This window comes from Nicotiana sylvestris, chromosome 6 (assembly GCF_000393655.2).
Source record: "Nicotiana sylvestris chromosome 6, ASM39365v2, whole genome shotgun sequence".
In the NCBI taxonomy this organism is placed as follows: Eukaryota; Viridiplantae; Streptophyta; class Magnoliopsida; order Solanales; family Solanaceae; genus Nicotiana; species Nicotiana sylvestris.
The window spans coordinates 80,913,819-80,985,907 of NC_091062.1; the positions used below are offsets into that span (position 1 = coordinate 80,913,819).

Genomic DNA, 72,089 nt, shown 5'->3' on the forward strand with positions numbered 1-72,089 from the left:
AACTCGCTGGAAGCCAATATGATATTGGCACGGCTCAATCAAATTAAAGGACCAAATATGTTGGAAATTTTGATTAGATTGAGCCATTCCAACATCACATTTGAAACTTGATAGCTAGTATTAACAAAAAGAAAAAGAAATGAAAGTTGAAGAATAAGAAGATTACTCATTTACCGTTGTATATTCTTCGTAGATCATCAATATAATAACTATGACCAAGAATAAAAGCTATTGTCGCGATGAATAATGAGAAAACCCTAGTTTTGGAGGGAGAAAAAAGATGGACTATAAGAAAGAAAAGTAGTTAAGTTGGTGCATTTATATGTAAATGATTTTGGGATTAGGTTTGGCTAGATAGTGGTTGATGATAAACATCCAAATAACACAAAACCAAGTCCCTTTCACTTCAATTATATTTCGGATTGCATTTCTAAAGACTTCTTTTCAATCATTTGTCAACTCGCTAACCTAATTTTCATTTAATAATTAATGTGTGCTTTATAATCGTTGCCATCATCATTATGTCATTATTGTGGTTTACATTTTGTACTATTATGTTTTTTTTCCATTTCTTGAAAAGAACTATTGCAACCATCACAAAAATGGATTAAACAAAAGTGGAAATGGTCTTTTCATTAAAATCTGAATCTTTGGGACTCGTTGTTTACACAAATCTTATTAATTTGTCATAGTTATATTATTTAATAGAGAAACATATGTATTAATTAACCATGGTTGATTTAGAGAAATCAATATGCAAACCTATGTCATGCATCTATTAGATTGGTATCACGCGGTGAAGGCACTTCTTTATCGCTTGTTAAGCCCTGATTGGTTTATTAGGAAAGTACGATTTATCTTATGAACATATGCATGAAATACTTTGCAAGTCGTCTTGACACTATTTATTGTAATAAGTTTCTTTTAATGTATTTATTTGTCTAAAATGGCAAACACTTAGCTGATTCCTAAAAATAACTGATTCTTCATCTTTGCATAAAGTTATTCTACTTTAAAAGCTCAAAACAATTAAAGTATAATGTTATTTTAGACCGGTGGATGGAAAATATTAAGGTAGTGACTGAGTTTTATTGCTTGTGCCAATTGCAGAACATTTCAAAAACTAGAAATTAAGCGATGTCATGATCAACAAAGATCACATTAGTAAAAATGAAAAAATTTAAAAAGGAAGATCACATAGGATCTCTTAGTGTAGTGCCTATTTTAACTAAATTTTGTCGATCAATTTTTTTGTTTCTTTCTGAAAAGCAGTGTAGACAGAAAATCTTTTTTCCTATAATGTTATTAATTAGTACAGAGGAGCTCAATACAAAATGAACTCGGAATGGAAGACGGAACTTGAATGAGTAGCTTTGTTTACAAAAAGCTTAAAAATCATTTTCATTACTTCTTTCTTGACATTTTATGTATAGTTGATGAACCAGAAAACGAGGAAAATCTCATAATAAATTTGTTCCATTTCATATTCCTCGGACTACAACTAATTCACCCCTCTTATTTGACCTTTTATATGCTTGACAAGTGAATCAATATGCCTCATAACCAGTTCACAAAGCCAACAGTTCTATACCTTTGTACTAATGTTTCTGCTGGCAACCCTAGCAAATAATAATTGAACTGTCATTTTACTGTACAGTCTGTTGGTATTATTTATAATACAAAATCAAAGATTTCTTTTTGAAAATTCATTTACAACCAATAGCCATAGGTCTTTTTATTTTTCAAGTGTCCTATCTATTTCCAAATGGCTTCTTGCATAAAGCTTGTGGCCAAAAACTCTTAGATAATTGGTACATGACAAGAGTTTTTACATGTGACATTGATTTAAAGCTAAGTGTTGAATGACTTTGACAAGTGGCTATGCAAATCTACCATGTGTCTTCATGCATGAAAGACTAGGTACACTTGTTAATATTGAAGTCAAGTGGACTAATATATTTGTACAAGTGTTAAAAGACTCTCCACACTTGTCATACATGCAACCTCCCTAATTGCCTATAAATAGGATGGTCATTAGCCATCGTATTCACTCAATTCTTAACCAAGAATTCATCTTTGCTAATCATTACTTTCTTCCTACAACATTTTAATTTCCGTAACAGCTACAGAAAATACCTTCATCTTCTCTTCCTTCTGGGCAACTGTTTTGTGCAAATTCTAAACTTCCAACCACGAGTGTGCGTGTTTGGAGGTGTTGTGGAACCTTGCTGAGCGATCGGTCTTAACGATTTGCACCCAGTCGTGCCGAAATCGTTTTCAAGGCAGTGGCTTACATAGTATTTTTAATAAGTTGTTCTTCTTTCCTTCTTGTTCTTAGTCAATATTATCTACTCATTTTCGTTACACAGTCAAACCTCTTTATAACAGTCTTGTTTGTTCCGGATATTTTTGGATGTTATAGCGAATTGCTAAAAAACATATATTATAATAGAACATGAGATTTGGTTCCGAAAAAATTTGACTTTTATAGAGAAATGTTGTGTTGTTATATAAGAATGTTGTTATAGAAAGATCTGACTGCACTGCCCAAAGAAGTGGCGGCAAGAAATCTGTTAGTAGCAGTCAAATATTGACAATATGTGACTGTTGTATTGAATTTCTGAGTTGGACACCAGAAGAAATTGACCAAATCAAGAATAGAAGCTTTTATCTTTTGACAAGAGAGTGAAGTTTGGTCACCTCAAAATCAGCAGCAACAAAGATTATAAATACTTTCATTGTTATTCAAGAATGCACTAAGAAGCTCCTTTAAATCCCTTCATCAAGCACTAGAATCTAGCTTATGTGAATTCCCAAAGCCTTGGTTAGATATATCATCTAAACACTGCTATAGTATAGTTCGTAATTTCAATAGTTGCAATAAGCAGTAGGTCGTTAGACATCAGATTTGCGTTAACCTTTGGGAGGATGGCACCCCCACCAGCACTCCCAACACAAAAACAATACGAGCTGCACGCTTATGCCCTAATAATGCTGCAGTAAATAACTCGCCAAGAGAAGAGCATTTGATCAGCAATACATGAAACAGAGTAGATAGAGCACAATTAGCTCATTTCTGCAGACAGCAACTCATTTACTGGTTACTGGAAATATAACTACAACTCCGCCTATGTGATCACTCGCATAGCTGGTCACAATGCTGAATAAAAAAAGGAGCGTGGAGCCAAAGGTACTGGGGCAAATAGAATAAATAGCATGCAGTTGTCTCATGGCAAACCCCATGGGAAGGGCCACAAGGGAGACTAGCTGCTACTACTACTCAGACATAACATGCTTTATGAGAAAGTAAAAGCGAAGTTAGTAGCCATTGCAGGTTTCACTACTTTTCTTCAAACCATTCTCAGCTTATCTCCATTTCATCCTCAAGAAAGAATATAGATATGGAAATGGTCGATTCACCAGAGAAATCATTAAACCCTGTTTCCTAGTCTTAGTATGACACTTGAAACTATAACAAGAGATGCGACTGATAGGTCTGAGCTAACTCTAGAACTCAAACTAGCCTGTCTTTTGGATGGAATAACATGGAAATGGGGACAGTCATTCCCATTCTCTATTTAGGCAATAGCAGGATTCAAGGCGTATGTGGTAAAATTGAAGATTTGGAAGAAGGAAAAGTGAATAGCAAAGCACGGAGGGGAAATGCCCAAAAAGGAATGGCTTGATCATCGAACAACAATGAAGCATCAGTTAAGGCAAACAATAATGCGCAATAAGCAGTGATGATCAATCAACTACTCTTCAATCTCAAATTAGTTGGACCGGCTATGCGAATCCTTCTTTTCCAGTTCAGGAAATCCATTAAACTTATGCTTTGCAAATCTCACATAGGTAGAGGTAATATCAAGCAGTGACAACAATGAAAACAAAAATCAACTAGGAAAATAACATATGGCTATAAAATAATAAGTACATTGACCACAAGTCATTCTCTTTGGTACATAGTCTGATGTTTCAAACACAGGAACTAAATACAACAACAACAACAACAACAACTACCCAGTAAACTCCCACCAAAGACACAGGAACTAAATATAAAACTTATTTCATTTTCAATTTTAATGTGAAATATTATATGCAAACAGATACTCCTTTTCAACCTCAACTTCAACCAAATATTGTCCAAACACTAAGCACATTTTATATATTACTACCAGATAATTTTCCACAATCCGAATTTTTACGAAATCAATCTCTCATCACATTCTTTCATTGATTTACTCCCTTGTTGGGATTAGGAGACGAATAGTAATTCGATTTTTCATCATCGTACTTGAAGTCCAATCATTATTCCAAAGAGCGAAGAAAAATTTGCAGATTCTAACGATCCTGTCAATTGATGAACCTAAGAAAAGTAGTGCATAATGCTTTGAAGTATTTGAGTAATTAAGGTAAAGGGGGAAAAAACCCAACAGTTCACCCAATTGATACAATCTGGTAGCAATTCGGAAATGTAAGATCCAATTGAAGAGAGTTTGTTACAACTTACAACAAGTGAAGGTAAAATTATTTAGCCGGTGTAGACATGGACGCCAATGGCAAGGAGGAAGATAGTGATGAGGCCAAAATAAATAATGGTATGGACCAAAATGGAGGCGCCGCTAGTTTGCATGTTCCCAAATTCAACCACTTTTCCACGGCCGGGAAGCTGGAATAATAGGCCCGGAGTTAACAGCACAAACAGCACCACTGCTATCAACACTGGGCCCCAGTCCGCCATTGCTCCTCACACAATTAACTTGTCGGTTTGAGCAGATGAAATGAATGGAAAATAGGGGTGACTGATGACAGCCAAAGATCTAGAAAAAGTGGCCCAAAAGTGACAGATCTCAATTTATTTGAAATACAACTTTTTATTGCTTCGTGGGTGGGAAAGGGAAAATTGGAAAGTATGTGAGGGTGTGGCTCATAATTACCTTTTAGCTATACGCATTTAGTAAAATTAAAAGTGTTTATAAGTTAAATGCTTGTAGGTCAAAAATAAGCCAAAAGTCATAAGTTAGTCTCCCTCAACTTATCAAATTTCAGCTTATAAGCACTTTAAGTTTAATCAAAATATTTACTATTCTATTCCTAAAATACTTCTTTTTAAAACAAAATTCTTCGTATACCCAGTTCTTCAACTGCATATTATTAATTTCAACACTTTTATCCAAACACGTAACTGCTTATTTTTTAAATCAGTTTCAGCACTTAAAAATACTTTTCAGCACCTAATGTTTATCAGCTACTCTAAATCAGCGAAGCCAAACGGGCTCCAGTATTGATATTATGGTAATGAATGAAGCTTCGACACTTCACTACATTTGAGGAAGGCTTATGACTTATTAAGTAAACTAGGCATCAATTCCAAGTAAAGGTGTTTAACGGGTGGGACGGGTCGGTACGGGCTGAGAAAAAAGATAACCAACCAGTTTTTAATCCGGGCCGGTTATTAGTTTTTCAAACTGGGCTTAACAGGTCCGGGTCCACCCGGTAAAAAAGAAACTGGAACGATTATGGGTTCAAGGGGCAAGGCCGGTCCGGGTTATTGTTATTTTTTTTTTTTTTTGTATTTTGTATAACTATCGTAATTTATATTAATATAAAGTAAAAATATAAAACAAAAAAACAATCTTATAAAAAGAGTTTGAATAAAAGGATGCAAAGACTTTAAAATTCTTATATTTGAAATTTTGAACATTTCATTAAGAATGTAAGATAATAGAATACAATGAAGATGGAAAAAATTTGCACTTATAATTTGCAAGTTTTTATTTTAAACTTACAAATTAAAATTTACATTTAACAACAACTAAATTAACAAAAAAAGAGTAAAACTAAATTTTCATTGCATAATAATACTTCAAATTAATCTAACTAACTAAAATATTAAGCATAAATACATCTAATAATTTTAAAATAACATAAATTGTCTCAAATCAACTTAAATACGAATTTCTGGAGGACGCTCAAGATAACTCTTTATATGCCTCCTTAAACAGTCTGTGCCCACTCACTTTAGACGAAGATTTAAGACTAGACCATAGTTCTTGCACTTTACTTTGTGAACTTCTTCATTTTCTTCTACCACCTCAAAGTGTTCCCAAATATATGAGCGCACTCTAGAAGTACAGGGCATGATTTAGCTTGAATTGAGAATTTAAGTTTGAGAAATGAGAGATGAGTGAAGAAATAAAAAAAGATGGGGATGTATTTATAGTTTAAAGGGCTAAATTAATAATTGCTAAAAGTGTTATTTTAAAAAAAAAAATTGCCCAAAAAAGAGCTATTCTTGCAATCAACCCGTTGGGCAACGGCCAAATTTGAAGCTAATCGTTGCCAGCGGTCATATCCCTTTAAAAAATAAAAATAAAAAATAAAAAATTCAGAAAATAGCCGTTGAACCGGTCCGGGCAGGGCCGGTTAACCGGTTCAACAGTATTTTTCATTGATCAGGTTTTGACTGATCCGGTTAATCGAATTATTTTTATACGAATCAACCCCCTAACCCCCTAAACCCCCTAACCCAGCCCACCCGGCCCTCTAACTACCGATTCGGGCCGGTTCGGGTTACAATTGATCTGGGCCGGTCCGAAAACGGGTCAACCCGACCCGTTAAACAGGTATAATTCCAAGGGACATGGGCGGTCAATTTAATTGAAATGAGAATAATGGGAGATTATAATTTAGACCCAAATAAAGATAAAAAGGTTTAGATAAGATGTATTGTATTTAGTAGATTTATCAAGATGACACAAATATTCTCCATAAATATTTATTCATATTCCATGTTGTACTAAACTATATCGATGTTATACTTTTCATGAATATAAAATTATATATATTAATTAATTATGATTAAATGTTGTAGGTAAATGCTTATAGCGGCAGGTAAAAACCACCATTATTACAATATTTTTTTTAGTGTGATTCAAAAATTGGATTAGAAGCTTGAGGTTTTAATAAAAAAAATTAGATACATTAGCTATTTCAAGAACCAATTTGAAATTGGATATTGAATTTTGGCTTATTATCTTCGGGCTATGACTTTACAAAGTTATATATATATAGATTATATGTGAAATGTACTTATGTACTTATGTGTAATTCTCTCAAATATAAATGGTGGTCTTCAAGATGTTCATCTAAATTTGCTGAAAGAGAAAACAACATAAAAAAGAATTTGTACTACAAGATTAAGAGCATGTTGGGTCAAGCTTCTAAAAACTAATTGATTTTGAAAGCATTTGTTCAAAAAAAGCTTTTCAAAGAAATACATTTGAAGAGAAGAGCTAAATCCTATTGTCAGGGTGCCATGCCTCCAAGGGAAATGGTTATATCATTGTTTGTCTATACACGGTATTATTTTTATGAATATTTCTAGCAAAAAACTAATTTTTAAATCAGAATTTATTCATATTTAGGACCTAGTTCGTTTGAACTTAAATATATTTATAGTTATTTAAATGGATTATTAAAATATAATTTTTAAAAATTAATACTAGTTACTTTACAGAATCTTGTCTCTGTAAGTAAAAAAAGAATTATTCTGATTTTAGAAAATACATTTTAAAAAACTTATTATTCTGATTTTAGAAGACATATTTAAAAAAACTTTCTTATTAAATCTAGTTTAAAAACTCAAACCAACAAATTCATAGGGAAGTGAGTGGCACCTTGACAATACGTCATATATAGGCGATTCTAAAATTTAAGGTTTGTGAATTTATCATGGACACAATTTATTGTATCGAATCGAACTCCCCACTAATCTTATAGAATGATATCAAACTCCCACATTCAAACTAACAAAGCCTTTGATCTTTGTTCACTACCTATTTTAAGTGATTTTTTTCGCTCTTTTCACATGTATTAAAGAATTCACCTTTTAGCATTAATTAACAATGAAATTGACCATATTAAAATTTAATTTTCTTATTAAAAATATAACAAACTATTCCTACGCTCTTTACTTTAATGGCAACTTTTGAAAGAAAAAGTTAATTCTTTCTTAATATCTTGAAAAAAACAAATATTATGGATCGTAAAAAAGTAGACGGAAGGGAATAAGATATTACACATAAAGCATCTTATTCCAGACATCTATAGAAATCAAACCAACCATGGATGGTGTTAAACTCAAAAACAAAAAAGTGTACCACTTAAAATGCACAAAGCGTAAATTTTTCAGCAGACAACCTAAATTTAAACTGTCATATTGAATAGAATTTCCCTTGTTTGAGCAGACAAGAAACAAACAACAAAAAAATGAAAAGGCAGAGGTAGAACATTACAATAACGGTACAAAATCCAATAAATCCCACCCAGAATACCTGAACCTATTAATTAACAATATCTTTCAAACAAAAGAGTGTACATGGGAAACCAGGAGCTAGCCAAAGCGAATGCGAATACGAAACGCCAAAATGAGGATGGTAAAGAAGACGAAGAAAAGTAGGGTGTGGAGGAGAATGGCTTTCCCATTCGTAGCGAAACTGCTGAATTCGACATGACGCTGATTCCCCGGAAGCTGAAATAATAGTCCAGGCGAGAGAAGTACGAACAGAAGATAACCTATAATAATTGGTGCCCAATCTAACATTTTTCTTATTCTTGTCGATCTTCCTTTAAGTTAATACAATCTCCTCCTTTAATTTATTTGCAGTTGCAGGGCAATGTAAAGAAGATTATTGGGTACTGTTTCCATTTACTCTCTGCTTGCAGCTACTTAAATTGTTTGTTCATGAAATTATATTCCATGCTTGTTCTTCAAGAGAAGTATAAGCATGCATGCCAAAGTCTTAGGATGGAGGGCAAAGCATCTTACCTTTGTCATCTTTTGTTTGTGTAACACTGAATATATGCCACTAATTACATGGCCTAAAAATACGATAAAGCTAGTATTGTTGTGCACAAATTCCAAGTCTATTGAATTTACGCATACAATTTCATAATTCACACTACATCACTTAAAGGATTCAAATTTCTCACTAATACCTCCCTACCTCCTATTCACCTATCACCGCTCAAAAAAGAATAGAGAAGAAAAATGGAAACTAAAGGAATCTGACCTCAAGTTATTTCATATACTCCTACAAGTAAAGTATCCAATAGAGCTGTTAAAACGGGTAGCCAGCCCAGCCAAGCCCAGGCCTCACAGGTCATGGAATTTGATGGGCTAGGAGAGGCCGACCCGACTTTTAAAAGGTGGCATTTGCATTTATACCCGCTTTTTGGATCATGTTTTAACTTATGCCCACTTTATCAAAAAAATTGCAAGTGTTACCACTTTTTCGCGTAACTTCAGTATACGGGGCTGAAGTAGCAAAGGCAATCACGCAAAACTTCAGCATTCTAGTAGACGGGTCTGAAGTAGCAAGTGTGCTAAACCAAGTGTGCTGAAGTTTTTGTTTGTAATTGTTGAACTTAAGCATAGTAGCTGAAGTTTTGTTCTTTATTTGCTGAAGTTTTTGTTTGTAATTGTTAAACTTAACTCAAAGGCAGCTCAATAAAAAATGCTTTTCCGGACCATCCTACTCTGGAGTTTGTCTTTCATAAAGACAATTGCATTACAGTCCCTTGTGCTTGATATCGTTGTTGCTAATGCTCGTGGCAACAATGATTTTTGTGATTCCCACATTCTTCTTTTCCTCATTCTATGTAGACGGGCCTGAAGTAGCAAGTGTGTTAAACCAAGTGTGCTGAAGTTTTTGTTTGTAATTGTTGAACTTAAGCATAGTAGCTGAAGTTTTGTTCTTTATTTGCTGAAATTTTTGTTTGTAATTGTTGAACTTAACTCAAAGGCAGCTCAACAAAAAATGCTTTTCCGGACCATCCTACTCTGGAGTTTGTCTTTCATAAAGACAATTGCATTACAGTCCCTTGTGCTTGATATTGTTGTCGCTAATGCTCGTGGCAACAATGATTTCTGTGATTTCCACATTCTTCTTTTCCTCATTCTATGTATTAACTTTGGCCAAACGAAGGTGGACATATTTCTATATCAGCAGCAAGAGTTAGGACTATATTGGTGAGGGGCAACAAGATGATTCCCCCATCAAACTAGATAAAGGAAGCTGAAGCACGATATATGCTAACAAGATATATAGCTCGTCCAAAACCAACATGCTCTTTGGCGCATTCTCTTCTTTTTTATTTATTAGTTTTGTCATTAAGCTTTTTCAAAAATTTCAGCAGAAGATGCTGAAGTTATTTAGTTCATTTATAAAAACTTCAGTAGAAGATGCTGAAGTTATTTAGTTCTTTTGTAAAAAATTTAGCACTAAAAGCTGAAGTTTTTTTGTCCTGGATTCATTAGTTTTGTCATAAAGCTTTTTCAAAAACTTCAGCAGAAGATGCTGAATTTATTTAGTTCATTTGTAAAAACTTCAGCATTATATAAGCTGAAGTTTTTGAAAAAGCTTTCTAACATACTATATAAATAATCAGATTGCCAACAGTATCTAATCATAAATTTTGGAAACAATAAACGTGAAAAGAACAGAATTATCATTGTCTACTAACTTACGTATGTGGAAATATTCACAAATTATTGTCTACTAACTTACGTAATTATTTATAATTTATTTTTAAATAATATGATAAACATATTTATGACAATCATCCCATGAACTGAAGTTTCATAGCAGCACCAACAACAGCAGCAGAAGAAGAAGAAGAAGAAGAAGAAGAAGAAGAAGAAAGAGGAGGAGGAGGAGGAGAAGGAGGAAGAAAAAGGGGGCTGGAATTATTTAAAAAGTTGGTACAAGTTAAAACTTTTAAAAAAAAATGGGTATAGGTTAAATGGGGGCGACCAAATAGGGCGCCCCGTGCAATTTTTTACCTTTCAAAAGGCCCTTAAAACAGCTAGCCTAACTCACCCCTAAGCGAGTAGCGGGCTAGGACGAACAAACTCTCATCTTTTTCAATTTTTATTTTTTGTAAGATATTTTTTCAATCTATATTTGAACCTGAAATTCTGCAAAATTTGTTAACACTTCTAATTATATAACACTCCCTCCGTTCTAATTTATGTGAATTTGTTTGATTGGGCACGGAGTTTAAGAAAAATTGAAGACTTTTGAAATTCGTGGTCCTAAACAAGTCAAAAAGGGGTCAAAATATTTGTGTGGTTATAAATGCTTCTCATTAAGGGTGTAAGTTTAAGCTAAATTGTTACCAAATTTAGAAAGGGGTCATTCTTTTTGGAACAGGCCAAGAAGGAAATAGGTTCACATAAATTGGAACAGAGAGAGTATGCAAGTAAGTAAAAATTGCAAAATCATAAATTTATGCAGCTTACCGAGGACATGATCCTTGATAGGAGGGTATGGAGGTCGAAAATTAGAGTAGAAGCCTAGAAGGTTAGTAGGATGTTCAACATATTCTCTTTTCATACCTATGCATCATGAATCTCATAGTTTCTTATACACATATCTCTATTATCGGCTGTCTTTTATGGTTTGGTCATCTTATTATCATGTTGTTTTTACTGTTTCTTTTTACTTGGTTTCCCATTCATGTATTTCTTTTCAATTGTATTATGACTATGCTTTCTCTGAGTCAAGGGTCTCTCGGAATAAGCCTCTCTACTTTCACAAGGTGGGTGTATGGTATGTGTACACACTATATGTCACGACCTGAAATTTTCACCATCGGGATCGTGATGGTGCATAACATTTCACTTGCTAGGCAAGCCAATGTTAGAATAGTTTTAAGCCATTTTTAACAAATCAACTTAACCAATGCCAATTAAATAGAAATAAAGTGCGAAAATTCATAACAATCGTAATATCTAAATACAACCCCGAATCTGGTATCACAAGTGTACGAGCTACTAGAATAATACAGATAAAGGTCTGAATGAAAGTAAAATGTCTGAATGAAAGTAAAGTTGTCTGAAAGAAAATACACAGTTAAGATAAAGTAGAAGGGGACTTCAGGGTTGCGAACGCCAAGCAGTTGTACCTCAAGTCTCCATCCAATAGTCAACCCGAGCAATCTACTAACCGTTGCTAGGATTGACTCTAAAATCTGCACAAGAGATGTAGAGTGTAGTATGAGTACAACAGCCGACCCCAAGTACTCTATAAGTGTCGAGCCTAACCTCGATGAAATAATGACGAGGCTAAGGCGGGTCACTTACAATAACCTGCACGCGCGCAACTCGGTCCCACCGTACAAACACGATCCTCTCTTATTCCACCATATAAATATTAATAGTAAATATATGTTGCGGCGCGTAACCCGATCCCACCATACAATCAGAGTCGATATCATAAGCCTCTCATATTTCACCATATCAATCTTCCTTTATTTTATCTATTGCTGTGCGCAACCCGATCACACCGTACCAATATAAATCCTCCCTTATTCCACTTGTTGCGGTGTGCAACCCAATCCATAAATAAATCAATAAATGCAATCAATTTAACAACTCAAATCACAAGAACCTCTACGATTAACGAATATGAAAGCTACCAATTAAGAAAGAACCTTGTACCAAATCAAGAAAGGCTACAATTAATACTGAGCAACAAGATAAGTCAAATATATGATAGTCAAAGGATACAAGTAAGACAATTAAGGAAAGTAGAAATTAATCATGGAAGCATGGAAGAAATTAACATTTTTAATGCGAGGATAATAAATGACAAGTAGCAAGTTAAGATATGAAGCAATTAAAGCATGTAACAGTTAAGACATAGAATAAAATAATCAATGAAATACGAAAAAGCATGGAAACAAGTATTTTGATGGCGGATATACACTCGTCACCTCGCACATACGCCGCTACACATGTAATTCACATGACACATAACTCAAGGGTTCCTAATTCCCTCAAATCAAGGTTAGACCCAACACCTACCTCACTCCGCAATCAACTTAAAATTCAACCACGGTCTTGCCTTTCGAACACGCCTCCAAACCAACCAAATCTAGCAAATTATTGACCAAACGATGCAAAATAGACTTTAGAAACTATTTACAAATGAAAGAGGTTCAATTTAGATCATTATTGAAAAATTCAACAAACCCCGGTCTCGCTTGGTCAAATCCCAAGATTCTGACCAAAATCCGATTATCCATTCACCCCCGAGCCCGGTTATGTGATTTATTTCATAATTCGACCTCAATTTGAGGTCTATATTTATAAAAATTCCTAATTCGACCCAAATCCCTAATTTCTACCATGAAAATCCTAGATTTAATATTGAAAACTTATGAAATGTAATGGGTAATTGAAAAGAAATAGATTAAAGTTGCTTACCAAAGAATTTAGGAAGAAAGTTTCTTGGGAAAATCGCCTCTAGGGTGTTTAGGGTTGATAGTTTGAAAGAAATGAGCTAATTCCCATTTTTTCCCTCTTTTGTTCAGGCGTAGATGTCGCAATTGCGTCCCCGCAAATGCAAGAAAGTCTTCGTAAATGCGAAGATTCCATATCTTTGTCGCCATCGCAATTGCGATGGTTTTGTTTGCAATTGCGAATTTGGACTTCCGCAATTGCGATCATTTTGATCACAAATGCAAGCCATCCCCCTACTTCGCAAGTGCAACTATTTATTCGCAAATACGAACTTGACAGAAGCCATGCACTTTCGCAAATGCGAACATAGACCTCGCAATTGCGAGGTCAAAGACCTGCACTAGAACTAGCAATTCCTTAAGTTCAAAAACAACCGCAACCTATCTGAAACTCATTTGAGCCCCCTGGGGCTCAAACCAAACATGCAAACAAGTTTAAAAATACCATACAAACTCGCTCACGCGATTAATTTACCAAAATAATACCTAGAACTATGAATCGGACACCAAAACGAATGAAATTTTCAATGAATCTTAAGAACATGCAATTTCTCAACCAGACGTCCGAATTACGTCAAATCAACTCCGCTTTGCACCAAATTTTGCAGACAAATCATAAATACCGAAATGAACATATACCAAGTTTCAAAACCGAAATCCGAACCCGATATCAACAAAGTTAACCTAAGGTCAAAATTTGAAATTCTTTAAACTTTTAAACTTATAGTTTTCAACAAAGTACGTTAATCAAAGCTAGGGACTTCCAAATTCGATTCCGGGCATACGCCCAAGTCCCCAATCACGATACGGATCCACCAGGACCGTCAAAATACTAATTCGAATTTGTTTACATACAACGTTGACCGAAGTCAACTCAAATGAGTTTTAAGGCACGATTTAATATTTTCGTCGATTTTATCATAAAAACCTTCCCAAAAAAGGGACAAGGACTGCGCCCGCAAATCGAGAAAGTCTAAACAAAGCTATTCAAAGTCCCAGAACACATAAATAAAGGTTAAAATCATAAATGACCTATCGAGTTATCACACTATCCTTCTGAGACCTCACTTGTGACATTACATTGGAATTATTGTTGTTGTTGTTGTTTGTAATATGTCAATATTACATAAATAATCTTCGTAGTACTCGTGAAAGTCAACTTTATTTGTAACAATAAGGATTTAGGTGTTTATAATACTTTAAAGTTGTTAGTTAAATTCTAAGATATTGCCAATTAATAATCGAAATAAATGAAAAGATTTCACGAAAAGAATCTTAATCCAAACTATTGACATATGCAAATAAAAAACAATCTACTCAATAGTCACATAAACATAGAATATGCTTAACATGAAAAAATAAAATGAAGGATTCCCAATAAACTAACATGAACTGGATTATTTTATTTTACTAATAAATTTTACTGCATCATCAATGCTCAAAACAGAATGCCTAATTCCAACTATGAGATACTAAAAGTAAAAGTCAAGCAAATTCATTTTAAGAAATCATCTCCTAGTAACTCAATTGAAAAGACTCATTTGATTAAGTGTTTATTTAATTATTTAGTTAAGTGTTATCTATGAGCAAAACTCGTCTCTTTGACTCTTTCTTAATTCTTTATCTTAATTTTTAATTTGAATAATTTTTTTGGCTCATGGGCTGGCCCGGTCGAGCTTTAGTTGAGCCTCAAGGGCCACTGGACTAATAGCCCGTTTGGCCAAACTACAAAAATCAGCTTATTTTGAGAAGTATTTTTTCAAAAGTGTTTTTCTCAAAAATACTTTTGGTGAGAAGCAGTTTGTGTTTGACTAATTAGTTTGAAAAACACTTCTGAGCAGCAATTAGTGTTTGGCCAAGCTTTAAAAAACTGCTTCTAAGTGTATTTTTCTCAAAAGTGCTTCTCAAAAAAATGCTTTTGGAGGGAAGCTATTTTTTTCTGCTTCTCCAAAACCGCTTTTGCTTCTCCTCAAAAGCATTTTTTTTCCTTCCAAAAGTTTGGCCAAACACCTCAATTTTTGGCCAAAAATGCTTTTGGCAAAAAAAAAATTTTTTTGCCAAACAAGCTATAACTATGATTGGGCCTATAAGCTTCACTTTTAAATGAGCTAAAATAATCTTGGTCCAATCCTACTTGAGCAGCGAGCTGAGCTAGCTTTATGGGCCAAACTTATTTTGACGGTTTTAGACATCTTAAATTAGCATGCTAGTTCTTAGAGATAATAAGTTTCGTGTCCGAGACTTGGAAAAAGGACTCGATCAATACAATCAAAATGGAGCGAGTGCTCTCCAGTTTCTTGTTTTTATTATCTTTCTTTGTAAGAAAAACTCGACGTCGTAAAGGAGAAATCATTTCAAAAGAGACGTAAAAGGTACATAAAAAGTAAAGGAAAATACATAAGTACTCCCTGACCTATACCCGAATTTTCAACTACACATTTTGTCTTTGCGAGAATCCTATTACCCTTCTAAACTTATTTTAAATGGAATTATTTGCACCCTTAACACTGACATGGCATAGTGTGTGTATGCAAGAAAAACGATTTTCAGATTATTTTTTATTCTTTTTTACCATTTTTTCTTACTTTTTTTTTCCTTTTCCTTTTCTTGTCTTTTTTCTTTTACTTTTTTTTCGTTTCTTCTCTAATTCCGGCAGATATTCATTCACTGGCGACTTTTTCTAACCGTTTTTCTAACATTTTTTTTTCACACACAAATTAAACTCTCAAAAAGATCTATTCATAAGCAAAGCAAAATACACTCAGATTTGGGGAAAAAAATTCATCATCGGAAAACCTTCCCAGGCCGGAAAAAAAATGTTGTATTGAAATTTTAACTGAAAAAAGTTTTTTCAGCTTATATTAGTTTTTATTTATTTTGCTCTTCCTCTCACACATAAATTACACTATCAAGAAAAGTTTATATATATATATATAAAACAAAACACACTTAGATTGGGATAAAACTCTATCGCCGGGAAAAAAAAATTCGCCGGAAAAATGGTGTTTGTGAAATTCTGACGACCACCATTTTATGTTGACGCTGACCAAAACAAAAAGAAAGAGAATTAAATAACCAAAAAAATGAAAATAATAAGAAATAAGAAAAAAGGCTAAGAAAAAAAAGAAAGAATAAAAAAAGTACTAAAAATACATGTGGGGGTGCGTGTAGCTCACCACTTGCCAAGAGTTTGGTTGCCAGCGTTAAGGATGCAAATATTTCCATTTAAAATAAGTTTAGGGGGGTAATAGAATTCCCGCAAAGAAAAAATGTGTATTTGGGAATTCAGGTATAGGTCAGGAGGGTACTTATGCATTTTCCCAAAAGAAAATTGTCCTAATTAAAGCGCTCTACTCAAATCAAGGAAGAAAAAAAAAACTAAGCCCATAATATTGAAAACAAATAGTACTATTTAGTGAAGCATGGAAGCAACTTAGAAGATTTCGAAACCTAATAGCCTATTATGTACCCCTTTTTTGTTTTATCTTCCTATGTGAAGTATCTAAAATAAATTACTTATTCAGAAGACTTATGGGTTTTTCCTTACGTATCTGTAGCAACCACGACTTGTATCATTAGTCATCAGGAATCCTTACAAAGAGGATGAACTCCCTTTTTTTCACAGCCTAATAATCCTCAAGATATAGGATTGAATTTATGTTCTATTATGATGAAAAACATGTTCTTTTTGTTAGGTGTTTGCTCTGATTTTCTTACAATATTTAATTTTCCTATTTCTTGAAGAAAGAACAACATATTTACCGTAATTAATTTTTTCCTTTTCCTAGAAGAAAATTATAAATTTTCCATATATGGCTAGTCCTTTTTCGTGAAGGAAAATATTTTGGACTTCTATAAATTGAGGATCATTCCTTCTCATTTAGTAACATCTACAATGTAATCCTAAGGGGTTTGGGAGTATTGTCGTGATGACCGAAAATGTCATCTTTAAATTAAATAATCATCTCAGTATTTTAAGACCTTGAAAAGCGCTATCAATAATTCTTTGACTTGCGTGCGTAGACCATATAACTTTTCGGAAGGTTTTTGCATGAAAAATGGATTAAATTATGAATTAGAGTTTTAAAACTCAACTGAGTTGACTTCGGTCAATATTTGAGCAAACGAACCCGGATCCAAGTTTTGACCATTCCGGTAGTTCCGTATCGTGATTTGGGACTTGGTCATATGCCCGAAATTGAATTCGGAGGTCCCTAGATCAAATTTTTGCCATTTAACGGAATCTAGAAATCTAAGGCTAAAGATTTCTTAAGTTTGACGGAGATTTGACTTTTGAGCAAATGACCCCGGAATGGAATTTTGATGATTCAAATAGTTTTGTATGGTGATTTGGAACTTAGGAGCATGTTCGGATTTAGATTTGGAAGTCTGTAGGACAATTCGGCGCATTTTGGCGAAAGTTGGAAAATAGAAGATTTTTGGAAAAGTTTGACCGAGAGTTGACTTTTTGTTATCGGGGTCGGAATCCGATTCTAAAAATTGAAATAACTCCATTATGTCATTTATTACTTGTGTGTAAAATTTGAAGTTATTCCGGATTGATTTGATATGTTTCGACTCAAAATATAGAAGTTAGAAGATTTGAAAACTCGTAATTCGATTCGAGGTGCGATTCGTAGTTTGGATGTTGTTTAGTGTGATTTGATACCTCGAACAGGTCCGTGTTATATTACAGGACTTATTGGTATATATGGACAAGGTCCCAAGTGGTTCAAATGAGTTTCGGATGGGATTCGGATAGTTGGGCGCCTTGTTGAAGATGCTGTAATTCGCAGGGCAGCATCAGGTTTTGGACAGCGCAGAGCTGACTCTGAGAGTTTATATCTCACAATCTATAATGAATTTGGAGATGATCCAAAAATAAAAATTGTAGCCCTTTGTGTCTAGTATTCAGAACATCAAACCGTTTACCATTTGGAGTTGTGAACAAAACATTATAGTTAATAAACTACAGGCTGTCTGGAAAGAGTTTTGAAATCGCCAAAAATTTCTGATGCGAGGAGGCTACTTTGGAAGCTTATATCTCGAAATCTATAAGGAATCCAAAATTGCAAAACATGAAAGTTGTAGACCTTGCTTTGTAGTTTTCAGAAAGTTAAACCATTTATCATTTGGATATTTGTACAAAAGGTTATGATTGATTAACTGAAGCCTAGTGCTGCAGTTTTCACTGCAAATTTCTGGTTGGGAAAAATTCAAGTAGGTCGCTTCTTTAAAATGCGACCTACCTGGGCCGAGGCTATATTTTGGGTTTTCGGCCATTTTAACACTTTTGGAGCTATGGAGCTCGGATTGAAGCGATTTTTGAGGCGATTTTCACCATACGGATTGGGGTAAGTGTTATATATCCAAAAGTGATTACATTTCATGATTTCATGATTATTTTCATCAATTATTAGTGAATCAAATGGAAGAAATTGGAGAAATTTATAAAACTTTAAAAAAATGAAAATTTAAGATTTGGAGGTCGAGTTGTTATCAGAATTTGATAAAATTTGTATGGGTGAACTCATGGTTGAATGGGTTGTCGGATTTTGTGAGTCCGTCAAAATTCGAGACGTGGGCCCCATAGCGAATTTTTAGTGCACTTTCGGATTTTTTTTATGGAAATGTAGAATTTCATGTAGAATTAATTCCTATATTTTTTATTGATTGAATTGAATTATTGTGGCTAGATTTGAAGCATTCGGAGGTCGATTTGAGAGGCAAAAGCATTTTAGAGTAGGATTTTTTCTCGGATTGAGGTAAGTAACGATTATAAATCTGGTCTTGAGGGTATGAAACCCTGGACATTGTGTTGTATGACTATTTTGGAGGTGACGCACATGCTAGGTGACAGGCGTGTGGGCGTGCACCGTAGGGATTGTGACTTGGTCCGTCCCGCGAGACTGTGGAATTAATTGGCTTACTGTTTAATACATGTTCCCTCTGTTTTCGTAGAAATTGAATGTACTTCATGTTAGAAATAATGTTTAGGCTTTATGTCGATATTGTTGGGACCCATAGTGGTCGTTTCTTGCTGTCATCTCACTGATTTCATTGATATTTCATACCCAGTCATATTCATTTATTCATATAATATCTCAGTCTCAGTTGTTATTATTGATACATTATATCATCATTTTTGGGCTGATTTTCATGACATTTTGAGCCCGTGAGACTGGAGAGATTGATGATTGAGTGAGGCCGAGGGCCTAATTGTGAGGACGATTATGGGATCGGGTTGCACGCCGCAGCATGTTGTTACTGATTTATGACTGAGTGAGGCCGAGGGCCTGATCTGTGAGGATATTTATAGGATCGGGTTGCACGCCGCAGCATGTTGTTACTAATTTATGATTGAGTGAGGCCGAGGGTATGAGTGATTTATGCCACAAGGTGGCTTGTTATAGCGCTTGGCTTGAAGGAGCCCCTCCGGAGTCTGTACACCCCCCCCAGTGAGCGCAAGTACCTATTGAGTGCGAGTGTCGAGTGCGAGTGCCAAGTGCTGAGCGACAGAGAGGAATGAGTGAATGTGAGGAATGAGTGATTGTGAGGTTGGAGTGAATGGGAGGACAAAGTGACTGTTATTCTGAGAAAATACATTTACTTCATTACTGTTATTTTGTCTATGTCATATCACTGTTTTGAAAATTATTGGAAGATAATATTTACTGCTCAGTCAAATTTGATATGTGGTTTATTGAGTACGTACTAATGTGACTTAAACTGTTAAATTGAAAGTATGACTACTCTTATTTGAAAGTTATTGAGTAACTGTATATGCATAGCTCGTCACTACTTCTCAGTTCCTTATTTAATTCTGCTACTTACTGAGTTGGTGTACTCACGTTTCCCCCTGTACCTCGTGTATAGATCTATACACTTCTGGTCACGGCGGTTGCTGATTGAGGAGTCAGACTCAGGAGACTATTGAGGCAGCTGCATGACGTTTGTTGACCTTGACTCCCCTTTCTTTTCATATTCTACTGTTCTATATTTTCAGACAGTGTTTTATCAGTCGGATGTTGTTATCATTTAGATGCTCATGCACTCTATGACACCGGATTTTGGGGATGGATTGTTTAGTACTTTTGGAGTTATATTTTGTTCTAAAAGGTTTTATTTAATATTAACTGCTTCTGCCTTTATTTAAAAGTTCTACTGTGTTGAGATGTTTAGTTGAGGCTTGCCTTGTACCACGATAGGCGCCATCACGATAGGTTAGATTTTGGGTCGTGACACTTGTTTAAGAAGGGAAATTTTTAGACAAATATTAGTCTGCCATTTTTTGTGCCTCTTTCTGAGGTTGTTCTCTCAATATTTTGTACTCTATGTTATATAATGGACTGTTCATCTCGCTTATGGATGTAGGTCAACTGATCGAACTACGTTAAATGCTTGTGTCTCTTTTGGTATTTTTTTCTTTTGTTGTCTGATTTATCGTCGTTGGATATTCTTTATTAGCTTCTGCATGACAATTTATTACTTTGATCCTAATAGATAATATCAGAGCGAGGTTGAAGACAGATTTAATGCAGGTTCGGTTCTAGTTGTAGCCTATTTGATGGTAATAAAGATTTTAGTTCGAGAAAATTGACAGTTTGTAGACAAAGACTTTATCTTGGAGATTTAGAGATATGATTCGTTGAAGATTATGAGAAGAAATGTTAGGTGTTTGCCCAAGTTTTTTTACCATATTTGATTTTCTTATCTCTTGAAGAAAGAGTAACATAACAACAACAACAACAACAACAACCAAGTAAAATCCCACAAGTGGGGTCTGGGGAGGGTAGTATGTACGCAGACCTTATCCCTACCCCGAAGGCGTAGAGAGGCTGTTTTCGAAAGACCCTCGGCTCAAGATAATAAGAAAAACAAAAGGAGAGAATATTAGTTTCACCACAGAGATCATAGGAAAAATAGGAACATAAATTGCAGAAGAAAAATACAAGGCAGAAATGATGGCTAGTAAATAGATCTTGCATCGAAAAGCGAAAGTATTAAGACATGGCAATGCCCCTAGTTATTTTAGACTAAAACCTTACCAGACTAGGCTCACAACGGTACCAAGTAACGCGAGACTCAACTACCCTACAACTGTAATACTCGACCTTCACAACTTCCTATCAAGTGTCATGTCCTCGGAAATCTGAAGTTTCGCCATATCCTGTCTGATCACTTTTCCCCAATACTTCTTAGGCCTACTTCTACCTCTTCTCGTGCCCTCAACAACCAGCCGCTCACATCTCCTTACTGGAGCATCTGGGCTTCTCCTCATTACATGCTCGAAGCATCTGGTCCGCGCTTCCCGCATCTTGTCATCAATGGGAGCCACGTGCACCTTCTCCCGAATATTATCATTTCTAATCTTGTCCATCCTAGTGTGCCCGCACATCCACCTCAACATCCTCATTTTTGCTACTTTCATCTTTTGGATATGTGAGTTCTTAACAGGCCAACACTTAGCCCTATACATCATAGTCGGTCTAACCACCGCTTTATAGAACTTGCCTTTGAGTATCGTCGGCACTCTCTTATCATATAAAACTCTGAATGCTAACATCCACTTTATCCATCCTACCCCGATACGGTGTGCGACATCTTCATTGATCTCCCCTCCCCCATTGATAACTGACCAAAGGTACTTGAAGCTGTCTCTACTTGGGATAACCTGTGATTCAAGCCTCACATCCACACCCACTTTCCCCGGCTCAGTGCTGAAAATACACTCCAAGTATTATGTCTTCATTTTGCTCAGCTTGAAACCTTTCGACTCAAGAGTCTGTCTGCAAACTTCCAGTCTCTCGTTAACACCGGTTCGTGACTCATCGATCAGAACTATGTCATCAGCAAATAGCATGCACCATGGCACCTCCCCTTGGATATGGTTTGTTAACGCATCCATCACCAGGGTGAATAAGAACGGACTGAGCGCAGAGCCTTGGTGTAACCCCATTTCAACCGGGAAATGCTCAGAGTCACCTCCTACCGTCCTAACCCGAGTCTTAGCCCCATCATACATGTCCCTAATCGTCATAATATAGGGAACCGACACACCTTTTGCCTCCAAGCATCTCTAGAGAACTTCTTTAGGAACCTTGTCATACGCTTTCTCTAGGTCAATAAACACCATGTGCAGATCCTTCTTTCCCTCCCTGTACAGCTCCACCAACCTCCTAACAAGATGTATAGCTTCTGTGGTTGAACGACCAGGCATGAACCCGAATTGGTTGTCTGATATAGACACTGTCATCCTCACCCTCGCTTCAACGACCCTTTCCCATACTTTCATGGTATGACTCAGTAATTTGATACCCCTATAATTGTTACAACTCCGGATATCACCTTTGTTCTTATACAATGGAACCACCGTACTCCACCTCCACTCATCCGGCATCCTCTTTGCCTTAAAAATAACATTAAACAACCTAGTCAACCACTCCAAACTTGCTCTCCCTACACACTTCCAAAATTCCACTGGGATCTCGTCTGGTCCGGTTGCTCTGCCTCTACTCATCTTACGCATAGCCCCCACGACCTCCTCAACCTTGATACGCCTGCAATGCCCGAGGTCACGGTGACTCTCGGAATGCTCCAATTCGCATAGCACAATATCCTGATCCTTTTTTCCGTTTAGAAGTTTATGGAAGTAAGTCTGCCATCTCCTCTTAATCTGGGCATCTTCCATCAATATCCTACCATCATCGTCCTTGATGCATTATACTTGGTCCAAATCCTGAGCCTTCTCATATCTCAACTTGGCCAGCCGGAATAACTTCTTCTCCCCGCCCTTTTCCCCTAGTTCCTCATACATACGACCATAAGCCGCAGTCTTAGCCTCTATGACTGACAATTTAGCTTCCTTCCTAGCTACCTTATATCTCTCCATGCACGCTCGCCTCTCCTCCTCACCTATGCTCCCCACCAACTTCTAGTATGTCGCCTTCTTCGCTTCCACTTTACCTTGGACCACTTCATTTCACCACCAGTCTCCTTTATGCCTACCAGAGACACCGGTCGAGACCCCTAACACCTCTCTCGCAGACGCCCTTATACAGTCTGTTGTTGCTGACCACATAGTGTTTGCGTCCCCACTGCTCTTCCAAACTCCCATAGCCGACAACCGCCACTCCAACTCTTGGGCTTTATCCTTAGTCAGGGCTCCCCATCTGATTCTCAGTGATCCCCGAGCAGAGCGTTTCCTCCTCTCTAACCTAATACCAATGTCTATCACTAAGAGTCTATGCTGCGACGCGAGTGTCTCACTCGGAATCACCTTGCAATCCTTGCACAACCCGCTGTCATACCTCCTGAGGAGGAGATAATCAATCTGAGTCTAAAGAAAAAAAAAGTTATACCATAATTACCATAATTGACTTTTTTCTTTTTTCTAGAAGAAATTTATAATTATCTCATATTTGGCTAGTCCTTTTTCTTGGAGGAAAAGGTTTTGGACTTCTATAAATTGAGGATCATTTCTTATTAGTTAGTAGCATCTACAATGTAGCCCTAAAAGGTTAGAGAATCTTGTTTAGGGGGGAATTTCTTAGAAAAATGTGAACCTGCCACTTATGTATGCCCCTTTGTGACGTTGTCTTCTTGATATTCTGTAGTCTATTTTATATAGTGGATTGCTTATCTTTACATATGGATATATATCAATTGACCGAACCACGTTAAATATTTATGTTTCTTTTGGTATATTTCTCTTTTGATGTTTAATGTATTATTGTTGAAGGCATGATTTGTTAGCTTCCACATGACATCGTATTAACGCTTTTCAACACTCATAATGGTATTTATATAGGCTAGTACTAGAGTTTTAGGATAAGGGCTAACTAATAGGTTAACGGGCGGATTAACATCCTTTATGGGTGGACCCGACCCAATAGCAATTTTTCAGTACTATGAAAATGATTGTTTAAGTACCATGTTTTGTAGACAAGTCGTTTCGTGTAATTAACTTTCCAAGTAATTATCGTAGTTTCTTTCTTACCCAAAAAAAAAACAATTACAATATAAGAAAATGCTCATGGCGATTTCAAAACATGCTTGTCATGTGCTATGTTCTTCTTTTGGACACCATAAAGGCAATCAAAATGAAGTGTGCCATAGATGGCTAGCCTTTGTTTTGACTCTAAAGAACTTCAATTCTTTACAAAATACAAAAGCATGCTTCGTGACAATGCTGCGTAATTTGATTAAATATGAATGTTAGGAACTTAACCACAAAAGCTAGCTCAAAAAAATATGATACAGCGATAAAAAATGAACCTTGAATTCAAATCAATCTCAAAAGTTAACTCAAAAAATTAAGATTACCGGATACTATATAAAGAGATTAATTTGCCCTCCCACAACCCATGTGGAACTTCAACACAACTCGCCTTTAATCTTTCCGACTTTCAATCTTATGTATACAATAGTGCCTTGAAAGCAATTTGTTTCCGCTAAACAGATTAAATCTTCAATTTTCAAACATATAAACGAACCTCAAAATAGTAGAAAAAAGGATTCTGACCCTTGATATTTATTACTTAGATTACTGAAGGTCATTCAACTATCTATCAATTTCACAAAAGTTATTCAATTATATTTTGTCACTTAAAAGTAAATAAAGTTTATCATTGTCACTTAAAAGTCACTTTGACCCAAGCCTATGCCATAAACCTAACATGGCATTAAATTTAATTAAAAAAATCCAAAAATAAATGTTGCATTAGCTTAAATGGACCTACCCACGTTAGATCCATTTTTCCTTTAATCTGTTTTGACCTATAACCCAAATGGGTTTCAACAAAAAGTTAAAAGTTTATTTTTTTCTCCTAATACAGTCGGTGATGGAGGATAATCTCACTCAAACGAGCGGAACTACAAACTACACCAAAAGTAAAATTACTAAGGATGTGTAAACAGTCGAAATCAGGCTCGTCTATTGCATGACAGATCGGGATAGAAACGTGAAGGGTTGAAGATCGACCTCGGGCTCAATCGAACTAGGATACGAAGTCAGATGCCCATCCTCGAGAACATCGAGTCCATGACCCCGGAATTGACCCTGACCCCGAAGCTCGAGAAAATATTTCTAGACCAAATAACGGAAGGCCGAAATATCCGTAACCGGTCGAGTATCACGGCTGGAATCTCGGCACGTATCAATGAGAAACCAGCTAATCAGTAAATCATGGGATTTTTATATTTTATAGAATTGTACCTAAAGTAGGATTCCTCTACTATATAAAGGGGGTCTGATAACTTGTAAAACAGATTGTTACACGCATCCCAAAGCAATATAATATTATTTTCTTTCTGCAAGCTACTATTCTTCTGTGTCTGATAATGTTTGAATTGTATGCAGTTCTAGTGAGACTCACTTTTCAAGGCTATTACTGTTCAAGTCGCACGTTTTGAATTTATTTTATCATGGTTCACTTTAATTACAATTTAATTTATCGCTTTGTGTCAAATTAATCTACGTATCCTTAAAACCACTTAAAATTAAATTGTTATCCGATTTTGAGGGTAAACAGTTTGGCGCCTACCGTGGGGCTAAGAATAATAGTGGTTATTTGATACAAATTTTCATAACACACACTATTTTGCACTTGTTCTTTGAAGTGTCTCTTTTTCAGGTTAAGGCTCAAAATGTCAAACTCACAATTGGCACCCCTACCTGCTGACAATGAGTCCGGTCACCATTTTGAATATAGCAACATAGCACCGGGAAACGAGGTACCGCCTGTAGATCCCATCAGAATTTCAGTCGCGAACCCGTTGGATGCTAACTCGCATGTGGCTATCGATACAAACCTGCCTATTGACCCTGAGAATAGCATCCGTGGTGGAGCCCGATCGACAGTGTAGAATACTCAAAACAATGGAGGAGATGGGATCATCTACGGATGATCTGCGAAATGTTATAGGTTCAACAAGCGGCGATAGCTCAGTTACAAAACCAAAACTGCACACCAAGCAGAATCAAACCCGATCCGTCTCGGTAAATTACACGCAGGGAAGAATCAGTCGCGGAGAGGTAGAATGGAGATGAGTCGAGGACTAACCCCGAGATCATAATAATGCTCGAGGAGCTGACAAAACGGATAGAATTAGGGGAAAAGAAAATCGAGGCAAACGACAAGAAGGTAGAAACCTACAATTCTAGGGTCGAACAAATCCCGGGAGCATCGCCGGTACTGAAAGGCTTGGATTCTAAGAAGTTCGTGCAAAACCTTTCCCTCCAAGTGTGGCCCCAAAACCGAGCCCTAAAAAATTATGTATGCCCGAGATTCCTAAGTATAACGGTATGACCGACCCAAACGAGCATGTCACTTCCTACACATGCGCAGGGCAGTGCTTATACCCAAATATATTGCAGAATTGAATTATAGTGCAGTGTGGAAGGGCCGGCCCTCAAATGTCCAAGTTCAGAGGGAGCTCAAGGTCCCAAAGCAAGGCTCATAGGAAAGGGGCAGAACTTAGAATCTAAAAAAGAGTGCAAGTGCATAGAGGGGATTTTGGGGAAGGCCAAGACAGGCTGGTGGTCATACCCAGCAATTAGGAGTGCTGGCACACCCCTAACCAGCATGTTAGCCATATTGTTTGGGAGTTAGGATCCATTAAAGGATCAGGTCCAGACATGAGCAGCAATTTGGATACTGCCATGCCTGAACCTTAACTCAAAACATAGAAGGGAATAAGGGTATGGGGAATTCACACAGCAACAGATGCAAAGAGAACAACATATTCAATACAGAACATAAACAGCAAAGTAGACAAGATTGTTGAAACTGTAAAGCAAACACATAGGGATGAAGCCAAAAGTTAAATTAGAACATACCAGTTTCAGGGAAATAAGAAGAGAAGAGCAGTAGTAAAGCCAAATTGCAAACACACAACCAGAAGATTTCAGAAGAGATTAGAGTATTGAATTGAGAATGTAGGAGTATCGAAATTGAAAGTGTTCAATAAGTGTTGTGTAATTGTTGAACTCAAGGTCTTAAAGAGTATTGAACTAGAAGTGTGTAAAAGTGCAGAAGGGTTGTGCCCTTTATAGTGCAGAAAGCAAGTAAGAAAAGGTAAGAAAATAATTTCGAAATCAATCACATAAAGTCTCCCTTCAATTAAGGGATTCTGATTTCAAACGGGCAAGATAATTAAGGAAAGAGTTTGATCAAAATATTTTTCAAAGTAGTACAAGAAGGGTAAATACACAGAAGTTATTTAAGGAAAGAGTTTGATAGCAACACGGTTTGTGCAAATAAGGAAAGACAATCAATCAACAGCCAGTAAAAAAATCAGAAATTGCATTTTGGTATGAATGAATCCAACCAGAAAAGGTGAAGAAAGGTTTAATTAAAGAAAAATCAGTAACAATCAATCGATCCTTATTAAAAGGAATTCTGAATCAATCATAAATTGGCAAAACCTTTTTTGAAGGAAGAATTCATCATATATAAAGTGCACAGATATGTGAATCAAGAAAGAGTTGTCATGCTAATTAGAAAAGCCTAACATAGAAAAGTTCAGAGTCAAAGAAGTTCGAGTTCAGTACAAAGACTCAAAACAAGTCTGAGAAACCTAGAGTTCCAAAATAGAACCGTAGTCTCAAACACAAGATCGAACCTTGACAAAAACCCCAAACCCTAGGGTTTTCAACTCGAGTCAGATACAGAGAAAAAGAAGACAAATAACGAAAACAGTCTCAGAGGTCTTTCAGAGACTTATGCGGAAAAAAAGATGTAATAGCAAGTTTGAAACAACAAAGTGAGAAAGCTGATTTGAAGCATAAAGAACACGTTTTAAGAAAGCTTGGAACTTAAACAAGTTTCAGAAGAGAAACGAGATAGTATAGCACTTAAGAGAACAGTAGAGGAAACATGTTTAACAAAGCACTCAAACAAAGTCCAGAAGAAGGGAACTAAAGATCTAAAAGCTTAGTAGAAAATACAGTAAAAGGAACATAAGGGTAAAATAACACATAAGATAAACATGTGAAAGCATGATATAGAAACCAGTAGAAGAAAGAACAGAGCACAATAGAAACACATGCAAAATAAGGCAAACATAAAGATACAAGAGAAGAACATGCTAGGTAGAAAAAGAAAACATACAAAACATAGCATAGACAGACACACAAAGAAAAGAAGAGGAAGAGTCAGAGAAACATTTCAAAAAAAATTCAGAAACCCTAAATTGAAGAGAAACAAATTTTGAAAGAAAAAATTGGGGAAACGTTTTAAACTCTAGTAGAGCACAGATATAACATAGATTTAAAAAAACAACCAGATAAAAACCTCGAATGGCTAGGGTTTCAGAGAAACCCTATAAATGAGAAAGGCTTGGAAGAAAAGTCCGATCTCGAGTCGGATGAGTTAGAACAAGGTCGAAATGCTTTAGATATGCCAGAGAAAGGCCGAAGAGACTTCAAAACCATGGATCTGAGAGGATCTAAACGGACACCACTGAGGTCAGACCTCAAAGCTTCGAACCCCAAACGTTTGAGAGTGGAGGGAGGTGAGTAAAGGTCATCCATGGCCTGAGAAGCCATGGATTCCAGTGAGGTTGTGGTCGGAGAGGATGAGAGAGGCTAGGGTTCCAGGAAACCTTCGAGAGAGGAGAGTATTCAAAGGCAGCTGAGAGATGGAAATGAGGGGATTAGGGTAGGGTCGGTGGATTAAAAATGGTAAGGGGTGATCGTGGCCGTTGTCAAAACGATCAACGGCCTGGATTAAAAGGAAGACCGGGCGGGTTGGATAAACGGGTTAAGGGGTTGGGTTGAAATTGAAATTGGGCTGGTCCAATTGGGAGTTAAGATTGGGTCAATTGGAGGCTAAAATTGAAATGTAATGGGGCTACAATTGAAATGAAATGAGGTTAAAATTTACATAACCAGTTTTTCCCTTTTATTTTACAAAAATAGTAAAAAATGATTTTGAAAACAAATTAAAAGTACTGAATTAGTAAATAATATATAAATATTAATTTAAAAATACTGGAACCAATTTTATGATTATAAAAAATGCTATTAAATCTTAAAGTAGGCTAGAATTGCAATTATATGCTATTTAGCTTTAAAAATACCAAATAAATTTGTAAAAATATATAAAAATTACCTTAACTATATTTTGGTATAAATATGGAAATAAAATAAATTATTCACCAAAATTGATGATTTTGGGAGTAATTACTGATTTTGTACTGCTACAATGGACAATAAATTGGTTTTAAAAATCTTTTAAAAATTGGGGAAAATACTATAACCCTTGGGAATGCTTATATATGCATACATATATAATTTTGAAAGTATTTTGTATATATAAAAAATATACATGGAAAAATTGGGTATCAACACATCATAAATAGGTGCATGACTAGACCTTTTGTTGAGAAGACTCCTTATGAGTTACTTAAAGCTAGAAAGCTAAATATATCACATCTTACGGCATTTGGATGAAGTTCTTTGTGCACAATATTGGTAAAGACTCTCTAGGTAAGTTTGATCCCAGAAGTGATGAGGGAGTATTCTTCGGATATTCTTCACATAGTAAAGCTTATAAGATTTATAACAAAAGAATTATTATGAAACTGTACATGTGTTTTTTGATGAAACTAATATTCTTTCAGAGAGGTAGGAATAGGATGATGAAGCAATTAGGCTGGTAAGAACCTCAAATGAAACCACAACCTAAACTGAAGCTGCACCAGAGGAAGGAATAGGTGATGGAACAAGTCCTTCCACCCAGGGCAACCTGAAAAAGGGAACTGAATAAAGAGGAACTGATCCTCAAACCTCGAGGGAACCTGTCCATGAACCTATTCCTCAACAACAAATCATTGAAAGAACATCTAGAGGAAACCAGTTGGTTGTAAAACCTTACAAGTATCAAAGTTCTCATCCTATTGAGAACATAATCATTGATCCAACCTCTAGAATCAAAACCAGATCTTCTTGGAAGAAGCTTTGTTTTTTTTATGCTTTTTTATCTCTTATTGAGCCTAAAAATGTTGTTGAGGCTTTGCAGGATGCAGACTAGGTGAATGCTATGCAAGATGAACTCAACCAATTTGAGAGAAGTCAAGTTTGGCATTTGGTACCAAGACCTAAGGACAAATCAGTAATTGGCACAAAAATGGGTCTTCAGAAAAAAAAAAACTTAATGAAGATGGAATAGTTACAAGGAACAAGGCAAGATTGGTGGTTCAAATATACGGTCAAGAGGAGGGCATAGACTATGATGAGACTCTTACTCCAGTTGCAAGATTGGAAGAAATTAGACTCCTTATAGCCTTTGCTGATTACATGGAATTCACTCTCCATGGCTGTCAAGAGTGTCTTTCTCAATGGCTATCTAAAGGAAGAAGTGTTTGTCAAGCAACCTCTGGGCTTTGAAAGTAAGGAATGTCCTGATCATGTGTACAAGCCACTTTATGGGCTCAAGCAGGCTCCAAGAGTATGGTATAAAAGATTGTCAAAATTCTTGCTTGAGCATAGCTACAAAAGAGGTAAAATTGACAATACTTTATTTTTGAAAGAAAAAGGTAAAGATCTCTTGGTAGTTCAAATATATGTTGATGATATAATCTTTGGAGCAACTACTGATAGGTTAAGTAAAGAATTTGCTTAACTAACGAGGAGTGAATTTGATCTAAGTATGATGGGTGAGCTTAATTTCTTTTTAAGCATGCATCAGCAGAAGTATGTGAAAGAGTTACTTAAAAGGTTTAATGGAAGACTCCAAAGAAATTGACACTCCTATAGGAACATCCACAAAATTGGATATTTATGAACCTGGTTCATCTGTTGATTAGAAGATGTATAGGGGACTGACTGGCTCTTTGTTATATATCACTGCTAGTAGACTTGACATTGCTTTCAGTGTAGGCCTTTGTGCTAGATTTCAGGCAAATCCAAAGGAGTCTCTCACTTGACTTTTGTCAAAAGAATCTTGAGATACCTAAAAGGCACCACTAACCTTTGTCTATGGTATCCAAAAGGTAGTAATTTCAACTTAGTGGGAAATGCTGATGCTAATTATGCAGGTTTTCTTGTGGATAGAAAGAGCATTTCAGGTATGGCACACTTCCTTGGCTCATGTCTCATGTCATGGGCTACCAAAAAGCAAAATTATGTAGATTTGTCTACTGCTGAAGTTGAGTATGTGGCTGCTACCTCATGTTGCGCTCAATTATTTTGGATCAAACAACAATTAATGGACTTTGGAATTGATGTAGGTTGTATCCCCATCTTTTGTGACAACATCAGTGCAATCAGTATGACCAAGAATCCAGTTCATCACAAAAGAACTAAGCACATAGATGTTAGACATCACTTTTTTAGGGACAACTATGAAAAGGGTTTGATCACTATGGAATTTTGTGCTACTGACAAGCAAATAACTGACATCTTCATAAAATCTCTAAGTAAAGACACTTTGAAAGGAACAAGTTAGAATTAAAGATGATTAACATAACATAAAAGGAACCAGTTCTAACTCAATAATTTGTTAGATAATTTGTGAATTTTGTACATAATTAGATTAGATTTTGCCCTGTCTCATAGTTTTACTAGTATACTCTTGTGTCATATACTAAAGTATCTCATTAATCTCTAATGATATTATCTTTATTTTCTTGGAAAATTCAAACTTACACAAGAGAATTCTCAGTGAAGAACCTGGTTCATCAAGATAAGGATGTTGAGATTAAGAGGCTGCCTAAAGTAGAAACTGATAGGGATGCTCTCAAGACTGAGTTTGCAAAGGAGAAGGAGAAGAATGAAGGCATTTTTTTATGATATGTTGAAACTGTTTCAGGACAGAAACCAAGAACCTGGTCATTCCCAGCCTTAAACCCTTCATAGCCTAGTTAGAAAACCAGTGACTCGAATGGGATGTTTTTTTTTGTTTTTTTTATCATGCTACAGTACTGTTATTTCCTTTTATGCTTGCATTTGATGTATCCCCAGAGGCGTCGAATCTATCCTTAGATTGATAGATAGAAAATTCAATCCTTGATTGCATTTGATGTAGCCCCAGAGGCCATGAGTAAGATCTAATAAAATCTGGTTATCTAACATAATTATGCAACTTTTCGATGATTACAAAAGGGGGAAGATATGTTATGTTTTTTACTTTGGACTGTGATGTTTATAACCTAATGAACCTGGTCCTTAATGATTTGTGACTTTAAAAAGGAAAGTGTTCTGACATTATTTGATATTGAGTTAAGTTGAAACATGTCTCATACTTATGAAAAGCACAGAGTTTGTCATCATCAAAAAAAGGGAATTTGTTGGCCTAAGTATGTTTGTTTTGATGATTAACAAAGGAACTCAAGCATGAACCAGGTTCATACACAATGTACACAAACAATGTAGATTCGAGCACAAGACATGCACGTGAATGAGATAAGATTAAATGGTTATATCTGATATCTCCCGAATGAAAAGGTTGCATAATTGATAAACAGCGGGACTCATTACTCGAAGAGAACTCTATCCTAAATAAGGGAAGAGTTAGAAGTTGAAGGTAACTAGAACTCTTCCATTAAGGAAAAGTGTGACGACTCGGCCAGTCGTCTCATGAGTTACTGCTCTGTTTTCCCTATTTCTGCTTCTTTATGCCTTGTTTATATGTGTTTTGTGATATCGGATTGGTCGGATCGAATCCGGAATGATTTTGGTAAGGTTTGAGACACTTAGTCTTTTTTAAGAAAGCTTAAGTTGAAAAAGTCAACCGAATATTGACTTATGTGTTAGAGGGCTCGGAAGTGAGTTTCGAGGGTTCAGTTAGTTTCGGGAGGTGATTTATGACTTAGGAGCGTGATCGGAATGCGTTTTGGAGGTTCGTAGTAGATTTAAGCTTGAATTGGCGAAGTTGATATTTTGACGATTTCCGGTTGGTATGCGAGATTTTGATATAGGAGTCGGAATGGAATTTCGAGAGTTTCAGTAGTTCCGTTGTGTGATTTGGGATGTATGTGCAAAATTTCAGGTCATTCGAACATGGTTTGGTTGAGTTTTTGATCAAAAGCGGAATTCGAAAGATTTTAGAAAGTTTGGCTTGAATCTGATGTGTTTTGATTGATTTAATGTTGTTTGAGGTGTTTTGAAGGTTGGTACAAGTTTGAATAAGGCTTTGGGTTATGTTGGTGCCTTTTGTTGAGGTCCCGGGGGCCTCAGGTGAGTTTCGAGGGGATGAACGAATCATTTTGAAGTGAAGAAAGTTGCAGATTTTGAGTTCCGGCAGTTGCAGGTATTTTTGTCTTCGCGTTCGCGAAAAATCAGGAAGGGAGGCGTCAGGTTTGGCCTTCGCATTCATGAAGGGGAGTTCCGCGTTCGCGAAGGGCTAGATTAGTATGCATCGCGGTCGCGAGAAGGGCTTCGCATTCGCGGAGGGCTGGGAGGTGAAGCATCACGTTCGCGAGAATGGCTTCGCGTTCGCGTAGAGGAATTTGGGTCAGCTGGGTTGAGGTCAAGTTGTTTATCGCGTTCGCGGGAGAGGTAGTGCATTCGCGAAGAGTAAGTCTGAGGAACCATCGCATTCGCGATGGTCATGTCGCATTCGCGTAAGAGGAAAAGTTGGTCAAAGTAAATTTGTGCTTCGCGAACGAGAGGGTTTGACCGCGTTCGCGAAAAAGGAAATTGGGCTTGGGTAAAAGGTTTTTAAACTCGTCTTGTCCGCGATTTTGGGGCTTATTTCCTCTATAGTTGGTCATTTTTGGATATTTTTGAAGGAGATTGAAGAAGGATTCAAGGGGGAAATGTTTGAAGGTAAGAATTTTGGACTAAAAACTCGATTATTATGTGAATTCCACCTAGAAAATCATGGAATCTAAGCCTAAAATTGAAGAACTAGGGCTTGAAATTGGAGACCAAACATTTGGGATTTGAAGGGCCATTTTTGGATGGATTTTGATGTTTTTGATATGTATGAACTCGTAGCGAGATAAGGAATCTATTGGTGTAAAAATTTCTGAATTTCGAGACATGGGCCCGCGGGTCGGGTCTTGATAATTTCTGGATTTGTGCCATTTATTGATTGTTTTCGCTTGGGCTTCGTTCCCTTAGCATATTTTGACGTCCTCGTTATGATTTTGGATAGATTCGACGCGCGTGGAGGCTGATTCGAGGGGCAAAGGCGTCGCAAGCTAGAGATTTAGCTGGTTCGAGGTGAGTAATGATTGTAAATGATGTTCTGAGGGTTGAAACCCCAAATTGTACATCGTAGTGTTATATTGAGGTGAAGCACACGCTTGATGATGATCGTGGGGTCGTGCACTATTGGGGATTGTGACTTGGTCCATCCCGATTGATGATTTTACCGCGTATTTGACTGGAATCTATTTGTCATCATCATTATTTGGGCTAAATGCCATATTTGGGCCATTTGCCAACTATTTGAACCCTTCAGGGATTTTTACTAGTATTTCTTTACTGTTTTGACTTTATACTTGAACTCTGTCATGTTATATTTTACTGTTTTTCGTACTCAGCCATGTCTACTCTGCTTTAACACTTACATGATCTTTTAAATGATATTTTTGGGTTAAGAAACATGTTTTACTACTGCCCGAGTGGCTTGCGAGGATTTTTGACTGAGTAAGGCCGAGGGCCTATGTTGTGAGGAAACATTTGATACTGATTATGAGGCCGAGGGATTGATATATATACGCCATGATGTGGCTTGATTGATATGAGGCCGAGGGCCTAGTGATGATGCCATGAGGTGGTTTGATATTGCGCTTGGGCCGTAAGAGGCCCCTCCAGGAGTCTGCACACCCCAGTGAGCGCGGGTACCCATTGTGATGTGAGATTGAGCCCGAGGGGCTAATACTGTTCTGAGATGTTGCCCGAGGGGCAGATTTGTTGATACTGTGCCCGAGGGGAGAACTTCTATTTGTTTACTTTACCTTAACTACTCGTCAATTACCCGTTTTCTTGTTGAAAAAGGATTTTACTTAACTTTCACTAGTTTATTGCTTTTAAATGATTTTACTGCTTCATTATAGAATGACTTGTGCCTTACGTGTTTTCTTACTTTCAGTGGTTATTTACATTTGTTACTTACTGAGTTGGAGTACTCACTTTACTCCCTGCACCCTGTGTGCAGATTCAGGCGTAGCTGGTCTCGCTCACGAGTGCTGTTTCATTCCAGCTTCAGGCGGATCTCGAGGAGTCTTTAGGTAGCTGTTGGCGTTCGCAGCCCGGAGCTCCTCCCTATATCTTTTCCTTATGTCCTTTGTTCAGTGCTAAACTCTGTAGTTACATTTGAGTATTCAGTGTTGTTAGATGCTCGTGACTTGTGACACCCCGGTTAGGGCTGTGTTGGGTTGTACTTCAGTACTTTATTGATATTATCCGCTACTTAGTATTGCTAAATCATGTTTTAGACTGCTTTTATGTTGTTTAACTGTTTAAAAAGTGAATTGGGTTTAATTAGCTGGCCTTATCTTCACGAGAGGCGCCATCACGACCGAGTTCGGGTTTAGGGTCGTGACAAAAAGTATAGTATTAAGACTCTAGTTAATCATATTCTACTAACTCTATATATTTCCGGATGTTTTCATTTTACAGGTACGCACAAACGCTGAAGTTAAACGAGAGCTAAGAGCAAAATAGTAAGGCATTTTGCAAACAATTCATGTATGATTCAAGTGTGCGAACCTGAAGCTACGTGAACAAGATAAAAGAACCAGTTTCAAGTGTCTGTCTTTTATTCTAGTTAAATTGTAGTGTCTTTTATTCTAGTTAAATTGTAGTAGCGGTTTTGAGTTGTTCCTTTCAGCTTTATCTAGAAGCAATTGTACTAGGTACTCTGAGTATAATATTCAAGTTGGAGTTAACTTGAAGTTGTCGCAACAATTTAAGGCTGGTTGCTACAAAGGGTTAGACGTAATCCTTAGGGTTACAATAGTTTGGTAAACACTGTTTTGGCTTAGTAATTTAGTAAAGTATTGTGAAAAATCCTACTGGGTAGTAGGTCGTGATTTTTCACCTTTTGAGCCGGGTATTTTCTACGTAAAAATACCTGCATTCTTTACTTTTTGCATTTATTATTCCACAACAGAAGTATAAGGAACACATAGAAGAACTAGATCCTTCTATAATCTGTGCATGCAAAACATTGGACACCACACAAATCACCCCTTCTTGTGTAGTATTGAAGTATAAAATAATAAGGTCTAACCACCACTCTGTGGAACTTACCCTTAAGTCTTGGTGGCACTTTCTTATCACTCAAAACACCAGATGCGAGCCTCCATTTCAACCATCTCGCACCAATACGGTAGGCGACTTCATCATCAATCTCCTCGTTACCTTGGATTATAGACCCGAGATACTTGAAACTACCCCTCCTCGGGATGACTTAGGTATTAAGCTTCACATCACTTGAAAATAAGACTCGAGGAAATGTGTGTTATAGATAAATTAAAGAAAAAAAGGTTAAGAATTGTGATTTTACCATTTTCATGAGAAGACACGAGAATGGCCTGCAATTCAACTTTTGAGTTCGACAAAATCTTATAACTTTTATTCAGATCTTGTATTTGTTTTAAAAATTTATTTAACCTGTATAAATAATTTATTCATAACTTTATAATCTTTATTTAAGAATTCAAAACTCATAAATTCACAATCCTAACTCACTCTATATTTGATTATACTAGCAGTAGTGTACTATATTAAACCATTTATATATAGAATGAAAATCGTAAGTCTATGCTACATCTACATGTCCAATAGTAACCCTTCAGAAGTCCCAAGAGCCCAAAAACGGAACGGGAGAAAAGGAAAAAGAAGGGGAAATGGTGGGAGGAATATTATGAAAAAGAAATTAGATGGAGAATGGTTAATATTCACAGCAGCCATATTCCGTGGTACCCATTGACATTAAGACAACATTTGGGTGGGAGGTGTGGGGTGTGGGGTTGTATCTCTCAAGTCTTAGAGGAAGAGAGAAGTCGGAATGAATCGGGTCCCACAATAATTCTTATATACTCGTTGGGCGCCAATATTATTATCCATTTATATAAGGTAAGCAAATAAATAGGAAAACGCTTTTGTCCATTTTGGGTTCTTTTGGCAGCGCATACTTTTCTATTATTCTTTGCGCCCTGTGCCACTACGAAGCGCCTAACAGGTTCGTTACCCTTCAACAAACCCACACCCAAAAATAATACTACTAATAATCATAATAGTAGTAATAACTAAAACCCAGATCCAGTTTCGGCATTTTGTTGAGATTATTGTTATCCATATATGCACCCTGTATGTGTATGTTTTGGTTGATCAATATATGAGTTTGTGTATATGCATCCTGCTTTTCCTCAAGCAGATTTGACTTATATGCATTTGTAATAATTATTATTATTAGGATTTTGATAAGCTAAGAAGGGGCAGATATGTCTGGAATCATAGGTCGAACAATGACCAGCAGAAAGATTTCTGCTTTGGTGAGAATCAATTAACTTTTTTTTTTTGGAGTATTTCTTTTGGATCGATTTTGATATCTTTTTCTGACAAGAAAAAGAAAAATGGTGAATTTGGATTTACTATTTCAGAATCAGTTCTTGATGGGAAGCAGGGTATTTGCATCTAGAACTTATTCTTCGTCAGCTAAAGAGGTGATTCTTTTTCTTCTGTTTAAATATGCATTTGCCTAATGTTTAATGTTGTTGATGGAGAAAGCACTTAATCTCTTTGTAGATGACAGTGCGTGACGCGCTAAATTCAGCTCTAGATGAAGAAATGTCTGCGGATCCTAAGGTCTTTGTTATGGGAGAAGAGGTACAATCCAAGTTTTTTGCTTAAAGATTCTTAAAATGCAAACTTTTATCTGTGAAATGGGCCCCAAATTGCGCAGAACTGATACAGAAGATTTATGCAGACAACCTTAACTAGTTTGGAATTGAGGTATAATTGTCGTGGCATGCGTGTTATTACAAATATTAGCCGATCTAACTAGTTTGGCACTGAAGCATAGTTATTGTTGCTGAGGTGGTTGTTCTTGTTGCTGCAAATATTCATCACTAATAATGTTTTTCTTTTAATCTTGATATGTATTTTTTAATTTACTTATCAAATAAAGGAAATCTTAATCCGTGTTATGTTTACTCAGGTTGGTGAGTACCAGGGAGCCTATAAGGTCAGAAATGGTTCTTTTCACTATCTTCTCAAGTCTATTATGCATTCTTTGCCCTTGATGATCATCTTTTTTAGCGCCTGAACATCTTTTTTCTTCTTTTTTCTTTTTAGATTACGAAGGGGCTTCTGGATAAATATGGTCCGGAAAGGGTTCTTGATACACCAATTACTGAGGTTGTTCCTTCTGCTTCAATTATGAAACTGCTGCTGCTCCTTTCTTTCTTGAACATGCATGATAAAGCACTTAAACCATTTTTTGTTCTTTCCTAGGCTGGATTTGCTGGAATTGGAGTTGGTGCAGCTTACCATGGTCTAAAGCCCATAATCGAATTCATGACATTTAACTTTTCCATGCAGGTTGAACTTCTGTTCTCATTTAGAGTTGTTGTATATTCTTTTAATATTTATTGATCTATTTGTTCTTACTCGAAGATCATCCAACAATGTCATTGAACATTGCCCATATGTATTTTATGTCTGAATGAGTTCATGGTACCCATTTGTGAATGTCAGTGATGGAGGGTGGGTCAAGTAGAACTGACATGCTTCTAGGTTGGCAAGTTTATGAAGGGGGCACATTCACCTTAGGCGAATCCCACATCGGAATGGCATAGCACAAATTCACATGCTACGCGCGTTTTTGGGCTCGGTGATGGCGTAGCCTAAGGTACAAATCCGTAAGGTCTGTTGGGCCAAAGCGGACAATGCATGCCATGGACTTGGGTCGTGACACCATCAATATTATTTAGACTTTTGGGAGGTCGATTGAGAATGATTATTTTAAGCAAAGCATGCGAACAATTTGGATTGTGTATGATTGTTTTGTAGTTTAGTTAGTAGTTCTAATATGGTGTTCTTCTGGAATTGTGCTTATTAAATTAAATGTATTGCAAAAAAATTCAAACACAATACTAATGGCCGACGGGAACTTAGACTATTCTCTACAACTTCAAAAGTTAAATTTGGTATTTTTAGTCTCTGAACCAACTATTACTGAATTTTTAATATCTACTGTTTGCTAGTGTTTTCTGGGGGGATGGGGGATGGGGATGCAAGCCGCTACTACTTCAATCAGTAAAATGCGAGCAGCCACCTAATGCACAAAACTATAAATGACAATGACTTTTTGGGAAAGAACTATAGTGACAATGACTTCCATGCTTAAATTTATGTTACACCCATAGAATCATGATCTAAAACAAAGGACAGTAGGAGATTGCTTTGTTTCTGAAGCAATGTCTTCACACACCCATGTAAAGTAGGAAGTCGATGGGGACCTTCTTTACATTGAAGGTCCAGGAGTATTTACGGTTTGATGTATTACATTATAGCTAATACCTAAGTGGCTGGAACTGTAAATGGCTGTTGATCATTTGATGTACTATTTGGTGGCCGACTAGATTATATCTGTAGGGGGCTTGTTGTGGAGATAGGTAGAAATTTCTTCCTTCAACTATTATTTTTTGGGAGATTGAGTTCTTGTATATTTGTCTCCCTAACCAAATAGCATCCTTTCTTCACCTGTCTATGAACACGTGTCTATAGGAGACCTAGAATAAGATTATGACATCTCCTGTCTGCAAATGTGACAAGCATATGAGGTGGTGGGTTCCCGCAAATTCACTACATCATAGTTTGTATATTATAGTTTTTAACCCCGACCACATGCATAATGTATTTTCTCTAATTTTTTGCAGGCAATTGACCATATCATCAATTCTGCTGCAAAATCAAATTATATGTCTGCTGGCCAGATATCTGTGCCCATTGTTTTCAGGGGTCCTAATGGTGCTGCAGCTGGTGTCGGTGCCCAACACTCTCAGGTATATCTATGAACTGAAATATGATGTGCTCACCATGTTCATTGATGGAATTGATTCTTAAGTGGAGCCAATAGGCAGAAGTAGACAAGACTGTTACTCTAGATTCTTTAATATTCTGCTTTCATTGTTTTGAATGGATTGTTTTTTTAAAGTTGTTGGCTTTAGTTAATAACTCTTACATAGATGGCACATGGTATGAATTACATTAGTGCACAGGAAGATGGTTAGTAGACAGGGAGATGGTTTTTACCTACCACCTGGTGCACTGCAAGGTAACTTAGCTAAGGGATTGCTGAGGCACATGATGTTATTAAGGGGTTTTGAATACGGACCGGACCACTTTCCTACTGTTGGAGCAGTCCCTTAGACAACTTCAGGCATTTGAGCCTGATACAGGCCCCTCCACTCTTTTCTTTCTTTCTCAAAGAATCACCACCAGCGCAGGGTAAAAGGGTGGGGTAGTAAAAGGGGAAGGGAATAAAAAGGTTGGGTTTAATTTTTAGCCAAGTGATGGACATGTGGCAAATTCTGGTCTAATCAATCCAATTAGATAGTCCCTCCATTTCAATTTATTTGACGTGATTTGACTCGGCATGAAGTTTATGAAAAAAAGAATTTTGAAACTTGTGGTGTTAAAAGCGTAAAGGGTAAAAGCTTTGTGGGGCCATACCATTTTTTTGGCTATAAAAGCTTCTCATTAAGAGTAAAATGGATAAAATGAAAAGTCTAAAGTTAAATTGTTTTCAAATATAGAAATGTGTCATTCCTTTTTAAACGGATAAGAAATGTGTGCCACATAAATTTAAACGGAAGGGAGTACTGACTAGTCTCTAGTCGTTAAGTGCAAATACCTGTTTTGTAGCGGCTAGGAGCCTAGGACTGTGTTAAACCGAACTATTTATGGAGGGCATGGATGAACCATTTCTCATAGTTCAGAGGCATATTTGGATCTGTTCTCTTGTTTTTATTGGGTTGTTTTAGTCAGTTATTTAAAGTTGTCGTCGAAGATATCTTTCAACCTCCAGCAATGTTGTGTGCCACAAGCACTTTTCTATTGCATAAAGTTCTATGGTCCTTTCTTTTTTATTTTTGCAGTGCTATGCAGCATGGTTTGGTTCCTGTCCAGGATTAAAGGTACTAGCTCCATACTCTTCCGAAGATGCTCGTGGCTTGCTCAAAGCTGCTATCAGGGATCCCGATCCGGTTGTGTTTCTAGAAAATGAATTGCTGTAAGTTGCTTTACTGGTTAAGTTATTGAAAACTGTTGTTTTCTTTATTCCTTCTCATAATCTATCCCCGATGCTTGATTTTCATGATGCAGATATGGTGAGTCTTTCCCTATTTCAGCAGAAGCTCTTGATTCTAGTTTCTGTCTTCCCATCGGAAAAGCTAAGGCAAGTTGATCCAGGTGTATTACATTGTTTTTTTGTATCATCTTATGGGCTATTGTTCCTTATTTTACAAGCATTGGCAGATAGAACGCGAAGGAAAGGATGTGACAATCACTGCCTTCTCAAAGATGGTTGGCTATGCTCTTCAGGTTTGTCGTCATTTTCCTTTGCAGTGTTTAAACCATTTCTGAATGAATTCGAGCATCATACTCCGTGAAAATTTTTTGACGGTTTCTCCGAATATGGAAAGACGGTTAATGAATCCAGAAGGACTGTTTCCAATCGATGAGGCACATGACAGTAGAAGGGTATCTATACCTGATAGCAATGCTAGTTCTATCTGAATCTAAGATTTTTCTTTATGAGTTTGGGGACTATTATCGCAAGTCTTGAATCATTTGACAGCTTTCAGCTTTGAAGTGTCATTCATCTATCTCCTTTCTGATTCACACAGAATTCCTTCTGTTTCGGGACTTGTAGATGGCTTGAATTTGAGTGGATTTGAGCAACTAGCTTTTATTTTTTTCTCTGCGTCTTGGATTGTTTTAAGCTTTTTTCTTTTTTCTTTTTTGATAAGTAAAATAATATGTTAAGCCTTGGATTGTGTTAAATTAGTAAGTATTCACTCGTAACTGCTGAAGTTTAGATCCTAGTACAAATGCCCTTAATATTCGAAGAATAGTCTCATACAACTTACGATCTGCTAGTTTTCTAGAGTGGAACTTCACAAGAGATAATAATATTTCTTGGATTTGATGTTGATGCATAAACAATAATCCCTCCGTTTCAGTTTATGTGAACCTATTTCCTTTTTGGTCCGTTCCAAAAAGAACGACTGCTTTCTAAATTTGGAAACAATTTAGCTTAAACTTACGCTTCTGCCCTTAATGAGAAGCTTTTATAACTACACAACTATGGGCCCCTTTTTAACTTATTTAGGACCACAAATTTTCAAAGTCTTCATTTTTTTCTTAAACTCCGTACCCAGTCAAATAGGTTCACATAAATTGGAACGGAGGGAGTATATAGCATGATCTTGTCTTTAGTTATACTTGTTTCGATTATAACATATTAACTTTTATAGGCTGCTGAAATTCTTGCTAAGGAAGGAATTAGTGCTGAGGTATGACTCCTGCGTTCATGTCCAGTTTTGTTCTTTTATACTATTACTAGTATGCATAAAAAGTTCCAGCTTTTTACTTGTCATTTCTTTTCTGTAATCAGGTTATAAATCTGCGCTCGATCCGACCACTTGATAGACCCGCCATTAATGCATCTGTGAGGAAAACCAACAGACTTGTAACTGTTGAAGAAGGATTCCCACAACATGGAGTTGGCGCTGAGATCTGGTTACTTTCTTTTAACAGTCTTGGACCATAACCCATTCACACACAACTCAAACCCTCCCCAACCCACCCAAAATTTGAGCTCCTTTGTTCCGTTTTTCGTTTCAATAAAACTTACTGATCATATTTTCCTAATTTTACTAGTGCATCTGTGGTTGAGGAGAGCTTCGAGTATCTTGATGCACCAGTTGAGAGGATAACAGGTGCTGATGTTCCTATGCCATATGCAGCAAATCTTGAAAGAATGGCTGTTCCACAGGTTTGTCGTTGAAGATATCTTTAGCTCTCACCCATTGGGTTTGTTATCTTTTAATTAATCACAAATTGGTGGTTTTGTTGGGTCCTTTGTAGTTTATGATTCTAGTTATGGCCTATATTATGTAGATTCTTCATATCTTCCCTGCCTTGATGTACTTCTTCCAAATGGATGTGCAGATGCATGGGTCATACAGATTCTCTAAAATACACCAAATATTAGCAAAAAACTATGCATGTCGGTACCAGATATTTATACACACATGTACAGGATACGTACCATAAACAAGTCCATGTAACATAGTTATGGATATTGTGATTGCAAATTGGTACATATGGATATTAACTGGATGAAAAAAGAAATGATCCCAACATGGCTGAGCGTTAAACTCTCTGTGTCTCTGAACATTTGTATAATGTTGAAGGATTAGGGTCTGATGCACTCAGGAAAGAGGTTGAACTGGTCGAAGGACATATTAGGATCAATTGGCCAATGCAACATCCAAGAATAATATCTCTTGCTTGTCAACGAGGGTTATTGATAGCCAAGTATTCTGAGGTCCAATGCTCAGGGTAGATAGGTTTTGACTATGTTGCTAAATAATGAGTGCAAGTTGTACAAAACAGTTGTCCAACAATGTTATATTGGTGTAGATGTTGGGGCCTTAGCATATACACACAACACAAGATAAAGTCAAAGAAATGCAGATGTTAAGATGAATGTGGGATTATACAACATTGGACATGATTAAAATGATCACATCCTAGATATGTGTTAAATGGTTTGATCATATCCTACTTATACCTCTTTTATGCATCAATCCATTGGTGAAATACTTCGACAGTTGGAAGTTTCTGAAAGAGAACGAGGCAAACCTAAAATCACATGGAGAAAATTATCTCAAAAGAGCTATAATTTCTCAGATCAACGTGGACTTGGAATATGGTCGAAGTAAAAGATCTATATAGGCAACTAGTTGGAATTAGACTATTAAAGTTTAGTTGTTTTTATTACACTTAAACTAGGTCAGGTGTTTTCTAAGAACTTTCTTAGTCTTAAGTCTGGTTAGGGTTATTGTATGTTAGTGTAGTGATAATGTTTTGTTGGACGTCTAACTTGCTTTAAAAGGCATTAGTTAGTATTAGTATCAAATTGATCCGATAGAGCTGAATGAATAGAATGTTCTATATTCCCATCTTTTATCGAGACATCTTTGACTGATTGACTGACCAAGCGAATATTGCAATATGCTTCACGTTTTATCAGCCTAAGTAGAAAAAAGATGGAGAAGAGTAACAAAACACCAGATTTCAGTTTTAGTATATGAAAGTCCATATATCATGTCCATACAAATTGCAAACAATGTGCATGAAAGTTGAAGGTATAAAGATTAAAGGTACTACTTGAAACAAACAATGAATAACCGCATAGCTAATATTTCTTCCCATCTTGATAACTGGTTTTTGTTTCCTTACGAAGTATTTGAATTTTCTGATGCAGGTAGAAGACATTGTTCGCGCAGCAAAGAGGGCCTGTTACCGATCAAGTACCTAATTAGAGTTCCAAATGCTGCTTAGGCTTTGGTCCAACAAGGTCTTGTTGTTCCAGGCATTTAACTCCTTTTTGTGGATATCGATTCTTTATCCGCCTGTGAGTGGATGCTTCTGTTTTTGCCATCTTCTGGAAAGTTTAGTTGACTGTAAAAACAGCTAAACTGTAAACTAAATTAGCAGAGGAAATCTGCCGCCAGATATTTCAACATGCAAGGATATAATACTTGTCGAGAATAAAATTTTCAGCTTCTATGGCCTTTTCTGTGATACTTTCAGGAAAACATTCTATCAGAAAATACATACGTTCTGGGAAGTATTAAAATCCAATGCAACTGTTTTTTCTTTCTTTGTCCAGTCGTATCTCAATTGTTGTTGTTGCTATAAATTCTTCACTTTTATTTATTGTTCTCCAGACGCTTTTGCTCCTTTCTCTTATTCAGTCATGTATCAAAATAGGGTAAAAGAAACACGAGTTTCAAGTATAAGCCAAGTGATAATTTTTTAAGAAACATCGTTATCATCGTTATAGACTCGAATTGAGAACTTTAGTATTATCTGACTTAAGTCAGATTTCCAGGAAAAAAAGAAAAAAAGACTTCAGTCAGATTTACAGCTTTTTTATAAGTATTTAAATAAGATAAAGACATTGTCTTATTTTGTTTCGGTAGTGTTTGTTTATTGATAATGAAATTGAATAAATATTTTCTTTATAGATCACTTCTTGAGTAGTATTTACATTATATATAGGATTGTATATATAAATTATAAAGCAGGGCAAAATAGAGGCGACGCGGCATCATGTTCTCTTTTACTAGAAATGCCATTTATTTCTTCAAATTAAATATCTTTGAAGGAATGCGACGGTTGCAATGGTAATGTTTGAGAAAGAAAGAATGCGACGTTACTTTTCTTCCTTCTCATTTTGTCCAAAGACTCTAATTATTTGGACTTTTTCTCTTCTCCTATTTAGTATAGACACGTTTTTCATTTAATTTATCACCAAGGGTCATATCAGTAAGCTACAAAAGAAAAAAAGAAAAAAAAAAGAAACTAATGAAACCATCAATATCCCTATCTCTGTATCCACAAGAATTTGGAAACGACGATGAAGAACTGCCTTTTGGCGGAAGACACACTCTTGTATTTTGAACTTTTAATATATATATATATAGACACAGAGTCCGTCAAATAAATGTTTCTGATATGTCAAGACGTTTTTCTTGAAGATACTTTTTTTTTGTTTCTTCATCACATTTAATTTGTGAAAATTAATGACCAATTGATGATTGTTTACCATGTTTTAGGCATTTTGGAGTAGTTAGATTTGGAAAAGATGTTTGAAGAATACATCACCTGCTGTTCAGCGATGCAATTTATATCTCTCCTATTTTTCTGTGTTCTACCTATAGAATTTGGTTGATTCTCCTTTTTTAATTTTCCTGTTTTGTCAATTTCTTGTTAATAGGTTACGACATATGCTTTGTGGACCTGTATACTGGTTTCTTGATAGTCATAACTTGCGTTCGAGTGTTTAGAACTGTTGAAGAACAACGAGTTTGAAGAATTAAATCTGGTGCCAATATTGGTAAAGTAACGTAACATTGTAATTTAAGTTTTGTGTTGGGAGCCAAAATAAACTGTAGACTTCTGTTCTTAATCTGTAATACATTAGACAATGGTGATTATGGTAAAGACACACACACACACACATTATAGTGAACTAATGCACTTTCTTGATTAAACATACCCATAGAAGTTGTTTAAACTAAAAAATAGTACAACAAAAAAATGTGTGAAACTTGTAACGTGACGACTAGCATTGATAATTGCTGAGACAAGTTCAGAACAATTAGAAACTAACATTCAGATAGTTTTGTGCACCCTCTAATTTACCAAATATTCGTAGTTTCATTGAATCCATACTGAGACAGACGTTAGTACATGTGAATACACAGCTAAATATTCTCCCACTCCCCTATACACTTTCTTGTCATACATGTCTATTGCCCTCGACAATTATATACAGTCGAGTTCAATACTCATGCTCAGTGCCATGGAATCAATTGTAACATCTTACGAGCTCAACACTATGGCTTTAAAGGTCAAACTTTTGATGACAAAATCACGAAATAATATATAACTTCAAATTAGGAGAAACGTGTGCTCAGTTTGATATTATCATCTTATTGAGGGATTAAAAGAAGTACGCTAGTCATACAAGGTTTGTATTAAGCTTCTCTTTATCAATAAAAGTAAATATATAGATGGCTGCAACAAGATGGTTTTGTGAAAACGACAGGATTGAAATAGAAAAAAAAAATTGATCTGTGAGAAAGGAGAAAGATGCAATGCAGTTCTATAGGAGAAAGATGCAATAACAGGTTATGGCCAAAAATGTAATATATTAACTTTGCAGAATTAGTTTACAAAAGAAGAAAGCATGATGCAAGCTAATATGCAAATGCACTTCCTATCATAAACTAATATGCAATTTGCTTGATACTGTAAAATGACATCAGAATGTTCACGAGTTGTGACGTCGACCCCAAACCATAAAAGATACCAAAACAAGGTTGCCCAAGTAACAGTATGAATGAATGACTTTTTTTGGTCATTCAGCTTTTGATGACAGGATATAATCTTCTACATCCAAAACATGAGTTGGCAGTATGAAAGGTGCTAGCCAGAGCACAGCTTTTCAAGTGCCATGTTTTCATCCCAACCTGTGGCTTCCAAAGTACTCCTCACTTGAGCTTCTGGAAACCCCATTTCCACAAGCTTTTGTATCTGCGGCATTCAAATTACTCATTCAGTAGCATATTTGGAAAATGCAAGATTTACCCAAGACTAAGTAGCGGGAGGAAATTAAAAACAAAAAGGAAAGCAAAAGCATGTAAGAATTGCACACCTTCTCCTCGGTGCCAAGTGTTTTCGCAAATGTTTCAGTCCAGTAACGAGCTGTGCCAACAAAGGTCTGATGGTCTCTGAGATACTGCAACAAGAAACAGATTGACCATTTGAAACCAAATATTTGTTCGGGAAGAGGGCGTGAGACACAAAACAAGGCCAGCAACATGAAAACTAAGCAAACATACAAGATTTATGATGCGGTAGGGGGAGCAGGAGGGGGATTATTACTGAATATATGAAGCACCTGTTGTGCAACAACTGCATCTTGTGGATCATCAGGTTCAGGAGCAGAGAGTAATGCTTGTATAGAAAGGAGAGCTGTCTTGAGAGTTAGCGCTGGGCTCCACTGGTCTTTCAGGATGTCTAGGCATATTGCTCCACTTTGGCTACTTATATTAGGATGCCTTCAAAGGGAATTCAACACATAAAAGCACTTGAATCATAATTCCACTGGAAGAAGCAGGAAACAGGAACTTTATATCACACATTGGGGGGGGGGGGGTTACTTCTGATACTTCAATTGGATACCGTATTCAAGGTCTATGTAAAAGTTAGTCATTCGGAAGGCCAAGATCCTGTTGTAGAAATATCACACCCTCCAAGGATGTCTGCCTTGCATTTTTTTTTAAATGATATAACTGGTATCCACAGAAGCTTTACTTTGCTCATGCTTTTGGTGGTTGGTGCGTAGGTGCGAGGAGCAAAGAGAGGCTTGCGTACAGTGAAAAGGGTATTTGTGGCTGTCAATTCTATGTTGATAATGTAGGTTGAATTACAATGAGAAGTTTGTATCTTTAAGCTCCATTGGAATGTACACAACAAGCTCATTTGCTCTGCTGTTGTGTTTGAGGAAGGGAGCAAAATGGAGGAGTTTCTATGATAGATTAGGTGGCGATTAACACTAGCTTTTAATTGCATATGTGGGACAAAGTGTATGGCACAGAAAAAACGTAAGAGATAACGATAAGGTCATGCTCATGGTTTTCTGAGAAATCTATTTCAGGATAAGTCAATATTATTTAAGTAAAAACATCGAACAAATCAAGGCAATCTCAACAATGTGTGCAAGTGGTTTTCTCAGCTCGGCAGATGCTAAAGATTGGCTAAAGTCTTGCTATTATATTCTACTTCATCAGTGAAAGGATGACACCTATTGGACCTATTTGATGAAATTGAAAAATATGGTTAAGTAGTGTATTCAAGTCCTAGAGGAAGCAATGCGTAAACCAAACATGTTTTCATCATAGCATATCCTACATAAGATTTACTTTTATCTAGAAAGGAGCACTTACTGATGTTAACCTTGAACGCTTCAATTATAGGTTCATGACAATAACAATAATGTGAAGTTAGGCTTTCATCAAGAGGAAAAAGAAATAAGGAGTATGCCAGAGGTAATCAATTTCTGTGGAAGCACATTTTAACACTATTTAAGATGAGAGATGCAGGGATACTTTACGGACACTGATGCATAATGATTTTAGAACTCTGGAGAAGTTAATATCACTAAATAATGTTGAGTATCTAGCAAATGCTTTTAAACTTCAGATTTACTAGAAGGAATATTTTTGTTCTAGAATTCTTTCATCACCCTCATTACCTACCACACACCACCGCTCATTTAAATTTGTACTGTATTATTCTCAGATATCAGGTGTTTTCATCCTCTGATGTTTGACCACATTTCATGAGCCCGATTAACAGAATCTGAAGTAGAGACATCATGACTTGTCAATATGTTCTATATAAGAAACAGTAGCTGATCAAAATTACAAACATTAATAATCCAATAGGTAATCCGCCATTTGTTATTACTTCATATCACAACCTAAGTCAGCAGTTCACCAAATGAAATTTTGCACAGGCATTACTCCTGTTACTACAAAGGAGAAGAAAGAATAGAAAGAAATGATAGAGCATGTCTGCTTCTCATACCAAACTTTTGTGGCAAATCTCATTTTTGGAGGCTCGAATGGGTAGCCATCTGCAAAGACAAAGCTTCTTGATTTAGGAGTCATACACAAAAACTGCTAATTCTGATAAACAGTAGACCATGCCAATGATATATATATCCTAGACTATCCTCCTTATCAACATGACATTGAGCTCCCTGGGAGTTACCATATAAAATGGAGTAACAATTAATAATGGTTCGACTCATCTGCATTCAAGTCGATCTATTAACTATGACACTGAAACCCTTTCCGCACTGTCCCCAAACATAAGGGCCTGACAACAAATTAAACAAAGTGACAAAAGTTCACGCATAATTCCTTCATTTGCCACAACAGCTGAAAAAGATTCCACTTTTACATACAAGAAAGCCTCAATAATGCGCGCACACACATGTTGTGAGTAAATGCTGGTAATTTTTGCAAGGGTTTGAGAAATCTATCGAACATGTCCATTTCTCATTGGTTACATTTCCCACATCAAGCATGTCAACCTCACGCGTTCAAATGGTTGGCTGGCTGTTCAATAGGCACATTTTCAACAAAAATCAAGTATTCAATAAGTCACACTTTTAGTTAAAATGTCTAAATGAAATGTTTTGGAAAGTCTAATATGTATTCTGCTTTCAAATACATATAGTAATTAATAATGGCCCGACTCAAGTGGAACCTTTCCGTACTTCCCCCAAACATAAGGGCCTGAGCCTGACAACAAATTAAACTAAAGTCCATCCGTAATTCCTTCATGTGCCACATTAGCTGAAAAAGATTCAATTTTTACATTCAAGAAAACCTCAATAACACACCATTTCTTTGATACACGTGTTCTATAAATTCAAAACCCTAGAAGCCCCAAAAAAAACAAAAACCATTTAATAGTTGTATGCAGAAGATGAATGTAAAAGTGAGAGTAGAAGGAAATTGGGAGAGTTACCAGTAAGAGTGATATCGATCTTGAAAGAACCACCTTCATAAGGAGTACCAAGAGGACCAGGGATTGTACCAATCAAGTGAGTGAGACTGTCACCTTTAAGGGTTACACTTATTCCTGAAACCCCAACATCTCTGTTGCACTCTTGCAGCTCCTTTTGTACCCTTGCCAAGTCCACCATTTTTGCTCTCTTCCTATTTCCAATTCAAACGTCTCCCCACTGCTTTTTCTTTCTTTTTTGGTTGAAGAGAAAGTGACGAGGGTATTGCGTAAAGTGAATGAGCTGCAGCACACATGATATAATAAATGAGAATTGGGGCCCCCATATGACTAAAGAGCCTTTTGGACATAAGAATTTTTTACTTTTTCCTGAAATTTTTTAGTTTTTTTTTAAATACCATAAAATTTATAATTTTCACTTGAAGATCAATTTTAAAATTTTTTAAAAATTTAAAAAAGTTATTTTCAAAATTTTCACTCAGATCACTCAAAGTTTCAAACACAATCCAAAATTATATTCATGTCCAAACACAAATCTAATTTTTAAGTATTATTTTCATTTGATTTTTTTTTTTTACATTTTTCTAAATTTTACAATTCTTTTGTCCAAACGCCCACTAAGGGGTTTAGATCGATTTTTAATTTAAAAAATTCAAATAAATTATATTGGCTCTTTAAATATTTGTATCAGATTAATCTAATTAAGCCGATTTCTTATTATTTCGATTTTTATCATTTTTTTCAATTTTTATCATCTTTTTTTAAAATGTAAAGTAACCTGCCAGACATACTCACTCAACTGAACAAAAAATCAGCCCTAGCATGTCAACTGAAACAAAAATTTATTTTAGTTCACAAAACCGTAGCTCCAAAGAAACCAATAAGATTAGCAATGTGATTTGTTGCCCTCTTCAAGGTCATCAGATCTCACTTTGATAAGATCTGTTCATTCTCAAGAACTGTATTGTCCCAGGCTATTCATGTATACACTCTCCATCATTTTCAACTACTAATTCTAGGCTACTATCACGACCTAAATTCCATTATAGGTCGTGATGGCGACCAATTCCGTTGTTAGACAAGCTAACCCTAATCAACTAGTGAGTGCTCATTTATTTTACCGAAACAAATCTCAACTTTTTTAAATCTTAAACCTTTAAACTGTCGATAGTTAACAAGTTATAAAAATAGGAACACATTCCTGAAATAATAGTCTACAATGTGTGTGTCAGAAATTAGTGTCACAAGTCCGATGGCAACTAGTAGAATGTACAAAAGAATACAACTATCCTACTGCCTGAAACAGAATAGACAGTAATAACAAAAGAAGAGACTCTGGCATGCTGCTGAACGACTCAGAAGGGGCAGCTCACCGTGGAATCTCGGTCAAGTATCAGGAACACGCACCGGACTGGTAGCTAGATGCAACTACTTCAGATCATGTACATTTAAGTACAGAAGCGTATCATGCGTACATAAACAATATGAGCCCAGTAAGTATCCAGTCTAACCTTGAAGAAGTAGTGACGAGGGGTCGACTTGACACTTACTGGGGCCAAATAGTGATATAATTTAAGTGTTACACTAAGCATGGATGTCATGAATAAATAACAGTTGGTAAAAAGAAGTGACAAGCTCTTTCATAGGTAACATTTCAGTTAACAATCTTTATTCCAAGGCATTTTAAATAGTTCAAATCACAGAAAGTACCAAGCAAGTAGCATGCGCAAATAATGCCGAGGTCGTACGACCCGATCCAACATAAAAATAAAGTGTGCACTGCCGGAGGGTCGAACGGCGCGAACCATAGATGCATCTATTACCCCGCTCGCGAATCATACATGCGACGCGGTCACACACAAATAAACATATCAAGCAGTCAATCAATAATTTATCAGAAAAATGATGTTTAACATTTTAGAAATTCATTTGCCAAGTTTGATATGATTTACGCAATTTAAATTAACAATAAAGTTACAAATACGGCAAGTAAGGCATGCTTTTGGGACCTAAACTACCCGGACTTAAGCATAATAGTAGCTACGCACAGACTCTTGTCACTTCGTGCATACGTAGCCACCGCATTTAGTGGCAAATATTCAATTATTTCTCCTATGGGGACAATTCCCTTTTACGAGGTTAGAAAGGAGACTTACCTCTTCCCAAAGTTCACTTCAAATTTCAAGAAGGTGCTCAAACTCTCAAATCGGAGCCGAACGATCCAAAAACTATTCAATATGGGTAAGAACTAGTCAATACATGTTCAAGAGTTCATATTCTAACTATTAAACTAATTCTCCAACCCTAAATGCAAGGTTCCTAAAATTCATCCCCGGGCTCACGTGCCCAGATTCCGGAGATTTTTGAAGAAAATTGTTACTCATAACCTAAGGATCAAGAATATATGATCTTTACTTCATTCCATAACAAATTTTGTGGTTAAATCTTGTTTTTATCAAAACCCTAGGTTTTACTCTAATTCCATAATTTTCACTAATATTTATGTGTTAATCTACCCAAAAATCAAGTATTAAACTCACATTAAGTAGAAATAACTTACCTCAAAGTGCTCGGTGAAAGCCCCCTTCCAAAAGCTCTGAAAATCTCCTAAGTGTAGAAGTGAAATGAAATAAATAGTATAAGTCCCGTTTTTAAAAGCTGTGCACATGATGTCGCATTTGCGACAAAAGCATCGCAAATGTGAACCTGGGCTCCCTCTGCAAGGGTCGCAAATGCGACAGTTGGGTCGCAAATGCGGTCCCTACTGTGTTTGCATATGCGAACGAAATGTCACAAATACGACGACTGCCCAGCTCAGGCTTCTTCGCAATTGCGAAGCCTTCCTCGCAAATGTGAACAAATCCTCGCATTTGCGAGACCTGCAACAGCTGCCCAGAAATACCAGAAAACTGGAGTGTTTTCACTCCCAACACACGTCCGTAACTCATCCGAGCCCTCGAGGCTCCACACTGAATACTCACACAAGTCTAACAACACATACAAACTTGCTCGCGCTATCGGAACACCGAAATAACATTAAAACTAAGAATCGCCACCCAAAACCAACGAATCAAACTTAAGAACTTCAAGTTCTTCAATTTGCTTTCAACGAGCCGAAATATACTTATACTACTTAGATTGACACCAAATTTTGCGTGCAAGCCTTAAATGACATTACGGAACTATTCCCGATCTCGGAATTCCGTTTGGACCTCGATATCACCAAAACGCGTTCCAAACTAAATTTATAGAACTTCTAAAACCTTCAAGAGCCAACTTTTACTATTATGCGCTAAAACGCTCTTGGGTCATCCAAAACCCGATCCTGACATACACCCAAGTCTGAAATCATCATACGAACGTATTGGAACTGTCAAATCTCGATTCCAAGGTCATTTACTCAAAATGTTGACCGAAGTCATACTTGGCCTTTTAAGCCAACCTTAATGAACCAATTATTCCGATTTCAACCCAAACTCTTCCAAATCCCGAACCAACCATCTTCGCAAGTCATAAATCAGTTACGGGAAGTCTTATTTAAGGGAACATGGTTCTAGAAAGCAAAACGACCAGTCGGATCGTTACAGGTACATCACTTTGCGCGTGTTTCTTATATTAATAATTAGATAATTTTTAAAAATTACACAAATATTATTAAATAATATTTTTGAATTGTATTAAAAATAAAATATATTATAACTTTTTAAAATATATATATATATATATATATATATATATATATATATATGTTGATTCCAAATCCAACCCAGTGAAAATCTTTAAAGTTTTATAAGGATATCCTATGAAAATTACTGTTATTTTTATGTCTTAATATCGAACAAATAAGTAAAATAATTACTTTTATCACGACAGGTTGTCCCGTGGATCCTATGAAAAATTATAAGTGAAAATATAAGCTTTAAAAGTGACTAATATTGAGTCAATAATTTACAATAATAAACTAATACATAAAAAATATATTTAGAATCTATTAAAAGTGAGTAATTTCATTACATTCTTATAGCCTGTTTGGCCAAGCTGGAAAAATCAGCTTATTTTGAGAAGTGCTTTTTTCAAAAGTGCTTTTGAAAAAAGTACTTTTGTAGAGAAACAGTTTGTGTTTGGCTAATCAGTCTGAAAAGTACTTTTGAGAAATAATTTGTGTTTGGCCAAGCTTTTTAGAAAGTGCTTTTAAGTGTCAAATTACGAATAAGGACATGAATAGATTTACTTAATAATTAATATTATAAGTAAATAAATAATCTCAAAATTTTGTTATTACATGCAATAATTAATAAAAAATTCATTTTATTCAAGTAAAATATGAAAATAAAATTAAAAAGTACTTAATTCTTTTAATATAAGTTAAATATATTAAAATTCCTTCAACAAATATAAAAGCATTCATCCCTAAAGTCACTATATATTAAAAAGTTTTCCTAAAAATAAGAAGAAATATTTATAAATTAATATCCTAAGTATTAGGTTTAAGGGTTATTTTGGTATATACTATATTTTGTTAAGGGTATTTTAGGTAAGAAGAAAAGCCAAAACTGTTTCTGCTTCTGCTTTTGGAAAGAAGCTACTTCTTCCCAAAAATACTTTTTTTCCCCAAATAAGCTTGGCCAAACACCTCAAGTTAAGAAAAAAAGTGCTTTTGGAAAAAAAAAACACTTTTGGCCTCTTGAGAAGCTTGGCCAAACAGGCTATTAGGCTCTTATTTCCATAAAAAAAAATATTCAGATGTATAGTTATGTGCTTGGATAAAGAAAGAAAGCTCCATTTAAAATGAAGAAAGAATAGATTAAACAAAGTATAGCAGATGAATCTATTTCCTTTGCAATAGAAATATTCACTTCTAATCCGTTGAAACTAACTTCTATTGTACTTCTTATTAAATTAGGAAATAGAACAATTGTATTTTGATTGTAAGAAAAAAATACTGTCTTTTATCAGTTTTGAACGAGATGATTAAGGACTTATAAGGAGGAATTTCTAATTTTGTTGAGTTAGGTAAATTGGATCAATGGTCATCGTTTTTCGAAAATTATACTTTTGTTAACATTCATTTTATAACTCAAATAAAAAATTTAATATATATATATATATGTGTGTTGATCTCAAATCCTATCCGGTGAAAGTGCTTAGAGTTTTGTAAGAATATCTTATGAAAATTATTATTATTTTTATGCCTTAATATCGAACAAACTAGTAAAATAATTACTTTTATCACGATAGGTTATCCTGTAGCTCCTATGGAAAAAATTAATAAGTGAAAATATACTCTTTAAAAATGACTAATATTGAGTCACTAATTTACAACAATAAACTAATATATAAAAAAAAATAGGGAAATGTCATTTGTTAGAATATTTGTAAAAAGAATGAATAATAAACTACAACTCATTTAAAATATATTTTACCTTCTATTATTTCATCCTTATTGTTTCAAATTTGCAAACATTAATAGAAAAATAATTATTGAGTGTATGTTGTTTAACAATTGTTGAATAAATTCTATACTTTTATAATAGATGACGTTTGCAAGACAAATAATTATTGATTTTATCTTCAAATATTATATAATAGGTTAATACATCTTTCAGATGATATTAAAATTTTAAATATTTTAAAATTAACATGGAAGTTATTATAATTATAGTAAAAACTTCAAATAAGTAAATTATTTATTAAAATCTTAATCGATTTAAAATTATAAATATTAAAATTTTCTAAATAATTCAAATAAAGAGTTAATTAATAACTAAAATTTTAGTTGATTTAAATTTTAAGTTGATTTAAAATTTTAATATTAAATAAATAATTAAATATCGTGAACAATTTGTATAAAAAAATATGAAAATAATTTGATAAAGGAGATAAATAAATATTAGACTAACGTTGAAATCCTTATCAAATGCACATTCCTAATGTCTATATACGTAGAATAAGGGGGGAAATTATAAATAAATTGTTTGAATGGTATAAGGTAAACTTAATTGTGATGACCTGTTAGGTCATCTTATGAATTAAAATCAAATTCTGTGTTCCGAGCCCTTCAAAAATCATTTTATTCCTCTTCGGTTTGTGTGCACAATCCGAGCGTGTTTTCGAAAAGCTTTTGTATTAATTTTTTTTTTGAAAAAAAGGGAAAAGATACTAATATTACTAATAATAAAAACAGTGGCAAGCTAGGATACGAGACCCATAGCATTGTCTTTAGTACATACTAGAGAAATGCCTTCTAAGGCACACTCATTGCCTAATGCCGCTAGGTTACTACACACATTCATAGAACATGATCTAACATACATATGGCCATCCTAATCCTTGCAATAGGCATCCATTGCGAAGATAGGAGGTAAGATAAAATAATAAGGTTTATTATAATTAGGAGCCATTAGAGCTTCTTTTGCCAACTCGTGAGCTACCATGTTCCTTCACGAAAGTTAAGCTTCATTGTGATCTCCCCTTGCTGCGTTGCCTTCTCCATTAACTATCTGCATTCATGAATTAAATCATTATAAGTAGGATAATCCTCATGAAGGAAGCGTATGACCTCTGTGGCATCTGTTTCAACTTCAACTGAGAATATGTTTTCCTTGATAATTATTTAAAGTGCATGCCGTATTACTTGGAGTTTCGCCTGGATAGGTGATGCTGTGGGATGCTTCTCGTAGTAGCCCAGTATCTATTCGCCTTTGTTGTTGCGTATTATTCCACTGACACCTCTATGTAAGCAGTTATTGTTGAAGGCTCAATCAAAATTGAGCTTATACCAATTCCTTGGAGGAGACTGCCACTTTACTTTAAGCTTGACTTTTATATTATTAGTAGTAGGCTTGGATATTAACAAGTGGTATTCCAATGCTTGGTTAATAACTTTGGTCGTATTGATATGGTTGCTAGTATTGTTCACGTTATTTTCATTTATGTTTCGCCAAATCGCCCATAATACAAATGGAAAAGTTTCTTCCCATGTGATGAATTTGTTGGTTATTTCAAGATTCTTCGTACGTAAAAAATCTACCCAGTGTTCATCATCCATTTGATTGGTTATGGCCACCCCCATTTGCCAAAAGGTTTGAGCCACCGTGTATTCCCAGAAGATATGTATTGTGGATTCATTTATGTTCTTGTATATGGGGCAGTTTGTGTCGATGTTAATACAAATTTTTTCAAGATATTCTCTAGTAGGGAGACATAAGTGATAGCATTTCCATAGGAAGAACTAGATTTTCCTTGGACATTTTGTCACGACCCCGATTCGCCATCCGTGAACTATCGTGACGGCACCTAGTCTCTACGACTAGGTAAGCCTAATAAGTTGCAAAAAAGAGAAAACAATAGATAAAAACTAATAGAAACTACAGATAAACATAATGAAAACATTTAAGATGATGCTCGACATATATAAATACACACTCTCAACTGAAAAGATCACCCAAAACCTGAAATCTCATGAAATCACAAGCTAAGGATACTACATAGTGCTCTAACTCCAAAATGTCTAAATCAAAGTAAATACAGATGGGTTGTAACTACAAGAGAGAGTGGAGAGGGACTCCTCGGTCTGCGAACGCGACATATATACCTCGAAGTCTCTGAGGAATCGCCTCGCCTCAAGGATGGTAGGGCTGAGCCGAAGAACCTGGATCTGCACATGAAAAATATGTGAAGGAAGGGCATGAGTACACCACAACGGTACTCAGTAAGTGCCAAGTCTAACCTCGGTGGGGTAGTGACGAGAAAAGTTAGGGCCCTACTAATTATAGATAAAAAAAGGTAAAACAGTATAGGATACGACAATATAATTTAAGAGCTAACAGTCTATAATAAATAAAACCACCGAAAGAATCTAACTCAATACAAAGAAATAGCAACTGGGGATCTCCCGGGATACCGTTCCTATAGTCCCAAACGTAAATGTCCAGAGGATCTCCCGGGATACCGTCCCGTAGTCTGAATCATAAAGATGCAGGGGAACTCACGAAATACCAATCCGTAGTCCCAAAGTAAATATCCAGTACAGGGGATCTACCGGGTGTTGTCCCGTAGTCCCAAATATAAATGTGCAGGGGGATCTACCGGAATACCGATCCGTAGTCCCAAAGTAAACGAACAGGGGGATCTCCCGGGATAACGTCCCGTAGTTCCAAAGTAAACACACAACAACAATACAAAGATTATTCAATTCAATCAAATTTCATACCAAAGTAAAACAGGTATTTCTAACCTAGCATGCTGCACAAAATTCAAATAAAGCAGTTTGAACAAGTAAAGCAGTTAAATCACTTAGACATGCTTCCCTAAACTAATAGTATGCTTAAATTGCAAGTAATGTACAACAAGGAAGAAAAACACAGTTATAGTTACTTAATGAAACCTGGATTTTCAACAATTAGCACATGTATGCACTCGTCACCTCACGTATAAGGCATTTCATATATCAACAATACCAAATCCTAAGGGGAGTTCCCCCCACAAGGTTAGACAAGCCACTTACCTCGACACGGCTCAAAAATCAACCCGAAACTACGCTCTTTCCAGGAGTACTCGACTCCAAATGGCCCAAATCTATTCAAATCAATTGCATGATGTAAATATAACTTCAAATAACTAATTCCACTAATTAATTCAAAGCTAACACGCGAAATTAAGAAAATTGCCCAAAAAGTCCCCTAGGCCCACGTCTCGAAATCGGGTAAAAGTTACAGATTATGAACCCCCATTCACTCACGAGTCCAACCATACCAAAATTATTCAAATCCAATGCCAAAATCTTAATCAAAACCCCAAAATGAGGCCTAAGAACTTTTCCAAATTTTCCCCAATTTCTCACCCCAAATCCGAAATTAGATGATAAATTCACTTTTAGATTAATGGGTTATAAGAAAAAAGGAGTTAGGAATCATTACCCAATTGATATTTCTAAAAATTCCTCAAAATCTCGTTCAAATCTGAGCTTCCAAACTCTAGTTTTGATAATGGCTAAACCCTCGATTTTGAAACTTTATAATCTGCCCAGGTAATTCCTTCTTCGCGAACACGGAAGGCCCATCGCATTCGCGAAGCAAAACTTTGCTTGGCCCAGAATTCCTTCATTGCGAACTCGATGACCCTGTCGTAAATGCGGTAGCAACTTTCTCCCTCCTACGCGAACACGGGACCCTCTTCGCGAACGCGTAGGCATATGACCTCTCAGCTTTGCGAACGCGGGACCATCATCGCGAACGCGAAGCGTTAAGCTCCCACCAGCCCCAGCTCCTCTTCGCGAATACGAGACCCTACTCGCGAACGTGAAGAAGGAAACCAGAACTGGAGACTTGCTGCATTTTCTGCAATTCCTCAAACATGCATTTGATCTGTTCAACCACCCAAAACTCACCTGAGGCCCTCGGGACCTCAACCAAACATGTCAACATATCCTAAAACATCATTCAAACTTGTTCCAACCTTCGGAATGCTCAAAACAACGTCAAAACACCAAATTAACATCGGATTCAAGCCTAAGAACTTCAAAAATTCTCAAATTTTGCTTTCGATCAAAAAGTCTATCAAACCTCGTCCGAATGACCTAAAATTTTGCAAGCATGTCACATTCAACACTACGGAGTTACTCCAACTTTCGGAGTTCCATTCCGATCCTGATATCAAAATCTCACTATCGAACCGGAAACTTCAAAAATTCAACTTTCGATATTTCAAGCCTAAATAAGTTACGGACCTCCAAAACACAATCCGAACACGCCCCTAAGCCAGAAATTACCTAACAGAGCTAATGGAACCAACAGAATTCTATTCCGAGGCAGTCTTCACACTGCTCCGACTACGGTCCAAATTCTAAAGCTTAAGCTCTCTTTTAGGGACTAAGTGTCTCAAAACACTCCGAATCAAAACAAATCATCCCGACAAATCAAAAATAGAAGAAACAAACACAGGAAAAGCAGTTAATATGAATTAGGGCGTTAATTCTTAAAATGACAGGCCGGGTCATTACATCCTCCCCCTCTTAAAACATCCGTTCGTCCTCGAATGACCATAGAGACATACATGAAGTGGTGGAAAGATGATGGTAATGGATGCGCATATCCTGCTCGGTCTCCTAGGTCGCCTCCTCGACCGGCTGACCCCGCTACTGAACCTTCACTGATGCAATGTTCTTTAATATTAGCTTCCAAGCCTGTCTGTCCAATATTGCCACTGGCTCCTTAACATAAGATAGATCCTTGTCCAACTGGACTGAATTGAAATCCAACACATGCGACGGATCGCCGTGATACTTCCGGAGCATCGAAACATGGAATACCGGATGAACTCCTGCCAAGCTGGGAGGTAAGGCAAGCTCATAAGCAACCTCCCCAACACGTCTCAATATCTCAAAGGACCAATAAACCTCAGACTCAACATCCCTTTCTTCCCAAATCTCATAACGCCCTTCATATGCGAAACTCGAAGTAGAACCCGCTCTCCAACCATATAGGAAATATCACGAACCTTCTGGTCCGCGTAACTCTTTTTTATGGACTGGGCTATACGGAGTCTATCCTGAATCACCTTAACCTTCTCCAAAGCATCCTGAACCAAGTCCATGCCCAATAATCTAGCCTCACCCGACTCAAACTAACCCACTAAGGATCTACACCGCCTATTATACAAGGCCTCATACGGTGCCATCTGAATACTGGACTGATAACTGTTGTTGTAGGCAAACTCCACCAGTGGCAAGAACTGTTCCCAAGAACATCCAAACTCCATCACACACGCACAGAGCATATTCTCAAGAATCTAAATAGTATGCTAGGACTGCCCGTCCGTCTGGGGTAAAATGCTGTGCTCAACTCCACTCGAGTACCTAACCCATGTTGTACAACCCTCCAGAACCGTGATGTGAACTGAGTACCTCTGTTTGAAATGATGGAAACTGGATTACCATGCAGGCGAACAATCTCCCGAATATAAATCTCCGCCAATTGCTCCGAACAATAGGTAGTACACACAGGAATGAAGTGCGCAGACTTGGTCAACCGATCCACAATCACCCAAATGGCATCGAACTTCCTCAATGTCCGTGGGAGTCCAACTACGAAGTCCATGGTGATCCTCTCCCACTTCCATTCCGGAATCTCTATCTGCTGAAGCAACTCACCCTGTCTCTGGTGCTCATACTTCACCGGCTGACAATTGAGACACCGAGCTACAAACCCAACTATATCTTTCTTCATCCGCTTCCACCAATAGTGCTGCCTCAAATCCTGGTACATCTTCACGGCACCCGGATGGATGGAATACCGCGAATTATGGGCCTCCTCTAGAATCAACTCCTGAAACCCATCAACATTGGGTACACATACCTGACCCTGCATCCTCAATACCCCGTCATCACCAATAGTCACATCTCTGGCATCACCGTGCAGAACCTTGTCCTTGAGGACGAGCAAATGAGGGTCATCCTAATGATGCTCCTAGATACGATCAAATAAGGAAGATCGAGAGACCACGCAAGCTAGAACCCGACTGGGCTCCGAAAGATCCAATCTCACAAGTTGGCTGGCTAAGTCCTAAGCATCCATCGCCATGGGACTCTCCGCTGTTGATAAATAAGCCAAACTCCCCAAACTCTCCGCCCGATGACTCAAAGCATCGGCCACTACATTGGCCTTGCCCGGATGATACAAGATAGTGATATCATAGTCCTTCAGCAGCTCTAGCCACCTCATCTGGCGCAAATTAAGATCCTTTTGCTTGAACAAGTGTTGCAAACTCCGGTGATCTGTATAGATCTCATAAGGAACACTGTACAAATAATGATGCCAGATCTTCAATGCATGGACAATAGCATCTAACTCGAGATCATGGACATGATAATTCTTCTCATGTACCTTCAATTGTCTGGATGCGTAAGCAATCACCCTACCGTCCTGCATTAATACTGCTCCAAGTCCAATCCTCGAGGCATCATAATAGACAGTATAAGACCCCGAACATGTAGGCAATATCAAAACTGGGGCGGTAGTCAAAGCTGTCTTGAGCTTCTGGAAGTTCGCCTCACACTCTTCCGTCCACTGAAATGGAGCACCCTTCTGGGTCAGCCTGGTCATAGGAGCTGCAATAGATGAAACCCCCTCAATGAATCGACGGTAATAACCCGCCAAGCCAAGAAAATTGCGGATCTTTGTAGCTGAGGATGGTCTGAGCCAACTCTTCACTACTTCTACTTTTTTGGATCCACCTGTATACCCTCACTCGATACCGCGCAACCTAAGAATGCCACAGAATCCAACCAAAACTCATATTTCGAGAACTTTGCATATAACTTCTTTTCCCTCAAAATCTGAAGCACTGTCCTCAGGTGTTGCTTATGATCCTCCCGACTTTGGGAGTATTCTAGAATATTATCAATAAAGATAATGACGAACGAGTCAAGATATGGCCAGAACACACTGTGCATCAAATGCATGAAGGCTGCTGGGGCATTGGTTAGCCCAAATGACATAACAAGGAACTCGTAATGACCATACCGAGTCCTGAAAGCAATCTTTAGGATATCTGGCTCCCGAATCTTCAACTGATGGTAACTTGAACACAAGTCAATCTTAGAAAATACTCGTGCACCTTGTAACTGGTCAAACATATCATCAATACGAGGCAAAGGATACCGGTTCTTCACTGTAACTTTGTTCAACTGGCGATGATCAATGCACATATGTATAGAAACCATCCTGTTTCTTAACAAACAGGACACGAGCACCCCAAGGTGATACACTGGGCCAAATAAAACCCTTATCAAGCAATTCTTGTAACTGTTCCTTTAACTCCTTCAACTCAAGAGGGGCCATACAATACGGAGGAATAGAAATGGGCTGAGTGCCCGGCAAAAGATCAATGCCAAAATCAATATCTTTGTCGGGTGGCATACCCGGAAGATCAGCTGGAAACACATCGGGGAAGTCTCGTACTACTGGGACTGAATCAATTGTAGGGGTGTCAACACTAACATCTCTCACAGCCAGATACGTGTCACACCCCTCCTCAACCATTCGCTAAGCTTTAAGGAAAGAAATAACTCTACTGGGAGTGTGATCTAAAGTACCCCTCCACTCTACTCACGGTATACCTGGTATAGCTAGCGTCACGGTTTTGGCATGACAATCAAGAATAGTAAGATGGAGCAACAACCAGTCCATGCCCAAGATAACATCAAAATCTACCATGCTGAGCAATAATAAATCGGCTCTGGTCTCAAAACCACTAAGAGCAACCAAACACGACCGATAAACGCAGTCCAGAACAAGAGAATCTCCCACAGGAGTAGAAATATAAATAGGGGAACTCAAATAATCCCAAGATACACCCAAATGCGGGGAAAAATAAGAAGACACATAAGAATAAGTGGAGCCTGGATCGAATAAAACCGATGCATCCCTATGACAAACCAAGACAATACTTGTGATGACAGAATCAGAGGCGACAACCTCAGTGCGGGCAGGAAAGGCATAATATCTGGCCTGGCCTCCCTCTCTAGGGCGACCTCTACCTCCCCGACCTCCACCTCTAGCTGGCTGGGAAGGTGTGGTAGCAATTGGTACTGGAACCATAGCCTGGGAATTCTATGGGGTGCGCTGTGGCTGAGGATTCTGTGGAGGTGCACCCCTCCTAAGTCAAGGGCAATCCCTCACCATATGGCATGTGTCACCATACTCAAAAAAAGCTCTGGGAGGATGTGGTGGCTGTGGTGGCTGTGACTGGCTCGGGCTAGGTCTGCTGGATTGACCACTGAAAGCACCCTATGCAGGAGGCGCACTAGATACTGGAGGTGCATAATAAGGCTCCTGAGGTCTAGGAGGAGCTGGAATACCACTGGCTACTAGAAGAGCTGAATGAATGGGGCAACTCATATAACCCCTACCATGACAAACTACAACTGGAGCACGGACACCGGAATAATGGTCCGACTCTCGAGATCTCTTGGCCTCCCTCTCCTCTCTATCCCGAACATGCATACCCTCCACTCTCCTAGAAATGCTCACCACCTGCTGATAAGAAATATCCATCTCCAGCTCATGAGCCATGCTAGACCTGATGCTGGGAATGAGTCCCTCAATAAACTGGCAAACTCTCTCAGAATTGTTGCAACCAAGGTTGGTGCATGCCTAGCCAAGTCAGTGAAATAGACAGCATACTCCGAATCAATCATAGTTCCCTGGCGCAATTGCTCAAACTCTGTGCGCCATGCGTCCCTGAGGATTTGAGGAACAAACTCTCTCAGGAGCATATATGAAAACTGAGTCCAAGTAAGGGATGCTGCCTCAGCTGGACTATCCAACTCAAAAGTATGCCACCACTGGTAGGAGGCTCCTCAAAGCTGGAAGGCAGTGAAAGAAACTCCATTCGATCTTGATATACCCATAGTGTGGAGGATACGGTGACACTCCTCCAGAAATCCCAAGGCATCATCTGATGCTAAACCACTGAATACAGGAGGCTTATCTTCTTGAACCTCTCAAGCCTCCACTGCTCATCCTCTGAAGCCGCTGCTTTGTCTTCGGGCTAATTTGGGACTGCAGGCGGTACCAGTATAACCTCTAGGATATGATCAACCTGGGCTCACTGCTCAGGAGTGTAGGCGGTGGGAGTCTGTGCTCCTTCCCCGGCCTAGGATGTGGCTGTAGCAAGGGGAATCAACCCTGCCTGAGCTAGAGTGGTGTACATGCTCACGAACTGTGCAAAAGTCTCTTGAAGAGCTGGAATAGTAGTAGAGTAGGCGTATCAGGTGCCTGGACTTCGGCTAGAGCTGTTGGTGGCTCCTCTGTGGCAGCTCGCGCGGGTGCTCTGGCTGCACCACGGGCACGTCCTCGACCTCTACCCCAGCCGCGACCTCTGACGGCTCTAGCAGGGGGTGCGGGTGCCTGATCATCTCTGGTATAGAAGTTTAGAATTGTGATATCAAAAATCCCGCATGACAAGAAAATCAAATGAAGTAAAATTTTCCTAACAGTTACATAGCTTCTCGTAGTTAAGTACAGATGTCTTCGTACCGATCTGCGAGACTCTAATAAACCGGCTTGTGATTCATGACTCCTATAAACCTAAAGCTCTGATACTAACTTATCATGACCCCAGTTCACGCTCCGTGAACTATCGTAACTGCACCTAGTCTCTACGACTAGGTAAGCCTAACAATTTGCAGAAAAGAGAAAATAACAAATAAAAACTAATAGAAACAACATATAAACATAATGAAAAGGTTTAAGATGCCGCTCGGCATATACAAATACACACTCTCAACTGAAAAGATCTCCCAAAACCCAGAATCTCATGAAATCATAAGCTAAGGATACTACATAGTGCTCTAACTCCAGAATGTCTAAATCAAAGTAAATACAGAAGGGCTATAACTACAAGAGAGAATGGAGAGGGACTCCTCGATCTGCGTACGCGGCAGATATACCTCGAAGTCTTTGAAGAATAGCCTCGCCTCAAGAATGGTAGGGCTGATCCGAAGAACCTGGATCTGTACATGAAAAACATGCACAAGAAGGGCATGAGTACACCACAACAGTACTCAGTAAATGCGAAGCCTAACCTCGGTCGAGTAGTGACGAGGAAAGTTAGGGCCCTACTGATTATAGATAAAAAAAGAAGGTAAAACAGTATAGGATACGCCAATATAATTTAAGAGCTAACAATCTATAACAAATAAAAATATCGGAAGAATCTAACTAAGTACACAGAAATAGCAACAGGGGATCTCCCGGGATACCGTCCCGTAGTCCCAAACGTAAATGTCCAGAGCACCCGGGATACCGTTCCGTAGTCCGAATCATAAAGATTCAGGGGAACTCCCGGAATACCAATCCGTAGTCCCAAAGTAAATATCCAGTACAGGGGATCTACCGGGTGCTGTCCCGTAGTCCCAAATATAAATGTGCATGGGGATCTACTGAAATACCAATCCATAATCCCAAAGTAAACAAATAGGAGGATATCCCGGGATACCATCCCATAGTCCCAAAGTAAACACACAGCAACAACACGAAGAATATTCAATTTAATCAAATTTCATACCAAAGTAAACAAGTATTTCTAACCTAGCATGCTGCACAAAATTCAAATAAAGCAGTTTGAACAAGTAAAGCAGTTAAATCACTTAGACATCCTTCCCTAAACTAATAGTAGGCTTAAATTGCAAGTCATGTACAACAAGGAAGAAAAACACAGTTATAGTTACTTAATGAAACTAAGATTTTCAACAATTAGCACATGTACGCACTCGTCACCTCATGTACAAGGCATTTCATATATCAATAATACCAAATCCTAAAAGGAGTTCCCCCCTCCCCCCCAAGGTTAGACAAGCCACTTACCTCGAACCGGCTCAAAAATCAACCCGAAACCACACTCTTGCCAGGAGTACTCGACTCCAAATGGCCCAAATCTATTCAAATCAATTGCATGATGTAAATATAACTTCAAATAACTAATTCCACTAATTAATTCAAAGCTAACACGCGAAATTAAGAAAATTGCCCAAAAAGTCCCCTAGGCCCACGTCTCGAAATCGGGTAAAAGTTACAGATTATGAACCCCCATTCACTCACGAGTCCAACCATACCAAAATTATTCAAATCCAATGCCAAAATCTTAATCAAAACCCCAAAATGAGCCTAAGAACTTTTCCAAAATTTTCCCCAATTTCTCACCCCAAATCCGAAATTAGATAATGAATTCACATTTAGATTAACGGGTTATAAGCAAAAAGGAGTTAGGAATCATTACCCAATTGATATCTCTAAAAATTCCTCAAAATCTCGTTCAAATATGAGCTCCCAAACTCTAGTTTTGATAATAATAGCTAAACCCTCGATTTTGAAACTTTATAATCTGCCCAGGTAATTCCTTCTTCGCGAACACGGAAGGCCCATCGCGTTCGCGAAGCACAACTTTGCTTGGCCCAGAATTCCTTCAACCCGAACGCGGTAGCAATTTTCTCCCTCCTATGCGAACGCAGGACCCTCTTCGCGAACGCGTAGGCATATGACCTCTCAGCTTCGTGAACACGGGACCATCATCACGAACGTGAAGCATTAAGCTCCCACCAGCCCCAGCTCCTTTTCGTGAATGCAAGAACCTACTCGTGAACGTGAAGAAGGAAACCAGAACTGGAGACCTACTGGATTTTCTGCAATTCCTCAAACATGCATTTGATCCGTTTAACTACTCAAAACTCACCCGAGACCCTCGGGACCTCAACCAAACATGCCAACATATCCTAAAACATCATTCAAACTTGTTCCAACCTTCGGAATGCTCAAAACAACATCAAAACATCAAATTAACATCAGATTCAAGCCTAAGAACTCCAAAATTCTCAAATTCCGCTTTTGATCAAAAAGTCTATCAAACCTTGTCCGAATGACTTGAAATTTTGCAAGCACGCCACATTCAACACTACGAAGCTACTCCAACTTCTGAAATTCTATTCTGACCTCGATATCAACATCTCACTATCGAACCGGAAACTTCAAAAATTTAACTTTCGGCATTTCAAGCCTAAATAATCTAGGGACCTCCAAAACACAATTCGAACATGCCCCTAAGCCTGAAATCACCCAACGGAGCTAACGGAACTGACGAAATTCCATTCCAAGGCCGTCTTCATACTGCTCTGACTACAGTCCAAATTTTAAAGCTTAAGCTCTCTTTTAGGGACTAAGTGTCCCAAAATACTCCGAAACTCAAAACAAATCATCCCGGCAAATCAAAAAGAGCAGAAACAAATACGGAAAAAACAATTAATAGGGGATCGAGGTGTTAATTCTTAGAACGACCGGCCGGATCATTACACATTTTGTGCCCCAAATCCATTTGAATTTTTTATTTGGGGGGAATTGTTTATCAATCAATTTATAACAGGAAGAGGTTGTTAATATCCCACTAGGGTTTATACTCCTGATGAGGTTGTTCATATGAGTAGGGTAGGAGGTTGTAGCTAAGGAATGGATACTAGTAATAATGCTTTGAGGAAGCTCAAAAGAAATTTTTGTTAGATCCCATCCATTGTTATTCTGAATGTATTTAATTTTTAAGCAATTTTCATTATAGGTTAGGGGACCAATCATATTATCTCTAAGGTTGTTGAAATTTGGGATCCACTTTGTGTCTCAAATATTCATGTTCGAGTGTTGGTTTACTGGCCACCTTATTCCTTGCTTACAGATGGTCCAACCCTTTAATAGGATTTTCCAAGTATTAGAGCAACCCCCAGTTCTACTAATATTCCCATACAAGCTAATGAGAACACGAGCCCAGAGGGATGATATGTTATTAAGAATACGCTAAGCTAGGCTGGCCAGAAGGGTTATATTTTTAGATTTTGCTTTTTAATCCCTAGACCCTCCTCATCCTTTGGGTTTGATACCATATTCCAACCAATTAGGTGAATTTTTTTCTTTTCTTTAGTAGTCCCTCAGGAAATCTCTCTGAATCTTGTCAATTTCCTTCAGGGTTTTACTAGGAAGTATAGATAATTGATTAGGAGATTTGAGATTGTGTTAAGAGTGGATGTTATTAAAGTGCACCTTCCCGCCATGCTCAACCACTTAGCATTCCAATTATTTAACCTTTCCCGCATTTTATAAATTACGGGTTGGTAGTCTTTATGCCTAGGGTGGTGTTGGAGCATGGGAAAACCTTGGTAAGTACCAAATGATTTGCTAAATTTTATGTCAAACGTGTTTGTGGCCATTGTGATATTTTACTTAGTGCAAGACTTTGACACTAATAATTTAGATATAACTTTGTTTTTATTTATCCTGGAGAGGCAACAGAAATTTTCCATACTTTTTAACATAGTTGTGATTGTTTTATTGTTTGCACGACCCATTGAAGTTAGGTCGTCTGCAAAGAACAAGTGGGACAAGGGTGAACATCTTTTGTTTAGTCTAATGGGGTCCCAATTATGAATATCAACTTGATGTTCAATATTTTTTAACAATATGTCAATGCATAAGATGAAAAGATAAGAGGACATTGGGTCACCTGTCTAATTCCCCTAGAGGGATAGAATTCCTCCGTTTTATTTTCATTTACTAAAATGGAGATTGTACTAGTTGATATACAGTTAAGGATTAATGAAGATATATTAGGAGGAAAGTTGAAAATTTTTAGCGTACTGTAAACATATGACCACTCTAATTTATCAAAAGCCTTTTCTAGGTCAAGCTTGAGAATGCAATCCTCTTTTCCTTTATGAGTGTTAAACTATTTTAACACTTCTTGGATAATGATAACATTGTAACTAGCTCGTCTATTTTTAACAAAGCTACCTTTTTGATTATTAATAAGGTGTTTTAGGAAGGGCTTGATGCGATCAGCAATGACTTTAGTGACCACCTTGTACAAAGTGTTGCATAGGCTGATTGGACTAAATTTTTTTAATTGATTTGTGTGAGCATGTGATTTTTGCTTCACGGAAACTACTCTAAAAGAAATCGGAAAAGAAATAAAACAGGTTACCTTCGGGTACAATTTTGAGGGTTTGTGTAACATTTTTTGATAATTGTTTTGTCCGTAAATGCTCGCCTTGCTATAGTTAAAAAATACAAAAAAATACATGTTGCATGCATTTAGGGAAAATGGTACATTTACGAATTAATTAACCATAATTTGGTTTTGAAAGCGAAAATCACAAAATATGCATTGTTATTCTATTTGTTGTCATGGTAACTTTATTAGATGTTTTAATTCATGTGATAATTGTTGTTAGGTATTAATTAATATTTGTGTGTTTAATTTTGGTTTTTAGGAATTTTTGTCTAATTATAAAGAAGGAAAATACCGGATTTGGGCCAAAATTTAAATGAAAAATCAGGCCCAAACCAATTACCACAACCCAGTCCAAACCCTGGCTTCCCAGGCACGCCCCCAAACGACGCCGTATCAGCATCCCCATCCTGAGCCATTGATTGATTCAAATGAACGGTCCAGATCAGGCCATTCACTTACCCAAACGACGCCGCATAGGGCATTTGATCTAAGCCCTCCATCCAGTCCAATCCAACGGTCCAAGATCCCTTTCAGCAACCCGTTTCCAAACCCGACCTGGTAACCGATTCAAACCGACCCCCCAACCAATGCCAAACGGTGCCGTTCCCCATTAAGTGAAAGATCCTGGCCATCGATCTCACTTCATCCAACGGCCAGGATCTAACCGCCCACTACATATATAAGCTTAAACCTTTACCCCACGCCCCTATTCGAACACCCCCCTTCCATCATCCCAAACACAAACCCAAACCCCCGTTCCAAACCCTAGCCGCCCCCATACACTCTCACCGTGAGCCCGGCGGCAACGATGCCGGTGGCCACCAAAGTAACACCCTTGATGCACCCAACCACCCTGAACACGGATTTGCAAACCGTTGGGTTCGAATCAGTCCCCATCGTCTCGAATCTTCATTTGAAGGTTCGAGCAAAACCCCGATCTACACCAACCCACCCCGGATTCATACCAACCATTACCCTGCCCTCACTCGTGACCAAACCAAGCTTGGTTTGGTCCGACTCTACCCACAAATCCTCAAGCCCCAAATCGAACTGTTCGAACCCTAGAACACAAGAACTTTTGGAATCCGGCTAGTTTAAACGGAGGGTTGGGGTCTAATAGACCTTAATCGAAGTGTTCTCGATTGAGAACACCTCGATTAAAGTCTGTTCGACTTCAAATGAGCAAATCCAGTTCAGGCTTGGGTCATTTGTTGTTGAGATTCCAGTGAGTTTTCCTTTTTCTTTTTCTATTTTGTTTGAGTGTTGTTTGAATTTGATAACGTGTTTAGTCAGTTTGTTTGTTATTTTTGATATTTTTCTTTCAATTGTTCTCCATCTTCGTATGACCTTTTATTTGGTCGATTGTTATTCTGTTTATGGTTGAATACGTATAGTGATATACATATTTCAATTTGATTAATATCATCTAATTGATAATTCATATAGTTTCCCTGTGTCGTGCAAAGTTGTTGAAGGTAGTTGATGCCCTGTTCATGTGGTTCATTTAATCGACTGATTGTTCTATGTTATGATTAGTATAGTCAATTAGATAAATGTCGTCGATTAGTTTCATAGGACTGAATGTGCAAATATTCTGATTCGTATAGCTTCATATGACTGATCGAATCATTGTCGTTTAGCTGTTTGTTTTAAACTATCTGTGAATGATTCGTAGCTGCAGTACAATAGCTGGAACTCAGTTTAGGATAGTTTAAGTTTGAACTTTCAGAAGTTTAAATTTCAGACTGCTGAAGCTTAGGTTTAAAACAGTAATAGCAGGGGTTAAAAGGGGTAGTTTGGGGTGTGAAAAAAAGCAGAATTGGTTAGTTTAAGATGGGCTGACATAGGGTACTGAAATAGGATTAAACTAATACAATAGTGGGGAATAAAACTTGGTAGCATGGGGGGGAGGGGGTAATTAAAT

The 72,089-nt window shown here is 37.1% G+C and overlaps 3 protein-coding genes across 4 annotated transcripts; 1 reads left to right on the plus strand and 2 right to left on the minus strand.

The window, feature by feature from the left end:
• Positions 1-4,379: 4,379 nt before the first annotated feature.
• Positions 4,380-4,878, minus strand: LOC104229393 (uncharacterized). Its single transcript, XM_009782040.2, has one exon. The coding sequence runs from the start codon at positions 4,739-4,741 to the stop codon at positions 4,532-4,534; it is 210 nt and encodes a 69-aa protein (XP_009780342.1). The 5' UTR covers positions 4,742-4,878; the 3' UTR covers positions 4,380-4,531.
• Positions 4,879-37,336: 32,458 nt separating this feature from the next.
• On the plus strand, positions 37,337-45,166 carry LOC104229379 (pyruvate dehydrogenase E1 component subunit beta-1, mitochondrial). 2 transcript variants are annotated; one of them, XM_009782026.2, is made up of 15 exons: positions 37,337-37,451; positions 37,686-37,764; positions 37,873-37,935; positions 38,018-38,098; positions 38,430-38,456; positions 38,567-38,629; positions 38,726-38,812; positions 40,153-40,278; positions 41,374-41,507; positions 41,600-41,672; positions 41,753-41,818; positions 42,754-42,792; positions 42,894-43,018; positions 43,160-43,274; positions 44,772-45,166. In XM_009782026.2, exons 2-15 carry the CDS (start codon positions 37,714-37,716, stop codon positions 44,823-44,825), a joined length of 1,104 nt encoding a protein of 367 aa, XP_009780328.1. In that variant the 5' UTR covers positions 37,337-37,451; positions 37,686-37,713; the 3' UTR covers positions 44,826-45,166. The 2 variants fall into 2 exon arrangements, with proteins under 2 accessions (XP_009780328.1, XP_009780333.1); XM_009782031.2 differs by having other exon boundaries at positions 37,450-37,579.
• Positions 45,167-47,206: 2,040 nt separating this feature from the next.
• Positions 47,207-50,893, minus strand: LOC104229371 (ubiquitin-conjugating enzyme E2 27). Its single transcript, XM_009782014.2, has 5 exons — positions 50,621-50,893; positions 49,670-49,718; positions 47,979-48,138; positions 47,733-47,816; positions 47,207-47,611 (listed from the first exon to the last, which is right to left on the minus strand). Exons 1-5 carry the CDS (start codon positions 50,796-50,798, stop codon positions 47,504-47,506), a joined length of 579 nt encoding a protein of 192 aa, XP_009780316.1. The 5' UTR covers positions 50,799-50,893; the 3' UTR covers positions 47,207-47,503.
• Positions 50,894-72,089: the final 21,196 nt, after the last annotated feature.

Excerpts from the sequence above, each read along its gene's own strand:
- LOC104229393 (XM_009782040.2), bottom strand. The coding sequence starts at position 4,741 with ATGGCGGACTGGGGCCCAGTGTTGATAGCAGTGGTGCTGTTTGTGCTG.
- LOC104229379 (XM_009782026.2), top strand. The coding sequence starts at position 37,714 with ATGTCTGGAATCATAGGTCGAACAATGACCAGCAGAAAGATTTCTGCT. Across the intron at positions 38,813-40,152 it reads CATTTAACTTTTCCATGCAG|GCAATTGACCATATCATCAA; the intron begins GTTGAACTTCTG and ends AATTTTTTGCAG. Across the intron at positions 43,019-43,159 it reads GGAGTTGGCGCTGAGATCTG|TGCATCTGTGGTTGAGGAGA; the intron begins GTTACTTTCTTT and ends TAATTTTACTAG.
- LOC104229371 (XM_009782014.2), bottom strand. The coding sequence starts at position 50,798 with ATGGTGGACTTGGCAAGGGTACAAAAGGAGCTGCAAGAGTGCAACAGA. Across the intron at positions 48,139-49,669 it reads AGATTTGCCACAAAAGTTTG|GCATCCTAATATAAGTAGCC; the intron begins GTATGAGAAGCA and ends TTCCCTTTGAAG. Across the intron at positions 47,817-47,978 it reads ATGCAGTTGTTGCACAACAG|TATCTCAGAGACCATCAGAC; the intron begins GTGCTTCATATA and ends TTCTTGTTGCAG.